We start from the raw sequence: 70294 nt of genomic DNA on the forward strand, positions 1-70294 counted from the left end.
AGTGTGTCAACGTTCTTGCCTAGCCCTCGCCCCCAAGCACAAGCGTATATGCCTCTGGTCAAAGGCTTTCGCCACAAGCTGAACACGTTTGGTCTCATCTAGCCTCTGAAGCCCGAGTTTACCCAGCTACGAATCAAACTTCAGGAAAGGTGCTCAGGGTGATGCGGACTGCCAAGTGTTTCCCCAGGCAGCCCAGCTCGAGTACAAACACTTGTGTTTTAAACGGGCAGAGGAAATGGTGTCAAGAGCGCGCCTCCATCTCCCGGGCGACGTACACATTTTCTCCATGAGATGCAAGCCCTTCCTCCAGTGTGGAAGGCCTCTACACTCTACACCTCTTGCGCTCGCAGCACGCAGGTGCCACCCGCTCTGAACATCTTCCCAAGGCACAGGGTCACGCGACGTGTGAACCACCGAGCGCGGGTGCAGCACACACCTAGGTCTTCGCTGTCGGCCTGAGAACACCCACGGCACCGGGCTTCTTTGGTGCACACACGTGGTAGCGGTCGGTGATGCACTCTGCTCCGTGAAACCTTCTCGGGGACCCAGAGCGTGAGCGCACGTAGATTAGCCCTACACCTCATCCCTCTTTCTTGAGTGACTTGTACTGCTATAAGGCAAAACTCCCTGCTGGAATCTCGGTGTGGCTTAAGTGTCCTCCGGGAAGCGATCGCTGCTAGAGACACTGTGCTGCTTGCTCTCTAGGATAATGGTCTGTGCCTCCACTGCGCTGCTGTTGTCTCCAAGTCGCTTGCGAAGGCCTTTTCGGAAGAGGTTGCGCACAGTGTCGTTTCTTTAGAGTAACCCACAGGCATACGAGGATGCCGGTTCTGTGAAGGAAAATGCTCCCTGCCTCAGCCACCTGGGCGCAGTTTTGTGCAGGAAAGGACACTCCGCCTTGAAGGTTCTTCCTTCCGGATTGCCACTCGCACTGGCGATGTCTGCTGAATCTCGCGGGGTTACAGTGCCGTCACAGGGTCCGTATCTCAGGCCTAGAACGGCAGAGCGTCCGGCAGCTTTGAAAGAGACCTTCGGCATTCTGGCCTTGGGGGACGCTCCATGAGGAACAAGCTCCTCGGCAGCGTGCGTCTTTAGATCTTTCATGGCAGAACCTCTGTGGGCGACCTCATTCCTCCCCCCACGTGAGAGACACACACAACCTGCCATTAGGGGGTGGAAGGCTTTAGAGTCCAGAAGCGAGGCTGGCGCTCCCACTCAGCATTCCTACGCGGAACTGAGCCCGGGTGCGTGAGACCGTGAGAGGGGGCAAAGACAGGCGTGCCAGCGAGCTGTTCACAGTGCACTCTGACGCATCACCCTTCAAGCTCACGTTCATTTCATGGAGAGAACACGAGGCCTTGATGCGCTTTCCTGTGGCACGTAAACTTTGGTCGCGTCCCCTGGTGGGCACATCGGCTCAGGACTGCCCTGTCCCAAAGGCTCAAGGTGTGGAGCCCGACTGTCGGAGATCAGCCTCACGTGGATCTTTCACGGACGAGGCCGGCTCGCAAGGGGACCGTTCACGAGCTGGGGACCGTGGTGGCTGTTAGGAGTCGGCACACCAAGAGCACTCCGAGGGAGAGGAGCTGCTGACGTTTGCCAGCACAGTCTCCAATTCCGAACTGCAACCATTCCCTGTAAGAGGCTCCCGAGAGCTTCGACGCAGTTTCTCAGTTAGCTATAAATGGAGGCCAGTCACTTGGCAGACTCCCCCAACGCCCGGCCTCCCAGGCTGCGATGCAGACACGCCGACTGCTTCAGCCAACAGGGACAGCTTGGAGTAAAAGTGAGAATCCTACGTGTCAAAGTACTTGCGTGACGCTGGCCAGAAGCACGAACATTTAGGGCAGGGCATCAAGGCACTTCGCCGCACGCGGAGCAAGTTTGTTCTCATCTCGCCTCTGAATGCCGAGTTTAACCAGCTAGGAAGCAAACTTCGGGAAAGGTACTCAGGGTGCCGCCGATTCAAAATTCTTTCACCAGACAGCCCAAATCGCGTACGCCTCTTTGTATTTTCCATGGGCAGGACAAAATGGTGTCCACCTGCACGCCTCCAGCTGGGGGTGGGTTGGGGTGGGGTGGGGTGGGGTGGGGTGGGGTGGGGTGGGGGTGGGGCGACGTACACTTTCTCCATGGGAAACAAGCCCGCGCCTTCAGTGTGAAAGGCCTCTACGCCTCTCTGCTTTCGCAGCCCAGGCGTAGCCTCAGCTCTGAAAAGCTTCCAGAGCAGGAAGGTGAGAAAACCTTTGAACCACCCAGCAGGTGCAGCACAGAACAAGGACTTCTCTCTTGGCCTGAGAACACCCACTGCCCAGCGCTCCTTTGTGTACACACGTGGTGGAGGAAGGGTGCTGGATTCGGCTCCGTGAGAACTTCTCCGGGCCACGTAGTGTGAACGCAAGTAGATGAGCCCTACATCTCATGCCAGTCTCCTGTGCGAGTTGGACAAGGCAAACTCCCTGCTTGAATCCCTGGGTGGGTTAAGTACCCTCCGGGGAAGGATCGTTGCTTGGGACCCCGGGGCTGGTATCGGGGTGACTGTTCTGTGCATCCACTTCGCAGCTGTTCTGTTCTCTCTCCGCGGGTTCTGAAGGCTCTTCTGAAGAGTTTCCTGAGGGTGCCGGAAACAGGGAAGTAGCCGTCAGGCCCACGAGGATACCAACCCTCTCAAGCGAAAGGCTACCAGCCTCAGACGCTTGGGCTCGCTTTCGTACATGAAACCGCACTGTGCTTTGAAGGTTCCTGGCACCCAGCTTGCGAGTCGAACTACCACCGTGTCTTAGGGTTCCCAGGGTTTCCATGCCGTCACAATGTGCAGTTGTTAGGCCTAAGACGGCAGGGTGTCCGGGAGCTCTAAAGGAGACCTTAAGAAAGCAGGCCTTTTGGCTCCTTCCCCCGAGAGACCAGCTCCCCCGGATCCTCCGTCATCAGTTAAGTTGATTTCAGAGTACCTGTGCGCACCCTCATTGTTCCTCGACGTAAGAGACGAACAGAATGGCCATAAAGGGAGGAAGCCTTCTGAGTCCAGCACAGAGGCAGTGTCTCTCACTCAGCATTCCCACAACAGCTGAGAGCACCAGGGTATGGGACCGAGAGAGGGAGGAGGAGAGCCGTAACCCCGAGCCTTTCCACAAGGTACTGTAGGCATCACCCTTCAAGCCCATGTAAATCTCACAGAGAACACACCGGGCCTCGGTGTGCCTTCCTGTGGGTAAGGAAAATTTGCTTTCCATTCCTTGGGTGGCACACTGGCTGGCTCAGGACTGCCCTACCCCAGAGGCTCAGGGTGCGCAGCCCGATTTGTCGAGATCAGCCCCCTCGGCGCTTCCACGGATGAAGCCAACTCGGGAAAGAGCCGTTCAAAAGCCGGGGACCGTGGTGGCTTTCACTAGTCTTCACAGCTGGAAGCACCCTGAAGGAGAGGAGCTGCTGAAGTCCGCTAGCAAAGTCTTCTAATCCGAAGAGGAGCCTTTCATTTCAAGTGGCTTCCGAAGGCCTTGATGCATTCTCGCGGTTATCTAGAGTGGAGGCCCGTCGCCTGGCAGACTCCCCCATCGGCCTGCTTCCCTGGCTGGGATTCGGACACACCGCCTGCTGCAGCCAAAAGGGACAGCTTAGGGTAAAGATAAAAACCCAGTGTGTCAACGTTCTTGCCTAGCCCTCGCCCCCAAGCACAAGCGTATATGCCTCTGGTCAAAGGCTTTCGCCACAAGCTGAACACGTTTGGTCTCATCTAGCCTCTGAAGCCCGAGTTTACCCAGCTACGAATCAAACTTCAGGAAAGGTGCTCAGGGTGATGCGGACTGCCAAGTGTTTCCCCAGGCAGCCCAGCTCGAGTACAAACACTTGTGTTTTAAACGGGCAGAGGAAATGGTGTCAAGAGCGCGCCTCCATCTCCCGGGCGACGTACACATTTTCTCCATGAGATGCAAGCCCTTCCTCCAGTGTGGAAGGCCTCTACACTCTACACCTCTTGCGCTCGCAGCACGCAGGTGCCACCCGCTCTGAACATCTTCCCAAGGCACAGGGTCACGCGACGTGTGAACCACCGAGCGCGGGTGCAGCACACACCTAGGTCTTCGCTGTCGGCCTGAGAACACCCACGGCACCGGGCTTCTTTGGTGCACACACGTGGTAGCGGTCGGTGATGCACTCTGCTCCGTGAAACCTTCTCGGGGACCCAGAGCGTGAGCGCACGTAGATTAGCCCTACACCTCATCCCTCTTTCTTGAGTGACTTGTACTGCTATAAGGCAAAACTCCCTGCTGGAATCTCGGTGTGGCTTAAGTGTCCTCCGGGAAGCGATCGCTGCTAGAGACACTGTGCTGCTTGCTCTCTAGGATAATGGTCTGTGCCTCCACTGCGCTGCTGTTGTCTCCAAGTCGCTTGCGAAGGCCTTTTCGGAAGAGGTTGCGCACAGTGTCGTTTCTTTAGAGTAACCCACAGGCATACGAGGATGCCGGTTCTGTGAAGGAAAATGCTCCCTGCCTCAGCCACCTGGGCGCAGTTTTGTGCAGGAAAGGACACTCCGCCTTGAAGGTTCTTCCTTCCGGATTGCCACTCGCACTGGCGATGTCTGCTGAATCTCGCGGGGTTACAGTGCCGTCACAGGGTCCGTATCTCAGGCCTAGAACGGCAGAGCGTCCGGCAGCTTTGAAAGAGACCTTCGGCATTCTGGCCTTGGGGGACGCTCCATGAGGAACAAGCTCCTCGGCCGCGTGCGTCTTTAGATCTTTCATGGCAGAACCTCTGTGGGCGACCTCATTCCTCCCCCCACGTGAGAGACACACACAACCTGCCATTAGGGGGTGGAAGGCTTTAGAGTCCAGAAGCGAGGCTGGCGCTCCCACTCAGCATTCCTACGCGGAACTGAGCCCGGGTGCGTGAGACCGTGAGAGGGGGCAAAGACAGGCGTGCCAGCGAGCTGTTCACAGTGCACTCTGACGCATCACCCTTCAAGCTCACGTTCATTTCATGGAGAGAACACGAGGCCTTGATGCGCTTTCCTGTGGCACGTAAACTTTGGTCGCGTCCCCTGGTGGGCACATCGGCTCAGGACTGCCCTGTCCCAAAGGCTCAAGGTGTGGAGCCCGACTGTCGGAGATCAGCCTCACGTGGATCTTTCACGGACGAGGCCGGCTCGCAAGGGGACCGTTCACGAGCTGGGGACCGTGGTGGCTGTTAGGAGTCGGCACACCAAGAGCACTCCGAGGGAGAGGAGCTGCTGACGTTTGCCAGCACAGTCTCCAATTCCGAACTGCAACCATTCCCTGTAAGAGGCTCCCGAGAGCTTCGACGCAGTTTCTCAGTTAGCTATAAATGGAGGCCAGTCACTTGGCAGACTCCCCCAACGCCCGGCCTCCCAGGCTGCGATGCAGACACGCCGACTGCTTCAGCCAACAGGGACAGCTTGGAGTAAAAGTGAGAATCCTACGTGTCAAAGTACTTGCGTGACGCTGGCCAGAAGCACGAACATTTAGGGCAGGGCATCAAGGCACTTCGCCGCACGCGGAGCAAGTTTGTTCTCATCTCGCCTCTGAATGCCGAGTTTAACCAGCTAGGAAGCAAACTTCGGGAAAGGTACTCAGGATGCCGCCGATTCAAAATTCTTTCACCAGACAGCCCAAATCGCGTACGCCTCTTTGTATTTTCCATGGGCAGGACAAAATGGTGTCCACCTGCACGCCTCCAGCTGGGGGTGGGTTGGGGTGGGGTGGGGTGGGGTGGGGTGGGGTGGGGGTGGGGCGACGTACACTTTCTCCATGGGAAACAAGCCCGCGCCTTCAGTGTGAAAGGCCTCTACGCCTCTCTGCTTTCGCAGCCCAGGCGTAGCCTCAGCTCTGAAAAGCTTCCAGAGCAGGAAGGTGAGAAAACCTTTGAACCACCCAGCAGGTGCAGCACAGAACAAGGACTTCTCTCTTGGCCTGAGAACACCCACTGCCCAGCGCTCCTTTGTGTACACACGTGGTGGAGGAAGGGTGCTGGATTCGGCTCCGTGAGAACTTCTCCGGGCCACGTAGTGTGAACGCAAGTAGATGAGCCCTACATCTCATGCCAGTCTCCTGTGCGAGTTGGACAAGGCAAACTCCCTGCTTGAATCCCTGGGTGGGTTAAGTACCCTCCGGGGAAGGATCGTTGCTTGGGACCCCGGGGCTGGTATCGGGGTGACTGTTCTGTGCATCCACTTCGCAGCTGTTCTGTTCTCTCTCCGCGGGTTCTGAAGGCTCTTCTGAAGAGTTTCCTGAGGGTGCCGGAAACAGGGAAGTAGCCGTCAGGCCCACGATGATACCAACCCTCTCAAGCGAAAGGCTACCAGCCTCAGACGCTTGGGCTCGCTTTCGTACATGAAACCGCACTGTGCTTTGAAGGTTCCTGGCACCCAGCTTGCGAGTCGAACTACCACCGTGTCTTAGGGTTCCCAGGGTTTCCATGCCGTCACAATGTGCAGTTGTTAGGCCTAAGACGGCAGGGTGTCCGGGAGCTCTAAAGGAGACCTTAAGAAGGCAGGCCTTTTGGCTCCTTCCCCCGAGAGACCAGCTCCCCCGGATCCTCCGTCATCAGTTAAGTTGATTTCAGAGTACCTGTGCGCACCCTCATTGCTCCTCGACGTAAGAGACGAACAGAATGGCCATAAAGGGAGGAAGCCTTCTGAGTCCAGCACAGAGGCAGTGTCTCTCACTCAGCATTCCCACAACAGCTGAGAGCACCAGGGTATGGGACCGAGAGAGGGAGGAGGAGAGCCGTAACCCCGAGCCTTTCCACAAGGTACTGTAGGCATCACCCTTCAAGCCCATGTAAATCTCACAGAGAACACACCGGGCCTCGGTGTGCCTTCCTGTGGGTAAGGAAAATTTGCTTTCCATTCCTTGGGTGGCACACTGGCTGGCTCAGGACTGCCCTACCCCAGAGGCTCAGGGTGCGCAGCCCGATTTGTCGAGATCAGCCCCCTCGGCGCTTCCACGGATGAAGCCAACTCGGGAAAGAGCCGTTCAAAAGCCGGGGACCGTGGTGGCTTTCACTAGTCTTCACAGCTGGAAGCACCCTGAAGGAGAGGAGCTGCTGAAGTCCGCTAGCAAAGTCTTCTAATCCGAAGAGGAGCCTTTCATTTCAAGTGGCTTCCGAAGGCCTTGATGCATTCTCGCGGTTATCTAGAGTGGAGGCCCGTCGCCTGGCAGACTCCCCCATCGGCCTGCTTCCCTGGCTGGGATTCGGACACACCGCCTGCTGCAGCCAAAAGGGACAGCTTAGGGTAAAGATAAAAACCCAGTGTGTCAACGTTCTTGCCTAGCCCTCGCCCCCAAGCACAAGCGTATATGCCTCTGGTCAAAGGCTTTCGCCACAAGCTGAACACGTTTGGTCTCATCTAGCCTCTGAAGCCCGAGTTTACCCAGCTACGAATCAAACTTCAGGAAAGGTGCTCAGGGTGATGCGGACTGCCAAGTGTTTCCCCAGGCAGCCCAGCTCGAGTACAAACACTTGTGTTTTAAACGGGCAGAGGAAATGGTGTCAAGAGCGCGCCTCCATCTCCCGGGCGACGTACACATTTTCTCCATGAGATGCAAGCCCTTCCTCCAGTGTGGAAGGCCTCTACACTCTACACCTCTTGCGCTCGCAGCACGCAGGTGCCACCCGCTCTGAACATCTTCCCAAGGCACAGGGTCACGCAACGTGTGAACCACCGAGCGCGGGTGCAGCACACACCTAGGTCTTCGCTGTCGGCCTGAGAACACCCACGGCACCGGGCTTCTTTGGTGCACACACGTGGTAGCGGTCGGTGATGCACTCTGCTCCGTGAAACCTTCTCGGGGACACAGAGCGTGAGCGCACGTAGATTAGCCCTACACCTCATCCCTCTTTCTTGAGTGACTTGTACTGCTATAAGGCAAAACTCCCTGCTGGAATCTCGGTGTGGCTTAAGTGTCCTCCGGGAAGCGATCGCTGCTAGAGACACTGTGCTACTTGCTCTCTAGGATAATGGTCTGTGCCTCCACTGCGCTGCTGTTGTCTCCAAGTCGCTTGCGAAGGCCTTTTCGGAAGAGGTTGCGCACAGTGTCGTTTCTTTAGAGTAACCCACAGGCATACGAGGATGCCGGTTCTGTGAAGGAAAATGCTCCCTGCCTCAGCCACCTGGGCGCAGTTTTGTGCAGGAAAGGACACTCCGCCTTGAAGGTTCTTCCTTCCGGATTGCCACTCGCACTGGCGATGTCTGCTGAATCTCGCGGGGTTACAGTGCCGTCACAGGGTCCGTATCTCAGGCCTAGAACGGCAGAGCGTCCGGCAGCTTTGAAAGAGACCTTCGGCATTCTGGGCTTGGGGGACGCTCCATGAGGAACAAGCTCCTCGGCCGCGTGCGTCTTTAGATCTTTCATGGCAGAACCTCTGTGGGCGACCTCATTCCTCCCCCCACGTGAGAGACACACACAACCTGCCATTAGGGGGTGGAAGGCTTTAGAGTCCAGAAGCGAGGCTGGCGCTCCCACTCAGCATTCCTACGCGGAACTGAGCCCGGGTGCGTGAGACTGTGAGAGGGGGCAAAGACAGGCGTGCCAGCGAGCTGTTCACAGTGCACTCTGACGCATCACCCTTCAAGCTCACGTTCATTTCATGGAGAGAACACGAGGCCTTGATGCGCTTTCCTGTGGCACGTAAACTTTGGTCGCGTCCCCTGGTGGGCACATCGGCTCAGGACTGCCCTGTCCCAAAGGCTCAAGGTGTGGAGCCCGACTGTCGGAGATCAGCCTCACGTGGATCTTTCACGGACGAGGCCGGCTCGCAAGGGGACCGTTCACGAGCTGGGGACCGTGGTGGCTGTTAGGAGTCGGCACACCAAGAGCACTCCGAGGGAGAGGAGCTGCTGACGTTTGCCAGCACAGTCTCCAATTCCGAACTGCAACCATTCCCTGTAAGAGGCTCCCGAGAGCTTCGACGCAGTTTCTCAGTTAGCTATAAATGGAGGCCAGTCACTTGGCAGACTCCCCCAACGCCCGGCCTCCCAGGCTGCGATGCAGACACGCCGACTGCTTCAGCCAACAGGGACAGCTTGGAGTAAAAGTGAGAATCCTACGTGTCAAAGTACTTGCGTGACGCTGGCCAGAAGCACGAACATTTAGGGCAGGGCATCAAGGCACTTCGCCGCACGCGGAGCAAGTTTGTTCTCATCTCGCCTCTGAATGCCGAGTTTAACCAGCTAGGAAGCAAACTTCGGGAAAGGTACTCAGGGTGCCGCCGATTCAAAATTCTTTCACCAGACAGCCCAAATCGTGTACGCCTCTTTGTATTTTCCATGGGCAGGACAAAATGGTGTCCACCTGCACGCCTCCAGCTGGGGGTGGGTTGGGGTGGGGTGGGGTGGGGTGGGGTGGGGTGGGGTGGGGGTGGGGCGACGTACACTTTCTCCATGGGAAACAAGCCCGCGCCTTCAGTGTGAAAGGCCTCTATGCCTCTCTGCTTTCGCAGCCCAGGCGTAGCCTCAGCTCTGAAAAGCTTCCAGAGCAGGAAGGTGAGAAAACCTTTGAACCACCCAGCAGGTGCAGCACAGAACAAGGACTTCTCTCTTGGCCTGAGAACACCCACTGCCGAGCGCTCCTTTGTGTACACACGTGGTGGAGGAAGGGTGCTGGATTCGGCTCCGTGAGAACTTCTCCGGGCCACGTAGTGTGAACGCAAGTAGATGAGCCCTACATCTCATGCCAGTCTCCTGTGCGAGTTGGACAAGGCAAACTCCCTGCTTGAATCCCTGGGTGGGTTAAGTACCCTCCGGGGAAGGATCGTTGCTTGGGACCCCGGGGCTGGTATCGGGGTGACTGTTCTGTGCATCCACTTCGCAGCTGTTCTGTTCTCTCTCCGCGGGTTCTGAAGGCTCTTCTGAAGAGTTTCCTGAGGGTGCCGGAAACAGGGAAGTAGCCGTCAGGCCCACGAGGATACCAACCCTCTCAAGCGAAAGGCTACCAGCCTCAGACGCTTGGGCTCGCTTTCGTACATGAAACCGCACTGTGCTTTGAAGGTTCCTGGCACCCAGCTTGCGAGTTGAACTACCACCGTGTCTTAGGGTTCCCAGGGTTTCCATGCCGTCACAATGTGCAGTTGTTAGGCCTAAGACGGCAGGGTGTCCGGGAGCTCTAAAGGAGACCTTAAGAAGGCAGGCCTTTTGGCTCCTTCCCCCGAGAGACCAGCTCCCCCGGATCCTCCGTCATCAGTTAAGTTGATTTCAGAGTACCTGTGTGCACCCTCATTGCTCCTCGACATAAGAGACGAACAGAATGGCCATAAAGGGAGGAAGCCTTCTGAGTCCAGCACAGAGGCAGTGTCTCTCACTCAGCATTCCCACAACAGCTGAGAGCACCAGGGTATGGGACCGAGAGAGGGAGGAGGGGAGCCGTAACCCCGAGCCTTTCCACAAGGTACTGTAGGCATCACCCTTCAAGCCCATGTAAATCTCACAGAGAACACACCGGGCCTCGGTGTGCCTTCCTGTGGGTAAGGAAAATTTGCTTTCCATTCCTTGGGTGGCACACTGGCTGGCTCAGGACTGCCCTACCCCAGAGGCTCAGGGTGCGCAGCCCGATTTGTCGAGATCAGCCCCCTCGGCGCTTCCACGGATGAAGCCAACTCGGGAAAGAGCCGTTCAAAAGCCGGGGACCGTGGTGGCTTTCACTAGTCTTCACAGCTGGAAGCACCCTGAAGGAGAGGAGCTGCTGAAGTCCGCTAGCAAAGTCTTCTAATCCGAAGAGGAGCCTTTCATTTCAAGTGGCTTCCGAAGGCCTTGATGCATTCTCGCGGTTATCTAGAGTGGAGGCCCGTCGCCTGGCAGACTCCCCCATCGGCCTGCTTCCCTGGCTGGGATTCGGACACACCGCCTGCTGCAGCCAAAAGGGACAGCTTAGGGTAAAGATAAAAACCCAGTGTGTCAACGTTCTTGCCTAGCCCTCGCCCCCAAGCACAAGCGTATATGCCTCTGGTCAAAGGCTTTCGCCACAAGCTGAACACGTTTGGTCTCATCTAGCCTCTGAAGCCCGAGTTTACCCAGCTACGAATCAAACTTCAGGAAAGGTGCTCAGGGTGATGCGGACTGCCAAGTGTTTCCCCAGGCAGCCCAGCTCGAGTACAAACACTTGTGTTTTAAACGGGCAGAGGAAATGGTGTCAAGAGCGCGCCTCCATCTCCCGGGCGACGTACACATTTTCTCCATGAGATGCAAGCCCTTCCTCCAGTGTGGAAGGCCTCTACACTCTACACCTCTTGCGCTCGCAGCACGCAGGTGCCACCCGCTCTGAACATCTTCCCAAGGCACAGGGTCACGCGACGTGTGAACCACCGAGCGCGGGTGCAGCACACACCTAGGTCTTCGCTGTCGGCCTGAGAACACCCACGGCACCGGGCTTCTTTGGTGCACACACGTGGTAGCGGTCGGTGATGCACTCTGCTCCGTGAAACCTTCTCGGGGACCCAGAGCGTGAGCGCACGTAGATTAGCCCTACACCTCATCCCTCTTTCTTGAGTGACTTGTACTGCTATAAGGCAAAACTCCCTGCTGGAATCTCGGTGTGGCTTAAGTGTCCTCCGGGAAGCGATCGCTGCTAGAGACACTGTGCTGCTTGCTCTCTAGGATAATGGTCTGTGCCTCCACTGCGCTGCTGTTGTCTCCAAGTCGCTTGCGAAGGCCTTTTCGGAAGAGGTTGCGCACAGTGTCGTTTCTTTAGAGTAACCCACAGGCATACGAGGATGCCGGTTCTGTGAAGGAAAATGCTCCCTGCCTCAGCCACCTGGGCGCAGTTTTGTGCAGGAAAGGACACTCCGCCTTGAAGGTTCTTCCTTCCGGATTGCCACTCGCACTGGCGATGTCTGCTGAATCTCGCGGGGTTACAGTGCCGTCACAGGGTCCGTATCTCAGGCCTAGAACGGCAGAGCGTCCGGCAGCTTTGAAAGAGACCTTCGGCATTCTGGCCTTGGGGGACGCTCCATGAGGAACAAGCTCCTCGGCAGCGTGCGTCTTTAGATCTTTCATGGCAGAACCTCTGTGGGCGACCTCATTCCTCCCCCCACGTGAGAGACACACACAACCTGCCATTAGGGGGTGGAAGGCTTTAGAGTCCAGAAGCGAGGCTGGCGCTCCCACTCAGCATTCCTACGCGGAACTGAGCCCGGGTGCGTGAGACCGTGAGAGGGGGCAAAGACAGGCGTGCCAGCGAGCTGTTCACAGTGCACTCTGACGCATCACCCTTCAAGCTCACGTTCATTTCATGGAGAGAACACGAGGCCTTGATGCGCTTTCCTGTGGCACGTAAACTTTGGTCGCGTCCCCTGGTGGGCACATCGGCTCAGGACTGCCCTGTCCCAAAGGCTCAAGGTGTGGAGCCCGACTGTCGGAGATCAGCCTCACGTGGATCTTTCACGGACGAGGCCGGCTCGCAAGGGGACCGTTCACGAGCTGGGGACCGTGGTGGCTGTTAGGAGTCGGCACACCAAGAGCACTCCGAGGGAGAGGAGCTGCTGACGTTTGCCAGCACAGTCTCCAATTCCGAACTGCAACCATTCCCTGTAAGAGGCTCCCGAGAGCTTCGACGCAGTTTCTCAGTTAGCTATAAATGGAGGCCAGTCACTTGGCAGACTCCCCCAACGCCCGGCCTCCCAGGCTGCGATGCAGACACGCCGACTGCTTCAGCCAACAGGGACAGCTTGGAGTAAAAGTGAGAATCCTACGTGTCAAAGTACTTGCGTGATGCAGGCCAGAAGCACGAACATTTAGGGCAGGGCATCAAGGCACTTCGCCGCACGCGGAGCAAGTTTGTTCTCATCTCGCCTCTGAATGCCGAGTTTAACCAGCTAGGAAGCAAACTTCGGGAAAGGTACTCAGGATGCCGCCGATTCAAAATTCTTTCACCAGACAGCCCAAATCGCGTACGCCTCTTTGTATTTTCCATGGGCAGGACAAAATGGTGTCCACCTGCACGCCTCCAGCTGGGGGTGGGTTGGGGTGGGGTGGGGTGGGGTGGGGTGGGGTGGGGTGGGGGTGGGGCGACGTACACTTTCTCCATGGGAAACAAGCCCGCGCCTTCAGTGTGAAAGGCCTCTACGCCTCTCTGCTTTCGCAGCCCAGGCGTAGCCTCAGCTCTGAAAAGCTTCCAGAGCAGGAAGGTGAGAAAACCTTTGAACCACCCAGCAGGTGCAGCACAGAACAAGGACTTCTCTCTTGGCCTGAGAACACCCACTGCCCAGCGCTCCTTTGTGTACACACGTGGTGGAGGAAGGGTGCTGGATTCGGCTCCGTGAGAACTTCTCCGGGCCACGTAGTGTGAACGCAAGTAGATGAGCCCTACATCTCATGCCAGTCTCCTGTGCGAGTTGGACAAGGCAAACTCCCTGCTTGAATCCCTGGGTGGGTTAAGTACCCTCCGGGGAAGGATCGTTGCTTGGGACCCCGGGGCTGGTATCGGGGTGACTGTTCTGTGCATCCACTTCGCAGCTGTTCTGTTCTCTCTCCGCGGGTTCTGAAGGCTCTTCTGAAGAGTTTCCTGAGGGTGCCGGAAACAGGGAAGTAGCCGTCAGGCCCACGAGGATACCAACCCTCTCAAGCGAAAGGCTACCAGCCTCAGACGCTTGGGCTCGCTTTCGTACATGAAACCGCACTGTGCTTTGAAGGTTCCTGGCACCCAGCTTGCGAGTCGAACTACCACCGTGTCTTAGGGTTCCCAGGGTTTCCATGCCGTCACAATGTGCAGTTGTTAGGCCTAAGACGGCAGGGTGTCCGGGAGCTCTAAAGGAGACCTTAAGAAGGCAGGCCTTTTGGCTCCTTCCCCCGAGAGACCAGCTCCCCCGGATCCTCCGTCATCAGTTAAGTTGATTTCAGAGTACCTGTGCGCACCCTCATTGCTCCTCGACGTAAGAGACGAACAGAATGGCCATAAAGGGAGGAAGCCTTCTGAGTCCAGCACAGAGGCAGTGTCTCTCACTCAGCATTCCCACAACAGCTGAGAGCACCAGGGTATGGGACCGAGAGAGGGAGGAGGAGAGCCGTAACCCCGAGCCTTTCCACAAGGTACTGTAGGCATCACCCTTCAAGCCCATGTAAATCTCACAGAGAACACACCGGGCCTCGGTGTGCCTTCCTGTGGGTAAGGAAAATTTGCTTTCCATTCCTTGGGTGGCACACTGGCTGGCTCAGGACTGCCCTACCCCAGAGGCTCAGGGTGCGCAGCCCGATTTGTCGAGATCAGCCCCCTCGGCGCTTCCACGGATGAAGCCAACTCGGGAAAGAGCCGTTCAAAAGCCGGGGACCGTGGTGGCTTTCACTAGTCTTCACAGCTGGAAGCACCCTGAAGGAGAGGAGCTGCTGAAGTCCGCTAGCAAAGTCTTCTAATCCGAAGAGGAGCCTTTCATTTCAAGTGGCTTCCGAAGGCCTTGATGCATTCTCGCGGTTATCTAGAGTGGAGGCCCGTCGCCTGGCAGACTCCCCCATCGGCCTGCTTCCCTGGCTGGGATTCGGACACACCGCCTGCTGCAGCCAAAAGGGACAGCTTAGGGTAAAGATAAAAACCCAGTGTGTCAACGTTCTTGCCTAGCCCTCGCCCCCAAGCACAAGCGTATATGCCTCTGGTCAAAGGCTTTCGCCACAAGCTGAACACGTTTGGTCTCATCTAGCCTCTGAAGCCCGAGTTTACCCAGCTACGAATCAAACTTCAGGAAAGGTGCTCAGGGTGATGCGGACTGCCAAGTGTTTCCCCAGGCAGCCCAGCTCGAGTACAAACACTTGTGTTTTAAACGGGCAGAGGAAATGGTGTCAAGAGCGCGCCTCCATCTCCCGGGCGACGTACACATTTTCTCCATGAGATGCAAGCCCTTCCTCCAGTGTGGAAGGCCTCTACACTCTACACCTCTTGCGCTCGCAGCACGCAGGTGCCACCCGCTCTGAACATCTTCCCAAGGCACAGGGTCACGCGACGTGTGAACCACCGAGCGCGGGTGCAGCACACACCTAGGTCTTCGCTGTCGGCCTGAGAACACCCACGGCACCGGGCTTCTTTGGTGCACACACGTGGTAGCGGTCGGTGATGCACTCTGCTCCGTGAAACCTTCTCGGGGACACAGAGCGTGAGCGCACGTAGATTAGCCCTACACCTCATCCCTCTTTCTTGAGTGACTTGTACTGCTATAAGGCAAAACTCCCTGCTGGAATCTCGGTGTGGCTTAAGTGTCCTCCGGGAAGCGATCGCTGCTAGAGACACTGTGCTACTTGCTCTCTAGGATAATGGTCTGTGCCTCCACTGCGCTGCTGTTGTCTCCAAGTCGCTTGCGAAGGCCTTTTCGGAAGAGGTTGCGCACAGTGTCGTTTCTTTAGAGTAACCCACAGGCATACGAGGATGCCGGTTCTGTGAAGGAAAATGCTCCCTGCCTCAGCCACCTGGGCGCAGTTTTGTGCAGGAAAGGACACTCCGCCTTGAAGGTTCTTCCTTCCGGATTGCCACTCGCACTGGCGATGTCTGCTGAATCTCGCGGGGTTACAGTGCCGTCACAGGGTCCGTATCTCAGGCCTAGAACGGCAGAGCGTCCGGCAGCTTTGAAAGAGACCTTCGGCATTCTGGGCTTGGGGGACGCTCCATGAGGAACAAGCTCCTCGGCCGCGTGCGTCTTTAGATCTTTCATGGCAGAACCTCTGTGGGCGACCTCATTCCTCCCCCCACGTGAGAGACACACACAACCTGCCATTAGGGGGTGGAAGGCTTTAGAGTCCAGAAGCGAGGCTGGCGCTCCCACTCAGCATTCCTACGCGGAACTGAGCCCGGGTGCGTGAGACCGTGAGAGGGGGCAAAGACAGGCGTGCCAGCGAGCTGTTCACAGTGCACTCTGACGCATCACCCTTCAAGCTCACGTTCATTTCATGGAGAGAACACGAGGCCTTGATGCGCTTTCCTGTGGCACGTAAACTTTGGTCGCGTCCCCTGGTGGGCACATCGGCTCAGGACTGCCCTGTCCCAAAGGCTCAAGGTGTGGAGCCCGACTGTCGGAGATCAGCCTCACGTGGATCTTTCACGGACGAGGCCGGCTCGCAAGGGGACCGTTCACGAGCTGGGGACCGTGGTGGCTGTTAGGAGTCGGCACACCAAGAGCACTCCGAGGGAGAGGAGCTGCTGACGTTTGCCAGCACAGTCTCCAATTCCGAACTGCAACCATTCCCTGTAAGAGGCTCCCGAGAGCTTCGACGCAGTTTCTCAGTTAGCTATAAATGGAGGCCAGTCACTTGGCAGACTCCCCCAACGCCCGGCCTCCCAGGCTGCGATGCAGACACGCCGACTGCTTCAGCCAACAGGGACAGCTTGGAGTAAAAGTGAGAATCCTACGTGTCAAAGTACTTGCGTGACGCTGGCCAGAAGCACGAACATTTAGGGCAGGGCATCAAGGCACTTCGCCGCACGCGGAGCAAGTTTGTTCTCATCTCGCCTCTGAATGCCGAGTTTAACCAGCTAGGAAGCAAACTTCGGGAAAGGTACTCAGGGTGCCGCCGATTCAAAATTCTTTCACCAGACAGCCCAAATCGTGTACGCCTCTTTGTATTTTCCATGGGCAGGACAAAATGGTGTCCACCTGCACGCCTCCAGCTGGGGGTGGGTTGGGGTGGGGTGGGGTGGGGTGGGGTGGGGTGGGGTGGGGGTGGGGCGACGTACACTTTCTCCATGGGAAACAAGCCCGCGCCTTCAGTGTGAAAGGCCTCTACGCCTCTCTGCTTTCGCAGCCCAGGCGTAGCCTCAGCTCTGAAAAGCTTCCAGAGCAGGAAGGTGAGAAAACCTTTGAACCACCCAGCAGGTGCAGCACAGAACAAGGACTTCTCTCTTGGCCTGAGAACACCCACTGCCCAGCGCTCCTTTGTGTACACACGTGGTGGAGGAAGGGTGCTGGATTCGGCTCCGTGAGAACTTCTCCGGGCCACGTAGTGTGAACGCAAGTAGATGAGCCCTACATCTCATGCCAGTCTCCTGTGCGAGTTGGACAAGGCAAACTCCCTGCTTGAATCCCTGGGTGGGTTAAGTACCCTCCGGGGAAGGATCGTTGCTTGGGACCCCGGGGCTGGTATCGGGGTGACTGTTCTGTGCATCCACTTCGCAGCTGTTCTGTTCTCTCTCCGCGGGTTCTGAAGGCTCTTCTGAAGAGTTTCCTGAGGGTGCCGGAAACAGGGAAGTAGCCGTCAGGCCCACGAGGATACCAACCCTCTCAAGCGAAAGGCTACCAGCCTCAGACGCTTGGGCTCGCTTTCGTACATGAAACCGCACTGTGCTTTGAAGGTTCCTGGCACCCAGCTTGCGAGTCGAACTACCACCGTGTCTTAGGGTTCCCAGGGTTTCCATGCCGTCACAATGTGCAGTTGTTAGGCCTAAGACGGCAGGGTGTCCGGGAGCTCTAAAGGAGACCTTAAGAAGGCAGGCCTTTTGGCTCCTTCCCCCGAGAGACCAGCTCCCCCGGATCCTCCGTCATCAGTTAAGTTGATTTCAGAGTACCTGTGCGCACCCTCATTGCTCCTCGACGTAAGAGACGAACAGAATGGCCATAAAGGGAGGAAGCCTTCTGAGTCCAGCACAGAGGCAGTGTCTCTCACTCAGCATTCCCACAACAGCTGAGAGCACCAGGGTATGGGACCGAGAGAGGGAGGAGGAGAGCCGTAACCCCGAGCCTTTCCACAAGGTACTGTAGGCATCACCCTTCAAGCCCATGTAAATCTCACAGAGAACACACCGGGCCTCGGTGTGCCTTCCTGTGGGTAAGGAAAATTTGCTTTCCATTCCTTGGGTGGCACACTGGCTGGCTCAGGACTGCCCTACCCCAGAGGCTCAGGGTGCGCAGCCCGATTTGTCGAGATCAGCCCCCTCGGCGCTTCCACGGATGAAGCCAACTCGGGAAAGAGCCGTTCAAAAGCCGGGGACCGTGGTGGCTTTCACTAGTCTTCACAGCTGGAAGCACCCTGAAGGAGAGGAGCTGCTGAAGTCCGCTAGCAAAGTCTTCTAATCCGAAGAGGAGCCTTTCATTTCAAGTGGCTTCCGAAGGCCTTGATGCATTCTCGCGGTTATCTAGAGTGGAGGCCCGTCGCCTGGCAGACTCCCCCATCGGCCTGCTTCCCTGGCTGGGATTCGGACACACCGCCTGCTGCAGCCAAAAGGGACAGCTTAGGGTAAAGATAAAAACCCAGTGTGTCAACGTTCTTGCCTAGCCCTCGCCCCCAAGCACAAGCGTATATGCCTCTGGTCAAAGGCTTTCGCCACAAGCTGAACACGTTTGGTCTCATCTAGCCTCTGAAGCCCGAGTTTACCCAGCTACGAATCAAACTTCAGGAAAGGTGCTCAGGGTGATGCGGACTGCCAAGTGTTTCCCCAGGCAGCCCAGCTCGAGTACAAACACTTGTGTTTTAAACGGGCAGAGGAAATGGTGTCAAGAGCGCGCCTCCATCTCCCGGGCGACGTACACATTTTCTCCATGAGATGCAAGCCCTTCCTCCAGTGTGGAAGGCCTCTACACTCTACACCTCTTGCGCTCGCAGCACGCAGGTGCCACCCGCTCTGAACATCTTCCCAAGGCACAGGGTCACGCGACGTGTGAACCACCGAGCGCGGGTGCAGCACACACCTAGGTCTTCGCTGTCGGCCTGAGAACACCCACGGCACCGGGCTTCTTTGGTGCACACACGTGGTAGCGGTCGGTGATGCACTCTGCTCCGTGAAACCTTCTCGGGGACACAGAGCGTGAGCGCACGTAGATTAGCCCTACACCTCATCCCTCTTTCTTGAGTGACTTGTACTGCTATAAGGCAAAACTCCCTGCTGGAATCTCGGTGTGGCTTAAGTGTCCTCCGGGAAGCGATCGCTGCTAGAGACACTGTGCTACTTGCTCTCTAGGATAATGGTCTGTGCCTCCACTGCGCTGCTGTTGTCTCCAAGTCGCTTGCGAAGGCCTTTTCGGAAGAGGTTGCGCACAGTGTCGTTTCTTTAGAGTAACCCACAGGCATACGAGGATGCCGGTTCTGTGAAGGAAAATGCTCCCTGCCTCAGCCACCTGGGCGCAGTTTTGTGCAGGAAAGGACACTCCGCCTTGAAGGTTCTTCCTTCCGGATTGCCACTCGCACTGGCGATGTCTGCTGAATCTCGCGGGGTTACAGTGCCGTCACAGGGTCCGTATCTCAGGCCTAGAACGGCAGAGCGTCCGGCAGCTTTGAAAGAGACCTTCGGCATTCTGGGCTTGGGGGACGCTCCATGAGGAACAAGCTCCTCGGCCGCGTGCGTCTTTAGATCTTTCATGGCAGAACCTCTGTGGGCGACCTCATTCCTCCCCCCACGTGAGAGACACACACAACCTGCCATTAGGGGGTGGAAGGCTTTAGAGTCCAGAAGCGAGGCTGGCGCTCCCACTCAGCATTCCTACGCGGAACTGAGCCCGGGTGCGTGAGACCGTGAGAGGGGGCAAAGACAGGCGTGCCAGCGAGCTGTTCACAGTGCACTCTGACGCATCACCCTTCAAGCTCACGTTCATTTCATGGAGAGAACACGAGGCCTTGATGCGCTTTCCTGTGGCACGTAAACTTTGGTCGCGTCCCCTGGTGGGCACATCGGCTCAGGACTGCCCTGTCCCAAAGGCTCAAGGTGTGGAGCCCGACTGTCGGAGATCAGCCTCACGTGGATCTTTCACGGACGAGGCCGGCTCGCAAGGGGACCGTTCACGAGCTGGGGACCGTGGTGGCTGTTAGGAGTCGGCACACCAAGAGCACTCCGAGGGAGAGGAGCTGCTGACGTTTGCCAGCACAGTCTCCAATTCCGAACTGCAACCATTCCCTGTAAGAGGCTCCCGAGAGCTTCGACGCAGTTTCTCAGTTAGCTATAAATGGAGGCCAGTCACTTGGCAGACTCCCCCAACGCCCGGCCTCCCAGGCTGCGATGCAGACACGCCGACTGCTTCAGCCAACAGGGACAGCTTGGAGTAAAAGTGAGAATCCTACGTGTCAAAGTACTTGCGTGACGCTGGCCAGAAGCACGAACATTTAGGGCAGGGCATCAAGGCACTTCGCCGCACGCGGAGCAAGTTTGTTCTCATCTCGCCTCTGAATGCCGAGTTTAACCAGCTAGGAAGCAAACTTCGGGAAAGGTACTCAGGGTGCCGCCGATTCAAAATTCTTTCACCAGACAGCCCAAATCGTGTACGCCTCTTTGTATTTTCCATGGGCAGGACAAAATGGTGTCCACCTGCACGCCTCCAGCTGGGGGTGGGTTGGGGTGGGGTGGGGTGGGGTGGGGTGGGGTGGGGTGGGGGTGGGGCGACGTACACTTTCTCCATGGGAAACAAGCCCGCGCCTTCAGTGTGAAAGGCCTCTACGCCTCTCTGCTTTCGCAGCCCAGGCGTAGCCTCAGCTCTGAAAAGCTTCCAGAGCAGGAAGGTGAGAAAACCTTTGAACCACCCAGCAGGTGCAGCACAGAACAAGGACTTCTCTCTTGGCCTGAGAACACCCACTGCCCAGCGCTCCTTTGTGTACACACGTGGTGGAGGAAGGGTGCTGGATTCGGCTCCGTGAGAACTTCTCCGGGCCACGTAGTGTGAACGCAAGTAGATGAGCCCTACATCTCATGCCAGTCTCCTGTGCGAGTTGGACAAGGCAAACTCCCTGCTTGAATCCCTGGGTGGGTTAAGTACCCTCCGGGGAAGGATCGTTGCTTGGGACCCCGGGGCTGGTATCGGGGTGACTGTTCTGTGCATCCACTTCGCAGCTGTTCTGTTCTCTCTCCGCGGGTTCTGAAGGCTCTTCTGAAGAGTTTCCTGAGGGTGCCGGAAACAGGGAAGTAGCCGTCAGGCCCACGAGGATACCAACCCTCTCAAGCGAAAGGCTACCAGCCTCAGACGCTTGGGCTCGCTTTCGTACATGAAACCGCACTGTGCTTTGAAGGTTCCTGGCACCCAGCTTGCGAGTCGAACTACCACCGTGTCTTAGGGTTCCCAGGGTTTCCATGCCGTCACAATGTGCAGTTGTTAGGCCTAAGACGGCAGGGTGTCCGGGAGCTCTAAAGGAGACCTTAAGAAGGCAGGCCTTTTGGCTCCTTCCCCCGAGAGACCAGCTCCCCCGGATCCTCCGTCATCAGTTAAGTTGATTTCAGAGTACCTGTGCGCACCCTCATTGCTCCTCGACGTAAGAGACGAACAGAATGGCCATAAAGGGAGGAAGCCTTCTGAGTCCAGCACAGAGGCAGTGTCTCTCACTCAGCATTCCCACAACAGCTGAGAGCACCAGGGTATGGGACCGAGAGAGGGAGGAGGGGAGCCGTAACCCCGAGCCTTTCCACAAGGTACTGTAGGCATCACCCTTCAAGCCCATGTAAATCTCACAGAGAACACACCGGGCCTCGGTGTGCCTTCCTGTGGGTAAGGAAAATTTGCTTTCCATTCCTTGGGTGGCACACTGGCTGGCTCAGGACTGCCCTACCCCAGAGGCTCAGGGTGCGCAGCCCGATTTGTCGAGATCAGCCCCCTCGGCGCTTCCACGGATGAAGCCAACTCGGGAAAGAGCCGTTCAAAAGCCAGGGACCGTGGTGGCTTTCACTAGTCTTCACAGCTGGAAGCACCCTGAAGGAGAGGAGCTGCTGAAGTCCGCTAGCAAAGTCTTCTAATCCGAAGAGGAGCCTTTCATTTCAAGTGGCTTCCGAAGGCCTTGATGCATTCTCGCGGTTATCTAGAGTGGAGGCCCGTCGCCTGGCAGACTCCCCCATCGGCCTGCTTCCCTGGCTGGGATTCGGACACACCGCCTGCTGCAGCCAAAAGGGACAGCTTAGGGTAAAGATAAAAACCCAGTGTGTCAACGTTCTTGCCTAGCCCTCGCCCCCAAGCACAAGCGTATATGCCTCTGGTCAAAGGCTTTCGCCACAAGCTGAACACGTTTGGTCTCATCTAGCCTCTGAAGCCCGAGTTTACCCAGCTACGAATCAAACTTCAGGAAAGGTGCTCAGGGTGATGCGGACTGCCAAGTGTTTCCCCAGGCAGCCCAGCTCGAGTACAAACACTTGTGTTTTAAACGGGCAGAGGAAATGGTGTCAAGAGCGCGCCTCCATCTCCCGGGCGACGTACACATTTTCTCCATGAGATGCAAGCCCTTCCTCCAGTGTGGAAGGCCTCTACACTCTACACCTCTTGCGCTCGCAGCACGCAGGTGCCACCCGCTCTGAACATCTTCCCAAGGCACAGGGTCACGCGACGTGTGAACCACCGAGCGCGGGTGCAGCACACACCTAGGTCTTCGCTGTCGGCCTGAGAACACCCACGGCACCGGGCTTCTTTGGTGCACACACGTGGTAGCGGTCGGTGATGCACTCTGCTCCGTGAAACCTTCTCGGGGACCCAGAGCGTGAGCGCACGTAGATTAGCCCTACACCTCATCCCTCTTTCTTGAGTGACTTGTACTGCTATAAGGCAAAACTCCCTGCTGGAATCTCGGTGTGGCTTAAGTGTCCTCCGGGAAGCAATCGCTGCTAGAGACACTGTGCTGCTTGCTCTCTAGGATAATGGTCTGTGCCTCCACTGCGCTGCTGTTGTCTCCAAGTCGCTTGCGAAGGCCTTTTCGGAAGAGGTTGCGCACAGTGTCGTTTCTTTAGAGTAACCCACAGGCATACGAGGATGCCGGTTCTGTGAAGGAAAATGCTCCCTGCCTCAGCCACCTGGGCGCAGTTTTGTGCAGGAAAGGACACTCCGCCTTGAAGGTTCTTCCTTCCGGATTGCCACTCGCACTGGCGATGTCTGCTGAATCTCGCGGGGTTACAGTGCCGTCACAGGGTCCGTATCTCAGGCCTAGAACGGCAGAGCGTCCGGCAGCTTTGAAAGAGACCTTCGGCATTCTGGCCTTGGGGGACGCTCCATGAGGAACAAGCTCCTCGGCAGCGTGCGTCTTTAGATCTTTCATGGCAGAACCTCTGTGGGCGACCTCATTCCTCCCCCCACGTGAGAGACACACACAACCTGCCATTAGGGGGTGGAAGGCTTTAGAGTCCAGAAGCGAGGCTGGCGCTCCCACTCAGCATTCCTACGCGGAACTGAGCCCGGGTGCGTGAGACCGTGAGAGGGGGCAAAGACAGGCGTGCCAGCGAGCTGTTCACAGTGCACTCTGACGCATCACCCTTCAAGCTCACGTTCATTTCATGGAGAGAACACGAGGCCTTGATGCGCTTTCCTGTGGCACGTAAACTTTGGTCGCGTCCCCTGGTGGGCACATCGGCTCAGGACTGCCCTGTCCCAAAGGCTCAAGGTGTGGAGCCCGACTGTCGGAGATCAGCCTCACGTGGATCTTTCACGGACGAGGCCGGCTCGCAAGGGGACCGTTCACGAGCTGGGGACCGTGGTGGCTGTTAGGAGTCGGCACACCAAGAGCACTCCGAGGGAGAGGAGCTGCTGACGTTTGCCAGCACAGTCTCCAATTCCGAACTGCAACCATTCCCTGTAAGAGGCTCCCGAGAGCTTCGACGCAGTTTCTCAGTTAGCTATAAATGGAGGCCAGTCACTTGGCAGACTCCCCCAACGCCCGGCCTCCCAGGCTGCGATGCAGACACGCCGACTGCTTCAGCCAACAGGGACAGCTTGGAGTAAAAGTGAGAATCCTACGTGTCAAAGTACTTGCGTGACGCTGGCCAGAAGCACGAACATTTAGGGCAGGGCATCAAGGCACTTCGCCGCACGCGGAGCAAGTTTGTTCTCATCTCGCCTCTGAATGCCGAGTTTAACCAGCTAGGAAGCAAACTTCGGGAAAGGTACTCAGGGTGCCGCCGATTCAAAATTCTTTCACCAGACAGCCCAAATCGCGTACGCCTCTTTGTATTTTCCATGGGCAGGACAAAATGGTGTCCACCTGCACGCCTCCAGCTGGGGGTGGGTTGGGGTGGGGTGGGGTGGGGTGGGGTGGGGTGGGGTGGGGGTGGGGCGACGTACACTTTCTCCATGGGAAACAAGCCCGCGCCTTCAGTGTGAAAGGCCTCTACGCCTCTCTGCTTTCGCAGCCCAGGCGTAGCCTCAGCTCTGAAAAGCTTCCAGAGCAGGAAGGTGAGAAAACCTTTGAACCACCCAGCAGGTGCAGCACAGAACAAGGACTTCTCTCTTGGCCTGAGAACACCCACTGCCCAGCGCTCCTTTGTGTACACACGTGGTGGAGGAAGGGTGCTGGATTCGGCTCCGTGAGAACTTCTCCGGGCCACGTAGTGTGAACGCAAGTAGATGAGCCCTACATCTCATGCCAGTCTCCTGTGCGAGTTGGACAAGGCAAACTCCCTGCTTGAATCCCTGGGTGGGTTAAGTACCCTCCGGGGAAGGATCGTTGCTTGGGACCCCGGGGCTGGTATCGGGGTGACTGTTCTGTGCATCCACTTCGCAGCTGTTCTGTTCTCTCTCCGCGGGTTCTGAAGGCTCTTCTGAAGAGTTTCCTGAGGGTGCCGGAAACAGGGAAGTAGCCGTCAGGCCCACGAGGATACCAACCCTCTCAAGCGAAAGGCTACCAGCCTCAGACGCTTGGGCTCGCTTTCGTACATGAAACCGCACTGTGCTTTGAAGGTTCCTGGCACCCAGCTTGCGAGTCGAACTACCACCGTGTCTTAGGGTTCCCAGGGTTTCCATGCCGTCACAATGTGCAGTTGTTAGGCCTAAGACGGCAGGGTGTCCGGGAGCTCTAAAGGAGACCTTAAGAAGGCAGGCCTTTTGGCTCCTTCCCCCGAGAGACCAGCTCCCCCGGATCCTCCGTCATCAGTTAAGTTGATTTCAGAGTACCTGTGCGCACCCTCATTGCTCCTCGACGTAAGAGACGAACAGAATGGCCATAAAGGGAGGAAGCCTTCTGAGTCCAGCACAGAGGCAGTGTCTCTCACTCAGCATTCCCACAACAGCTGAGAGCACCAGGGTATGGGACCGAGAGAGGGAGGAGGAGAGCCGTAACCCCGAGCCTTTCCACAAGGTACTGTAGGCATCACCCTTCAAGCCCATGTAAATCTCACAGAGAACACACCGGGCCTCGGTGTGCCTTCCTGTGGGTAAGGAAAATTTGCTTTCCATTCCTTGGGTGGCACACTGGCTGGCTCAGGACTGCCCTACCCCAGAGGCTCAGGGTGCGCAGCCCGATTTGTCGAGATCAGCCCCCTCGGCGCTTCCACGGATGAAGCCAACTCGGGAAAGAGCCGTTCAAAAGCCGGGGACCGTGGTGGCTTTCACTAGTCTTCACAGCTGGAAGCACCCTGAAGGAGAGGAGCTGCTGAAGTCCGCTAGCAAAGTCTTCTAATCCGAAGAGGAGCCTTTCATTTCAAGTGGCTTCCGAAGGCCTTGATGCATTCTCGCGGTTATCTAGAGTGGAGGCCCGTCGCCTGGCAGACTCCCCCATCGGCCTGCTTCCCTGGCTGGGATTCGGACACACCGCCTGCTGCAGCCAAAAGGGACAGCTTAGGGTAAAGATAAAAACCCAGTGTGTCAACGTTCTTGCCTAGCCCTCGCCCCCAAGCACAAGCGTATATGCCTCTGGTCAAAGGCTTTCGCCACAAGCTGAACACGTTTGGTCTCATCTAGCCTCTGAAGCCCGAGTTTACCCAGCTACGAATCAAACTTCAGGAAAGGTGCTCAGGGTGATGCGGACTGCCAAGTGTTTCCCCAGGCAGCCCAGCTCGAGTACAAACACTTGTGTTTTAAACGGGCAGAGGAAATGGTGTCAAGAGCGCGCCTCCATCTCCCGGGCGACGTACACATTTTCTCCATGAGATGCAAGCCCTTCCTCCAGTGTGGAAGGCCTCTACACTCTACACCTCTTGCGCTCGCAGCACGCAGGTGCCACCCGCTCTGAACATCTTCCCAAGGCACAGGGTCACGCGACGTGTGAACCACCGAGCGCGGGTGCAGCACACACCTAGGTCTTCGCTGTCGGCCTGAGAACACCCACGGCACCGGGCTTCTTTGGTGCACACACGTGGTAGCGGTCGGTGATGCACTCTGCTCCGTGAAACCTTCTCGGGGACACAGAGCGTGAGCGCACGTAGATTAGCCCTACACCTCATCCCTCTTTCTTGAGTGACTTGTACTGCTATAAGGCAAAACTCCCTGCTGGAATCTCGGTGTGGCTTAAGTGTCCTCCGGGAAGCAATCGCTGCTAGAGACACTGTGCTGCTTGCTCTCTAGGATAATGGTCTGTGCCTCCACTGCGCTGCTGTTGTCTCCAAGTCGCTTGCGAAGGCCTTTTCGGAAGAGGTTGCGCACAGTGTCGTTTCTTTAGAGTAACCCACAGGCATACGAGGATGCCGGTTCTGTGAAGGAAAATGCTCCCTGCCTCAGCCACCTGGGCGCAGTTTTGTGCAGGAAAGGACACTCCGCCTTGAAGGTTCTTCCTTCCGGATTGCCACTCGCACTGGCGATGTCTGCTGAATCTCGCGGGGTTACAGTGCCGTCACAGGGTCCGTATCTCAGGCCTAGAACGGCAGAGCGTCCGGCAGCTTTGAAAGAGACCTTCGGCATTCTGGCCTTGGGGGACGCTCCATGAGGAACAAGCTCCTCGGCAGCGTGCGTCTTTAGATCTTTCATGGCAGAACCTCTGTGGGCGACCTCATTCCTCCCCCCACGTGAGAGACACACACAACCTGCCATTAGGGGGTGGAAGGCTTTAGAGTCCAGAAGCGAGGCTGGCGCTCCCACTCAGCATTCCTACGCGGAACTGAGCCCGGGTGCGTGAGACCGTGAGAGGGGGCAAAGACAGGCGTGCCAGCGAGCTGTTCACAGTGCACTCTGACGCATCACCCTTCAAGCTCACGTTCATTTCATGGAGAGAACACGAGGCCTTGATGCGCTTTCCTGTGGCACGTAAACTTTGGTCGCGTCCCCTGGTGGGCACATCGGCTCAGGACTGCCCTGTCCCAAAGGCTCAAGGTGTGGAGCCCGACTGTCGGAGATCAGCCTCACGTGGATCTTTCACGGACGAGGCCGGCTCGCAAGGGGACCGTTCACGAGCTGGGGACCGTGGTGGCTGTTAGGAGTCGGCACACCAAGAGCACTCCGAGGGAGAGGAGCTGCTGACGTTTGCCAGCACAGTCTCCAATTCCGAACTGCAACCATTCCCTGTAAGAGGCTCCCGAGAGCTTCGACGCAGTTTCTCAGTTAGCTATAAATGGAGGCCAGTCACTTGGCAGACTCCCCCAACGCCCGGCCTCCCAGGCTGCGATGCAGACACGCCGACTGCTTCAGCCAACAGGGACAGCTTGGAGTAAAAGTGAGAATCCTACGTGTCAAAGTACTTGCGTGACGCTGGCCAGAAGCACGAACATTTAGGGCAGGGCATCAAGGCACTTCGCCGCACGCGGAGCAAGTTTGTTCTCATCTCGCCTCTGAATGCCGAGTTTAACCAGCTAGGAAGCAAACTTCGGGAAAGGTACTCAGGGTGCCGCCGATTCAAAATTCTTTCACCAGACAGCCCAAATCGCGTACGCCTCTTTGTATTTTCCATGGGCAGGACAAAATGGTGTCCACCTGCACGCCTCCAGCTGGGGGTGGGTTGGGGTGGGGTGGGGTGGGGTGGGGGTGGGGGTGGGGGTGGGGCGACGTACACTTTCTCCATGGGAAACAAGCCCGCGCCTTCAGTGTGAAAGGCCTCTACGCCTCTCTGCTTTCGCAGCCCAGGCGTAGCCTCAGCTCTGAAAAGCTTCCAGAGCAGGAAGGTGAGAAAACCTTTGAACCACCCAGCAGGTGCAGCACAGAACAAGGACTTCTCTCTTGGCCTGAGAACACCCACTGCCCAGCGCTCCTTTGTGTACACACGTGGTGGAGGAAGGGTGCTGGATTCGGCTCCGTGAGAACTTCTCCGGGCCACGTAGTGTGAACGCAAGTAGATGAGCCCTACATCTCATGCCAGTCTCCTGTGCGAGTTGGACAAGGCAAACTCCCTGCTTGAATCCCTGGGTGGGTTAAGTACCCTCCGGGGAAGGATCGTTGCTTGGGACCCCGGGGCTGGTATCGGGGTGACTGTTCTGTGCATCCACTTCGCAGCTGTTCTGTTCTCTCTCCGCGGGTTCTGAAGGCTCTTCTGAAGAGTTTCCTGAGGGTGCCGGAAACAGGGAAGTAGCCGTCAGGCCCACGAGGATACCAACCCTCTCAAGCGAAAGGCTACCAGCCTCAGACGCTTGGGCTCGCTTTCGTACATGAAACCGCACTGTGCTTTGAAGGTTCCTGGCACCCAGCTTGCGAGTCGAACTACCACCGTGTCTTAGGGTTCCCAGGGTTTCCATGCCGTCACAATGTGCAGTTGTTAGGCCTAAGACGGCAGGGTGTCCGGGAGCTCTAAAGGAGACCTTAAGAAGGCAGGCCTTTTGGCTCCTTCCCCCGAGAGACCAGCTCCCCCGGATCCTCCGTCATCAGTTAAGTTGATTTCAGAGTACCTGTGCGCACCCTCATTGCTCCTCGACGTAAGAGACGAACAGAATGGCCATAAAGGGAGGAAGCCTTCTGAGTCCAGCACAGAGGCAGTGTCTCTCACTCAGCATTCCCACAACAGCTGAGAGCACCAGGGTATGGGACCGAGAGAGGGAGGAGGAGAGCCGTAACCCCGAGCCTTTCCACAAGGTACTGTAGGCATCACCCTTCAAGCCCATGTAAATCTCACAGAGAACACACCGGGCCTCGGTGTGCCTTCCTGTGGGTAAGGAAAATTTGCTTTCCATTCCTTGGGTGGCACACTGGCTGGCTCAGGACTGCCCTACCCCAGAGGCTCAGGGTGCGCAGCCCGATTTGTCGAGATCAGCCCCCTCGGCGCTTCCACGGATGAAGCCAACTCGGGAAAGAGCCGTTCAAAAGCCGGGGACCGTGGTGGCTTTCACTAGTCTTCACAGCTGGAAGCACCCTGAAGGAGAGGAGCTGCTGAAGTCCGCTAGCAAAGTCTTCTAATCTGAAGAGGAGCCTTTCATTTCAAGTGGCTTCCGAAGGCCTTGATGCATTCTCGCGGTTATCTAGAGTGGAGGCCCGTCGCCTGGCAGACTCCCCCATCGGCCTGCTTCCCTGGCTGGGATTCGGACACACCGCCTGCTGCAGCCAAAAGGGACAGCTTAGGGTAAAGATAAAAACCCAGTGTGTCAACGTTCTTGCCTAGCCCTCGCCCCCAAGCACAAGCGTATATGCCTCTGGTCAAAGGCTTTCGCCACAAGCTGAACACGTTTGGTCTCATCTAGCCTCTGAAGCCCGAGTTTACCCAGCTACGAATCAAACTTCAGGAAAGGTGCTCAGGGTGATGCGGACTGCCAAGTGTTTCCCCAGGCAGCCCAGCTCGAGTACAAACACTTGTGTTTTAAACGGGCAGAGGAAATGGTGTCAAGAGCGCGCCTCCATCTCCCGGGCGACGTACACATTTTCTCCATGAGATGCAAGCCCTTCCTCCAGTGTGGAAGGCCTCTACACTCTACACCTCTTGCGCTCGCAGCACGCAGGTGCCACCCGCTCTGAACATCTTCCCAAGGCACAGGGTCACGCGACGTGTGAACCACCGAGCGCGGGTGCAGCACACACCTAGGTCTTCGCTGTCGGCCTGAGAACACCCACGGCACCGGGCTTCTTTGGTGCACACACGTGGTAGCGGTCGGTGATGCACTCTGCTCCGTGAAACCTTCTCGGGGACCCAGAGCGTGAGCGCACGTAGATTAGCCCTACACCTCATCCCTCTTTCTTGAGTGACTTGTACTGCTATAAGGCAAAACTCCCTGCTGGAATCTCGGTGTGGCTTAAGTGTCCTCCGGGAAGCGATCGCTGCTAGAGACACTGTGCTGCTTGCTCTCTAGGATAATGGTCTGTGCCTCCACTGCGCTGCTGTTGTCTCCAAGTCGCTTGCGAAGGCCTTTTCGGAAGAGGTTGCGCACAGTGTCGTTTCTTTAGAGTAACCCACAGGCATACGAGGATGCCGGTTCTGTGAAGGAAAATGCTCCCTGCCTCAGCCACCTGGGCGCAGTTTTGTGCAGGAAAGGACACTCCGCCTTGAAGGTTCTTCCTTCCGGATTGCCACTCGCACTGGCGATGTCTGCTGAATCTCGCGGGGTTACAGTGCCGTCACAGGGTCCGTATCTCAGGCCTAGAACGGCAGAGCGTCCGGCAGCTTTGAAAGAGACCTTCGGCATTCTGGCCTTGGGGGACGCTCCATGAGGAACAAGCTCCTCGGCAGCGTGCGTCTTTAGATCTTTCATGGCAGAACCTCTGTGGGCGACCTCATTCCTCCCCCCACGTGAGAGACACACACAACCTGCCATTAGGGGGTGGAAGGCTTTAGAGTCCAGAAGCGAGGCTGGCGCTCCCACTCAGCATTCCTACGCGGAACTGAGCCCGGGTGCGTGAGACCGTGAGAGGGGGCAAAGACAGGCGTGCCAGCGAGCTGTTCACAGTGCACTCTGACGCATCACCCTTCAAGCTCACGTTCATTTCATGGAGAGAACACGAGGCCTTGATGCGCTTTCCTGTGGCACGTAAACTTTGGTCGCGTCCCCTGGTGGGCACATCGGCTCAGGACTGCCCTGTCCCAAAGGCTCAAGGTGTGGAGCCCGACTGTCGGAGATCAGCCTCACGTGGATCTTTCACGGACGAGGCCGGCTCGCAAGGGGACCGTTCACGAGCTGGGGACCGTGGTGGCTGTTAGGAGTCGGCACACCAAGAGCACTCCGAGGGAGAGGAGCTGCTGACGTTTGCCAGCACAGTCTCCAATTCCGAACTGCAACCATTCCCTGTAAGAGGCTCCCGAGAGCTTCGACGCAGTTTCTCAGTTAGCTATAAATGGAGGCCAGTCACTTGGCAGACTCCCCCAACGCCCGGCCTCCCAGGCTGCGATGCAGACACGCCGACTGCTTCAGCCAACAGGGACAGCTTGGAGTAAAAGTGAGAATCCTACGTGTCAAAGTACTTGCGTGACGCTGGCCAGAAGCACGAACATTTAGGGCAGGGCATCAAGGCACTTCGCCGCACGCGGAGCAAGTTTGTTCTCATCTCGCCTCTGAATGCCGAGTTTAACCAGCTAGGAAGCAAACTTCGGGAAAGGTACTCAGGGTGCCGCCGATTCAAAATTCTTTCACCAGACAGCCCAAATCGCGTACGCCTCTTTGTATTTTCCATGGGCAGGACAAAATGGTGTCCACCTGCACGCCTCCAGCTGGGGGTGGGTTGGGGTGGGGTGGGGTGGGGTGGGGTGGGGTGGGGTGGGGGTGGGGCAACGTACACTTTCTCCATGGGAAACAAGCCCACGCCTTCAGTGTGAAAGGCCTCTACGCCTCTCTGCTTTCGCAGCCCAGGCGTAGCCTCAGCTCTGAAAAGCTTCCAGAGCAGGAAGGTGAGAAAACCTTTGAACCACCCAGCAGGTGCAGCACAGAACAAGGACTTCTCTCTTGGCCTGAGAACACCCACTGCCCAGCGCTCCTTTGTGTACACACGTGGTGGAGGAAGGGTGCTGGATTCGGCTCCGTGAGAACTTCTCCGGGCCACGTAGTGTGAACGCAAGTAGATGAGCCCTACATCTCATGCCAGTCTCCTGTGCGAGTTGGACAAGGCAAACTCCCTGCTTGAATCCCTGGGTGGGTTAAGTACCCTCCGGGGAAGGATCGTTGCTTGGGACCCCGGGGCTGGTATCGGGGTGACTGTTCTGTGCATCCACTTCGCAGCTGTTCTGTTCTCTCTCCGCGGGTTCTGAAGGCTCTTCTGAAGAGTTTCCTGAGGGTGCCGGAAACAGGGAAGTAGCCGTCAGGCCCACGAGGATACCAACCCTCTCAAGCGAAAGGCTACCAGCCTCAGACGCTTGGGCTCGCTTTCGTACATGAAACCGCACTGTGCTTTGAAGGTTCCTGGCACCCAGCTTGCGAGTCGAACTACCACCGTGTCTTAGGGTTCCCAGGGTTTCCATGCCGTCACAATGTGCAGTTGTTAGGCCTAAGACGGCAGGGTGTCCGGGAGCTCTAAAGGAGACCTTAAGAAGGCAGGCCTTTTGGCTCCTTCCCCCGAGAGACCAGCTCCCCCGGATCCTCCCTGGACCTCGGTGTGCCTTCCTGTGGGTAAGGAAAATTTGCTTTCCATTCCTTGGGTGGCACACTGGCTGGCTCAGGACTGCCCTACCCCAGAGGCTCAGGGTGCGCAGCCCGATTTGTCGAGATCAGCCCCCTCGGCGCTTCCACGGATGAAGCCAACTCGGGAAAGAGCCGTTCAAAAGCCGGGGACCGTGGTGGCTTTCACTAGTCTTCACAGCTGGAAGCACCCTGAAGGAGAGGAGCTGCTGAAGTCCGCTAGCAAAGTCTTCTAATCCGAAGAGGAGCCTTTCATTTCAAGTGGCTTCCGAAGGCCTTGATGCATTCTCGCGGTTATCTAGAGTGGAGGCCCGTCGCCTGGCAGACTCCCCCATCGGCCTGCTTCCCTGGCTGGGATTCGGACACACCGCCTGCTGCAGCCAAAAGGGACAGCTTAGGGTAAAGATAAAAACCCAGTGTGTCAACGTTCTTGCCTAGCCCTCGCCCCCAAGCACAAGCGTATATGCCTCTGGTCAAAGGCTTTCGCCACAAGCTGAACACGTTTGGTCTCATCTAGCCTCTGAAGCCCGAGTTTACCCAGCTACGAATCAAACTTCAGGAAAGGTGCTCAGGGTGATGCGGACTGCCAAGTGTTTCCCCAGGCAGCCCAGCTCGAGTACAAACACTTGTGTTTTAAACGGGCAGAGGAAATGGTGTCAAGAGTGCGCCTCCATCTCCCGGGCGACGTACACATTTTCTCCATGAGATGCAAGCCCTTCCTCCAGTGTGGAAGGCCTCTACACTCTACACCTCTTGCGCTCGCAGCACGCAGGTGCCACCCGCTCTGAACATCTTCCCAAGGCACAGGGTCACGCAACGTGTGAACCACCGAGCGCGGGTGCAGCACACACCTAGGTCTTCGCTGTCGGCCTGAGAACACCCACGGCACCGGGCTTCTTTGGTGCACACACGTGGTAGCGGTCGGTGATGCACTCTGCTCCGTGAAACCTTCTCGGGGACCCAGAGCGTGAGCGCATGTAGATTAGCCCTACACCTCATCCCTCTTTCTTGAGTGACTTGTACTGCTATAAGGCAAAACTCCCTGCTGGAATCTCGGTGTGGCTTAAGTGTCCTCCGGGAAGCGATCGCTGCTAGAGACACTGTGCTGCTTGCTCTCTAGGATAATGGTCTGTGCCTCCACTGCGCTGCTGTTGTCTCCAAGTCGCTTGCGAAGGCCTTTTCGGAAGAGGTTGCGCACAGTGTCGTTTCTTTAGAGTAACCCACAGGCATACGAGGATGCCGGTTCTGTGAAGGAAAATGCTCCCTGCCTCAGCCACCTGGGCGCAGTTTTGTGCAGGAAAGGACACTCCGCCTTGAAGGTTCTTCCTTCCGGATTGCCACTCGCACTGGCGATGTCTGCTGAATCTCGCGGGGTTACAGTGCCGTCACAGGGTCCGTATCTCAGGCCTAGAACGGCAGAGCGTCCGGCAGCTTTGAAAGAGACCTTCGGCATTCTGGCCTTGGGGGACGCTCCATGAGGAACAAGCTCCTCGGCAGCGTGCGTCTTTAGATTTTTCATGGCAGAACCTCTGTGGGCGACCTCATTCCTCCCCCCACGTGAGAGACACACACAACCTGCCATTAGGGGGTGGAAGGCTTTAGAGTCCAGAAGCGAGGCTGGCGCTCCCACTCAGCATTCCTATGCGGAACTGAGCCCGGGTGCGTGAGACCGTGAGAGGGTCAAAGACAGGCGTGCCAGCGAGCTGTTCACAGTGCACTCTGACGCATCACCCTTCAAGCTCACGTTCATTTCATGGAGAGAACACGAGGCCTTGATGCGCTTTCCTGTGGCACGTAAACTTTGGTCGCGTCCCCTGGTGGGCACATCGGCTCAGGACTGCCCTGTCCCAAAGGCTCAAGGTGTGGAGCCCGACTGTCAGAGATCAGCCTCACGTGGATCTTTCACGGACGAGGCCGGCTCGCAAGGGGACCGTTCACGAGCTGGGGACCGTGGTGGCTGTTAGGAGTCGGCACACCAAGAGCACTCCGAGGGAGAGGAGCTGCTGACGTTTGCCAGCACAGTCTCCAATTCCGAACTGCAACCATTCCCTGTAAGAGGCTCCCGAGAGCTTCGACGCAGTTTCTCAGTTAGCTATAAATGGAGGCCAGTCACTTGGCAGACTCCCCCAACGCCCGGCCTCCCAGGCTGCGATGCAGACACGCCGACTGCTTCAGCCAACAGGGACAGCTTGGAGTAAAAGTGAGAATCCTACGTGTCAAAGTACTTGCGTGACGCTGGCCAGAAGCACGAACATTTAGGGCAGGGCATCAAGGCACTTCGCCGCACGCGGAGCAAGTTTGTTCTCATCTCGCCTCTGAATGCCGAGTTTAACCAGCTAGGAAGCAAACTTCGGGAAAGGTACTCAGGGTGCCGCCGATTCAAAATTCTTTCACCAGACAGCCCAAATCGCGTACGCCTCTTTGTATTTTCCATGGGCAGGACAAAATGGTGTCCACCTGCACGCCTCCAGCTGGGGGTGGGTTGGGGTGGGGTGGGGTGGGGTGGGGTGGGGTGGGGTGGGGGTGGGGCGACGTACACTTTCTCCATGGGAAACAAGCCCGCGCCTTCAGTGTGAAAGGCCTCTACGCCTCTCTGCTTTCGCAGCCCAGGCGTAGCCTCAGCTCTGAAAAGCTTCCAGAGCAGGAAGGTGAGAAAACCTTTGAACCACCCAGCAGGTGCAGCACAGAACAAGGACTTCTCTCTTGGCCTGAGAACACCCACTGCCCAGCGCTCCTTTGTGTACACACGTGGTGGAGGAAGGGTGCTGGATTCGGCTCCGTGAGAACTTCTCCGGGCCACGTAGTGTGAACGCAAGTAGATGAGCCCTACATCTCATGCCAGTCTCCTGTGCGAGTTGGACAAGGCAAACTCCCTGCTTGAATCCCTGGGTGGGTTAAGTACCCTCCGGGGAAGGATCGTTGCTTGGGACCCCGGGGCTGGTATCGGGGTGACTGTTCTGTGCATCCACTTCGCAGCTGTTCTGTTCTCTCTCCACGGGTTCTGAAGGTTCTTCTGAAGAGTTTCCTGAGGGTGCCGGAAACAGGGAAGTAGCCGTCAGGCCCACGAGGATACCAACCCTCTCAAGCGAAAGGCTACCAGCCTCAGACGCTTGGGCTCGCTTTCGTACATGAAACCGCACTGTGCTTTGAAGGTTCCTGGCACCCAGCTTGCGAGTCGAACTACCACCGTGTCTTAGGGTTCCCAGGGTTTCCATGCCGTCACAATGTGCAGTTGTTAGGCCTAAGACGGCAGGGTGTCCGGGAGCTCTAAAGGAGACCTTAAGAAGGCAGGCCTTTTGGCTCCTTCCCCCGAGAGACCAGCTCCCCCGGATCCTCCGTCATCAGTTAAGTTGATTTCAGAGTACCTGTGCGCACCCTCATTGCTCCTCGACGTAAGAGACGAACAGAATGGCCATAAAGGGAGGAAGCCTTCTGAGTCCAGCACAGAGGCAGTGTCTCTCACTCAGCATTCCCACAACAGCTGAGAGCACCAGGGTATGGGACCGAGAGAGGGAGGAGGAGAGCCGTAACCCCGAGCCTTTCCACAAGGTACTGTAGGCATCACCCTTCAAGCCCATGTAAATCTCACAGAGAACACACCGGGCCTCGGTGTGCCTTCCTGTGGGTAAGGAAAATTTGCTTTCCATTCCTTGGGTGGCACACTGGCTGGCTCAGGACTGCCCTACCCCAGAGGCTCAGGGTGCGCAGCCCGATTTGTCGAGATCAGCCCCCTCGGCGCTTCCACGGATGAAGCCAACTCGGGAAAGAGCCGTTCAAAAGCCGGGGACCGTGGTGGCTTTCACTAGTCTTCACAGCTGGAAGCACCCTGAAGGAGAGGAGCTGCTGAAGTCCGCTAGCAAAGTCTTCTAATCCGAAGAGGAGCCTTTCATTTCAAGTGGCTTCCGAAGGCCTTGATGCATTCTCGCGGTTATCTAGAGTGGAGGCCCGTCGCCTGGCAGACTCCCCCATCGGCCTGCTTCCCTGGCTGGGATTCGGACACACCGCCTGCTGCAGCCAAAAGGGACAGCTTAGGGTAAAGATAAAAACCCAGTGTGTCAACGTTCTTGCCTAGCCCTCGCCCCCAAGCACAAGCGTATATGCCTCTGGTCAAAGGCTTTCGCCACAAGCTGAACACGTTTGGTCTCATCTAGCCTCTGAAGCCCGAGTTTACCCAGCTACGAATCAAACTTCAGGAAAGGTGCTCAGGGTGATGCGGACTGCCAAGTGTTTCCCCAGGCAGCCCAGCTCGAGTACAAACACTTGTGTTTTAAACGGGCAGAGGAAATGGTGTCAAGAGCGCGCCTCCATCTCCCGGGCGACGTACACATTTTCTCCATGAGATGCAAGCCCTTCCTCCAGTGTGGAAGGCCTCTACACTCTACACCTCTTGCGCTCGCAGCACGCAGGTGCCACCCGCTCTGAACATCTTCCCAAGGCACAGGGTCACGCAACGTGTGAACCACCGAGCGCGGGTGCAGCACACACCTAGGTCTTCGCTGTCGGCCTGAGAACACCCACGGCACCGGGCTTCTTTGGTGCACACACGTGGTAGCGGTCGGTGATGCACTCTGCTCCGTGAAACCTTCTCGGGGACCCAGAGCGTGAGCGCACGTAGATTAGCCCTACACCTCATCCCTCTTTCTTGAGTGACTTGTACTGCTATAAGGCAAAACTCCCTGCTGGAATCTCGGTGTGGCTTAAGTGTCCTCCGGGAAGCGATCGCTGCTAGAGACACTGTGCTGCTTGCTCTCTAGGATAATGGTCTGTGCCTCCACTGCGCTGCTGTTGTCTCCAAGTCGCTTGCGAAGGCCTTTTCGGAAGAGGTTGCGCACAGTGTCGTTTCTTTAGAGTAACCCACAGGCATACGAGGATGCCGGTTCTGTGAAGGAAAATGCTCCCTGCCTCAGCCACCTGGGCGCAGTTTTGTGCAGGAAAGGACACTCCGCCTTGAAGGTTCTTCCTTCCGGATTGCCACTCGCACTGGCGATGTCTGCTGAATCTCGCGGGGTTACAGTGCCGTCACAGGGTCCGTATCTCAGGCCTAGAACGGCAGAGCGTCCGGCAGCTTTGAAAGAGACCTTCGGCATTCTGGCCTTGGGGGACGCTCCATGAGGAACAAGCTCCTCGGCAGCGTGCGTCTTTAGATCTTTCATGGCAGAACCTCTGTGGGCGACCTCATTCCTCCCCCCACGTGAGAGACACACACAACCTGCCATTAGGGGGTGGAAGGCTTTAGAGTCCAGAAGCGAGGCTGGCGCTCCCACTCAGCATTCCTATGCGGAACTGAGCCCGGGTGCGTGAGACCGTGAGAGGGGGCAAAGACAGGCGTGCCAGCGAGCTGTTCACAGTGCACTCTGACGCATCACCCTTCAAGCTCACGTTCATTTCATGGAGAGAACACGAGGCCTTGATGCGCTTTCCTGTGGCACGTAAACTTTGGTCGCGTCCCCTGGTGGGCACATCGGCTCAGGACTGCCCTGTCCCAAAGGCTCAAGGTGTGGAGCCCGACTGTCGGAGATCAGCCTCACGTGGATCTTTCACGGACGAGGCCGGCTCGCAAGGGGACCGTTCACGAGCTGGGGACCGTGGTGGCTGTTAGGAGTCGGCACACCAAGAGCACTCCGAGGGAGAGGAGCTGCTGACGTTTGCCAGCACAGTCTCCAATTCCGAACTGCAACCATTCCCTGTAAGAGGCTCCCGAGAGCTTCGACGCAGTTTCTCAGTTAGCTATAAATGGAGGCCAGTCACTTGGCAGACTCCCCCAACGCCCGGCCTCCCAGGCTGCGATGCAGACACGCCGACTGCTTCAGCCAACAGGGACAGCTTGGAGTAAAAGTGAGAATCCTACGTGTCAAAGTACTTGCGTGATGCAGGCCAGAAGCACGAACATTTAGGGCAGGGCATCAAGGCACTTCGCCACACGCGGAGCAAGTTTGTTCTCATCTCGCCTCTGAATGCCGAGTTTAACCAGCTAGGAAGCAAACTTCGGGAAAGGTACTCAGGGTGCCGCCGATTCAAAATTCTTTCACCAGACAGCCCAAATCGCGTACGCCTCTTTGTATTTTCCATGGGCAGGACAAAATGGTGTCCACCTGCACGCCTCCAGCTGGGGGTGGGTTGGGGTGGGGTGGGGTGGGGTGGGGGTGGGGGTGGGGGTGGGGCGACGTACACTTTCTCCATGGGAAACAAGCCCGCGCCTTCAGTGTGAAAGGCCTCTACGCCTCTCTGCTTTCGCAGCCCAGGCGTAGCCTCAGCTCTGAAAAGCTTCCAGAGCAGGAAGGTGAGAAAACCTTTGAACCACCCAGCAGGTGCAGCACAGAACAAGGACTTCTCTCTTGGCCTGAGAACACCCACTGCCCAGCGCTCCTTTGTGTACACACGTGGTGGAGGAAGGGTGCTGGATTCGGCTCCGTGAGAACTTCTCCGGGCCACGTAGTGTGAACGCAAGTAGATGAGCCCTACATCTCATGCCAGTCTCCTGTGCGAGTTGGACAAGGCAAACTCCCTGCTTGAATCCCTGGGTGGGTTAAGTACCCTCCGGGGAAGGATCGTTGCTTGGGACCCCGGGGCTGGTATCGGGGTGACTGTTCTGTGCATCCACTTCGCAGCTGTTCTGTTCTCTCTCCACGGGTTCTGAAGGCTCTTCTGAAGAGTTTCCTGAGGGTGCCGGAAACAGGGAAGTAGCCGTCAGGCCCACGAGGATACCAACCCTCTCAAGCGAAAGGCTACCAGCCTCAGACGCTTGGGCTCGCTTTCGTACATGAAACCGCACTGTGCTTTGAAGGTTCCTGGCACCCAGCTTGCGAGTCGAACTACCACTGTGTCTTAGGGTTCCCAGGGTTTCCATGCCGTCACAATGTGCAGTTGTTAGGCCTAAGACGGCAGGGTGTCCGGGAGCTCTAAAGGAGACCTTAAGAAGGCAGGCCTTTTGGCTCCTTCCCCCGAGAGACCAGCTCCCCCGGATCCTCCGTCATCAGTTAAGTTGATTTCAGAGTACCTGTGCGCACCCTCATTGCTCCTCGACGTAAGAGACGAACAGAATGGCCATAAAGGGAGGAAGCCTTCTGAGTCCAGCACAGAGGCAGTGTCTCTCACTCAGCATTCCCACAACAGCTGAGAGCACCAGGGTATGGGACCGAGAGAGGGAGGAGGAGAGCCGTAACCCCGAGCCTTTCCACAAGGTACTGTAGGCATCACCCTTCAAGCCCATGTAAATCTCACAGAGAACACACCGGGCCTCGGTGTGCCTTCCTGTGGGTAAGGAAAATTTGCTTTCCATTCCTTGGGTGGCACACTGGCTGGCTCAGGACTGCCCTACCCCAGAGGCTCAGGGTGCGCAGCCCGATTTGTCGAGATCAGCCCCCTCGGCGCTTCCACGGATGAAGCCAACTCGGGAAAGAGCCGTTCAAAAGCCGGGGACCGTGGTGGCTTTCACTAGTCTTCACAGCTGGAAGCACCCTGAAGGAGAGGAGCTGCTGAAGTCCGCTAGCAAAGTCTTCTAATCCGAAGAGGAGCCTTTCATTTCAAGTGGCTTCCGAAGGCCTTGATGCATTCTCGCGGTTATCTAGAGTGGAGGCCCGTCGCCTGGCAGACTCCCCCATCGGCCTGCTTCCCTGGCTGGGATTCGGACACACCGCCTGCTGCAGCCAAAAGGGACAGCTTAGGGTAAAGATAAAAACCCAGTGTGTCAACGTTCTTGCCTAGCCCTCGCCCCCAAGCACAAGCGTATATGCCTCTGGTCAAAGGCTTTCGCCACAAGCTGAACACGTTTGGTCTCATCTAGCCTCTGAAGCCCGAGTTTACCCAGCTACGAATCAAACTTCAGGAAAGGTGCTCAGGGTGATGCGGACTGCCAAGTGTTTCCCCAGGCAGCCCAGCTCGAGTACAAACACTTGTGTTTTAAACGGGCAGAGGAAATGGTGTCAAGAGCGCGCCTCCATCTCCCGGGCGACGTACACATTTTCTCCATGAGATGCAAGCCCTTCCTCCAGTGTGGAAGGCCTCTACACTCTACACCTCTTGCGCTCGCAGCACGCAGGTGCCACCCGCTCTGAACATCTTCCCAAGGCACAGGGTCACGCAACGTGTGAACCACCGAGCGCGGGTGCAGCACACACCTAGGTCTTCGCTGTCGGCCTGAGAACACCCACGGCACCGGGCTTCTTTGGTGCACACACGTGGTAGCGGTCGGTGATGCACTCTGCTCCGTGAAACCTTCTCGGGGACCCAGAGCGTGAGCGCACGTAGATTAGCCCTACACCTCATCCCTCTTTCTTGAGTGACTTGTACTGCTATAAGGCAAAACTCCCTGCTGGAATCTCGGTGTGGCTTAAGTGTCCTCCGGGAAGCGATCGCTGCTAGAGACACTGTGCTGCTTGCTCTCTAGGATAATGGTCTGTGCCTCCACTGCGCTGCTGTTGTCTCCAAGTCGCTTGCGAAGGCCTTTTCGGAAGAGGTTGCGCACAGTGTCGTTTCTTTAGAGTAACCCACAGGCATACGAGGATGCCGGTTCTGTGAAGGAAAATGCTCCCTGCCTCAGCCACCTGGGCGCAGTTTTGTGCAGGAAAGGACACTCCGCCTTGAAGGTTCTTCCTTCCGGATTGCCACTCGCACTGGCGATGTCTGCTGAATCTCGCGGGGTTACAGTGCCGTCACAGGGTCCGTATCTCAGGCCTAGAACGGCAGAGCGTCCGGCAGCTTTGAAAGAGACCTTCGGCATTCTGGCCTTGGGGGACGCTCCATGAGGAACAAGCTCCTCGGCAGCGTGCGTCTTTAGATCTTTCATGGCAGAACCTCTGTGGGCGACCTCATTCCTCCCCCCACGTGAGAGACACACACAACCTGCCATTAGGGGGTGGAAGGCTTTAGAGTCCAGAAGCGAGGCTGGCGCTCCCACTCAGCATTCCTACGCGGAACTGAGCCCGGGTGCGTGAGACCGTGAGAGGGGGCAAAGACAGGCGTGCCAGCGAGCTGTTCACAGTGCACTCTGACGCATCACCCTTCAAGCTCACGTTCATTTCATGGAGAGAACACGAGGCCTTGATGCGCTTTCCTGTGGCACGTAAACTTTGGTCGCGTCCCCTGGTGGGCACATCGGCTCAGGACTGCCCTGTCCCAAAGGCTCAAGGTGTGGAGCCCGACTGTCGGAGATCAGCCTCACGTGGATCTTTCACGGACGAGGCCGGCTCGCAAGGGGACCGTTCACGAGCTGGGGACCGTGGTGGCTGTTAGGAGTCGGCACACCAAGAGCACTCCGAGGGAGAGGAGCTGCTGACGTTTGCCAGCACAGTCTCCAATTCCGAACTGCAACCATTCCCTGTAAGAGGCTCCCGAGAGCTTCGACGCAGTTTCTCAGTTAGCTATAAATGGAGGCCAGTCACTTGGCAGACTCCCCCAACGCCCGGCCTCCCAGGCTGCGATGCAGACACGCCGACTGCTTCAGCCAACAGGGACAGCTTGGAGTAAAAGTGAGAATCCTACGTGTCAAAGTACTTGCGTGATGCAGGCCAGAAGCACGAACATTTAGGGCAGGGCATCAAGGCACTTCGCCACACGCGGAGCAAGTTTGTTCTCATCTCGCCTCTGAATGCCGAGTTTAACCAGCTAGGAAGCAAACTTCGGGAAAGGTACTCAGGGTGCCGCCGATTCAAAATTCTTTCACCAGACAGCCCAAATCGCGTACGCCTCTTTGTATTTTCCATGGGCAGGACAAAATGGTGTCCACCTGCACGCCTCCAGCTGGGGGTGGGTTGGGGTGGGGTGGGGTGGGGTGGGGGTGGGGGTGGGGGTGGGGCGACGTACACTTTCTCCATGGGAAACAAGCCCGCGCCTTCAGTGTGAAAGGCCTCTACGCCTCTCTGCTTTCGCAGCCCAGGCGTAGCCTCAGCTCTGAAAAGCTTCCAGAGCAGGAAGGTGAGAAAACCTTTGAACCACCCAGCAGGTGCAGCACAGAACAAGGACTTCTCTCTTGGCCTGAGAACACCCACTGCCCAGCGCTCCTTTGTGTACACACGTGGTGGAGGAAGGGTGCTGGATTCGGCTCCGTGAGAACTTCTCCGGGCCACGTAGTGTGAACGCAAGTAGATGAGCCCTACATCTCATGCCAGTCTCCTGTGCGAGTTGGACAAGGCAAACTCCCTGCTTGAATCCCTGGGTGGGTTAAGTACCCTCCGGGGAAGGATCGTTGCTTGGGACCCCGGGGCTGGTATCGGGGTGACTGTTCTGTGCATCCACTTCGCAGCTGTTCTGTTCTCTCTCCGCGGGTTCTGAAGGCTCTTCTGAAGAGTTTCCTGAGGGTGCCGGAAACAGGGAAGTAGCCGTCAGGCCCACGAGGATACCAACCCTCTCAAGCGAAAGGCTACCAGCCTCAGACGCTTGGGCTCGCTTTCGTACATGAAACCGCACTGTGCTTTGAAGGTTCCTGGCACCCAGCTTGCGAGTCGAACTACCACCGTGTCTTAGGGTTCCCAGGGTTTCCATGCCGTCACAATGTGCAGTTGTTAGGCCTAAGACGGCAGGGTGTCCGGGAGCTCTAAAGGAGACCTTAAGAAGGCAGGCCTTTTGGCTCCTTCCCCCGAGAGACCAGCTCCCCCGGATCCTCCGTCATCAGTTAAGTTGATTTCAGAGTACCTGTGCGCACCCTCATTGCTCCTCGACGTAAGAGACGAACAGAATGGCCATAAAGGGAGGAAGCCTTCTGAGTCCAGCACAGAGGCAGTGTCTCTCACTCAGCATTCCCACAACAGCTGAGAGCACCAGGGTATGGGACCGAGAGAGGGAGGAGGAGAGCCGTAACCCCGAGCCTTTCCACAAGGTACTGTAGGCATCACCCTTCAAGCCCATGTAAATCTCACAGAGAACACACCGGGCCTCGGTGTGCCTTCCTGTGGGTAAGGAAAATTTGCTTTCCATTCCTTGGGTGGCACACTGGCTGGCTCAGGACTGCCCTACCCCAGAGGCTCAGGGTGCGCAGCCCGATTTGTCGAGATCAGCCCCCTCGGCGCTTCCACGGATGAAGCCAACTCGGGAAAGAGCCGTTCAAAAGCCGGGGACCGTGGTGGCTTTCACTAGTCTTCACAGCTGGAAGCACCCTGAAGGAGAGGAGCTGCTGAAGTCCGCTAGCAAAGTCTTCTAATCCGAAGAGGAGCCTTTCATTTCAAGTGGCTTCCGAAGGCCTTGATGCATTCTCGCGGTTATCTAGAGTGGAGGCCCGTCGCCTGGCAGACTCCCCCATCGGCCTGCTTCCCTGGCTGGGATTCGGACACACCGCCTGCTGCAGCCAAAAGGGACAGCTTAGGGTAAAGATAAAAACCCAGTGTGTCAACGTTCTTGCCTAGCCCTCGCCCCCAAGCACAAGCGTATATGCCTCTGGTCAAAGGCTTTCGCCACAAGCTGAACACGTTTGGTCTCATCTAGCCTCTGAAGCCCGAGTTTACCCAGCTACGAATCAAACTTCAGGAAAGGTGCTCAGGGTGATGCGGACTGCCAAGTGTTTCCCCAGGCAGCCCAGCTCGAGTACAAACACTTGTGTTTTAAACGGGCAGAGGAAATGGTGTCAAGAGCGCGCCTCCATCTCCCGGGCGACGTACACATTTTCTCCATGAGATGCAAGCCCTTCCTCCAGTGTGGAAGGCCTCTACACTCTACACCTCTTGCGCTCGCAGCACGCAGGTGCCACCCGCTCTGAACATCTTCCCAAGGCACAGGGTCACGCAACGTGTGAACCACCGAGCGCGGGTGCAGCACACACCTAGGTCTTCGCTGTCGGCCTGAGAACACCCACGGCACCGGGCTTCTTTGGTGCACACACGTGGTAGCGGTCGGTGATGCACTCTGCTCCGTGAAACCTTCTCGGGGACCCAGAGCGTGAGCGCACGTAGATTAGCCCTACACCTCATCCCTCTTTCTTGAGTGACTTGTACTGCTATAAGGCAAAACTCCCTGCTGGAATCTCGGTGTGGCTTAAGTGTCCTCCGGGAAGCGATCGCTGCTAGAGACACTGTGCTGCTTGCTCTCTAGGATAATGGTCTGTGCCTCCACTGCGCTGCTGTTGTCTCCAAGTCGCTTGCGAAGGCCTTTTCGGAAGAGGTTGCGCACAGTGTCGTTTCTTTAGAGTAACCCACAGGCATACGAGGATGCCGGTTCTGTGAAGGAAAATGCTCCCTGCCTCAGCCACCTGGGCGCAGTTTTGTGCAGGAAAGGACACTCCGCCTTGAAGGTTCTTCCTTCCGGATTGCCACTCGCACTGGCGATGTCTGCTGAATCTCGCAGGGTTACAGTGCCGTCACAGGGTCCGTATCTCAGGCCTAGAACGGCAGAGCGTCCGGCAGCTTTGAAAGAGACCTTCGGCATTCTGGCCTTGGGGGACGCTCCATGAGGAACAAGCTCCTCGGCAGCGTGCGTCTTTAGATCTTTCATGGCAGAACCTCTGTGGGCGACCTCATTCCTCCCCCCACGTGAGAGACACACACAACCTGCCATTAGGGGGTGGAAGGCTTTAGAGTCCAGAAGCGAGGCTGGCGCTCCCACTCAGCATTCCTATGCGGAACTGAGCCCGGGTGCGTGAGACCGTGAGAGGGGGCAAAGACAGGCGTGCCAGCGAGCTGTTCACAGTGCACTCTGACGCATCACCCTTCAAGCTCACGTTCATTTCATGGAGAGAACACGAGGCCTTGATGCGCTTTCCTGTGGCACGTAAACTTTGGTCGCGTCCCCTGGTGGGCACATCGGCTCAGGACTGCCCTGTCCCAAAGGCTCAAGGTGTGGAGCCCGACTGTCGGAGATCAGCCTCACGTGGATCTTTCACGGACGAGGCCGGCTCGCAAGGGGACCGTTCACGAGCTGGGGACCGTGGTGGCTGTTAGGAGTCGGCACACCAAGAGCACTCCGAGGGAGAGGAGCTGCTGACGTTTGCCAGCACAGTCTCCAATTCCGAACTGCAACCATTCCCTGTAAGAGGCTCCCGAGAGCTTCGACGCAGTTTCTCAGTTAGCTATAAATGGAGGCCAGTCACTTGGCAGACTCCCCCAACGCCCGGCCTCCCAGGCTGCGATGCAGACACGCCGACTGCTTCAGCCAACAGGGACAGCTTGGAGTAAAAGTGAGAATCCTACGTGTCAAAGTACTTGCGTGATGCAGGCCAGAAGCACGAACATTTAGGGCAGGGCATCAAGGCACTTCGCCACACGCGGAGCAAGTTTGTTCTCATCTCGCCTCTGAATGCCGAGTTTAACCAGCTAGGAAGCAAACTTCGGGAAAGGTACTCAGGGTGCCGCCGATTCAAAATTCTTTCACCAGACAGCCCAAATCGCGTACGCCTCTTTGTATTTTCCATGGGCAGGACAAAATGGTGTCCACCTGCACGCCTCCAGCTGGGGGTGGGTTGGGGTGGGGTGGGGTGGGGTGGGGGTGGGGGTGGGGGTGGGGCGACGTACACTTTCTCCATGGGAAACAAGCCCGCGCCTTCAGTGTGAAAGGCCTCTACGCCTCTCTGCTTTCGCAGCCCAGGCGTAGCCTCAGCTCTGAAAAGCTTCCAGAGCAGGAAGGTGAGAAAACCTTTGAACCACCCAGCAGGTGCAGCACAGAACAAGGACTTCTCTCTTGGCCTGAGAACACCCACTGCCCAGCGCTCCTTTGTGTACACACGTGGTGGAGGAAGGGTGCTGGATTCGGCTCCGTGAGAACTTCTCCGGGCCACGTAGTGTGAACGCAAGTAGATGAGCCCTACATCTCATGCCAGTCTCCTGTGCGAGTTGGACAAGGCAAACTCCCTGCTTGAATCCCTGGGTGGGTTAAGTACCCTCCGGGGAAGGATCGTTGCTTGGGACCCCGGGGCTGGTATCGGGGTGACTGTTCTGTGCATCCACTTCGCAGCTGTTCTGTTCTCTCTCCGCGGGTTCTGAAGGCTCTTCTGAAGAGTTTCCTGAGGGTGCCGGAAACAGGGAAGTAGCCGTCAGGCCCACGAGGATACCAACCCTCTCAAGCGAAAGGCTACCAGCCTCAGACGCTTGGGCTCGCTTTCGTACATGAAACCGCACTGTGCTTTGAAGGTTCCTGGCACCCAGCTTGCGAGTCGAACTACCACTGTGTCTTAGGGTTCCCAGGGTTTCCATGCCGTCACAATGTGCAGTTGTTAGGCCTAAGACGGCAGGGTGTCCGGGAGCTCTAAAGGAGACCTTAAGAAGGCAGGCCTTTTGGCTCCTTCCCCCGAGAGACCAGCTCCCCCGGATCCTCCGTCATCAGTTAAGTTGATTTCAGAGTACCTGTGCGCACCCTCATTGCTCCTCGACGTAAGAGACGAACAGAATGGCCATAAAGGGAGGAAGCCTTCTGAGTCCAGCACAGAGGCAGTGTCTCTCACTCAGCATTCCCACAACAGCTGAGAGCACCAGGGTATGGGACCGAGAGAGGGAGGAGGAGAGCCGTAACCCCGAGCCTTTCCACAAGGTACTGTAGGCATCACCCTTCAAGCCCATGTAAATCTCACAGAGAACACACCGGGCCTCGGTGTGCCTTCCTGTGGGTAAGGAAAATTTGCTTTCCATTCCTTGGGTGGCACACTGGCTGGCTCAGGACTGCCCTACCCCAGAGGCTCAGGGTGCGCAGCCCGATTTGTTGAGATCAGCCCCCTCGGCGCTTCCACGGATGAAGCCAACTCGGGAAAGAGCCGTTCAAAAGCCGGGGACCGTGGTGGCTTTCACTAGTCTTCACAGCTGGAAGCACCCTGAAGGAGAGGAGCTGCTGAAGTCCGCTAGCAAAGTCTTCTAATCCGAAGAGGAGCCTTTCATTTCAAGTGGCTTCCGAAGGCCTTGATGCATTCTCGCGGTTATCTAGAGTGGAGGCCCGTCGCCTGGCAGACTCCCCCATCGGCCTGCTTCCCTGGCTGGGATTCGGACACACCGCCTGCTGCAGCCAAAAGGGACAGCTTAGGGTAAAGATAAAAACCCAGTGTGTCAACGTTCTTGCCTAGCCCTCGCCCCCAAGCACAAGCGTATATGCCTCTGGTCAAAGGCTTTCGCCACAAGCTGAACACGTTTGGTCTCATCTAGCCTCTGAAGCCCGAGTTTACCCAGCTACGAATCAAACTTCAGGAAAGGTGCTCAGGGTGATGCGGACTGCCAAGTGTTTCCCCAGGCAGCCCAGCTCGAGTACAAACACTTGTGTTTTAAACGGGCAGAGGAAATGGTGTCAAGAGCGCGCCTCCATCTCCCGGGCGACGTACACATTTTCTCCATGAGATGCAAGCCCTTCCTCCAGTGTGGAAGGCCTCTACACTCTACACCTCTTGCGCTCGCAGCACGCAGGTGCCACCCGCTCTGAACATCTTCCCAAGGCACAGGGTCACGCAACGTGTGAACCACCGAGCGCGGGTGCAGCACACACCTAGGTCTTCGCTGTCGGCCTGAGAACACCCACGGCACCGGGCTTCTTTGGTGCACACACGTGGTAGCGGTCGGTGATGCACTCTGCTCCGTGAAACCTTCTCGGGGACCCAGAGCGTGAGCGCACGTAGATTAGCCCTACACCTCATCCCTCTTTCTTGAGTGACTTGTACTGCTATAAGGCAAAACTCCCTGCTGGAATCTCGGTGTGGCTTAAGTGTCCTCCGGGAAGCGATCGCTGCTAGAGACACTGTGCTGCTTGCTCTCTAGGATAATGGTCTGTGCCTCCACTGCGCTGCTGTTGTCTCCAAGTCGCTTGCGAAGGCCTTTTCGGAAGAGGTTGCGCACAGTGTCGTTTCTTTAGAGTAACCCACAGGCATACGAGGATGCCGGTTCTGTGAAGGAAAATGCTCCCTGCCTCAGCCACCTGGGCGCAGTTTTGTGCAGGAAAGGACACTCCGCCTTGAAGGTTCTTCCTTCCGGATTGCCACTCACACTGGCGATGTCTGCTGAATCTCGCAGGGTTACAGTGCCGTCACAGGGTCCGTATCTCAGGCCTAGAACGGCAGAGCGTCCGGCAGCTTTGAAAGAGACCTTCGGCATTCTGGCCTTGGGGGACGCTCCATGAGGAACAAGCTCCTCGGCAGCGTGCGTCTTTAGATCTTTCATGGCAGAACCTCTGTGGGCGACCTCATTCCTCCCCCCACGTGAGAGACACACACAACCTGCCATTAGGGGGTGGAAGGCTTTAGAGTCCAGAAGCGAGGCTGGCGCTCCCACTCAGCATTCCTATGCGGAACTGAGCCCGGGTGCGTGAGACCGTGAGAGGGGGCAAAGACAGGCGTGCCAGCGAGCTGTTCACAGTGCACTCTGACGCATCACCCTTCAAGCTCACGTTCATTTCATGGAGAGAACACGAGGCCTTGATGCGCTTTCCTGTGGCACGTAAACTTTGGTCGCGTCCCCTGGTGGGCACATCGGCTCAGGACTGCCCTGTCCCAAAGGCTCAAGGTGTGGAGCCCGACTGTCGGAGATCAGCCTCACGTGGATCTTTCACGGACGAGGCCGGCTCGCAAGGGGACCGTTCACGAGCTGGGGACCGTGGTGGCTGTTAGGAGTCGGCACACCAAGAGCACTCCGAGGGAGAGGAGCTGCTGACGTTTGCCAGCACAGTCTCCAATTCCGAACTGCAACCATTCCCTGTAAGAGGCTCCCGAGAGCTTCGACGCAGTTTCTCAGTTAGCTATAAATGGAGGCCAGTCACTTGGCAGACTCCCCCAACGCCCGGCCTCCCAGGCTGCGATGCAGACACGCCGACTGCTTCAGCCAACAGGGACAGCTTGGAGTAAAAGTGAGAATCCTACGTGTCAAAGTACTTGCGTGATGCAGGCCAGAAGCACGAACATTTAGGGCAGGGCATCAAGGCACTTCGCCACACGCGGAGCAAGTTTGTTCTCATCTCGCCTCTGAATGCCGAGTTTAACCAGCTAGGAAGCAAACTTCGGGAAAGGTACTCAGGGTGCCGCCGATTCAAAATTCTTTCACCAGACAGCCCAAATCACGTACGCCTCTTTGTATTTTCCATGGGCAGGACAAAATGGTGTCCACCTGCACGCCTCCAGCTGGGGGTGGGTTGGGGTGGGGTGGGGTGGGGTGGGGGTGGGGGTGGGGGTGGGGCGACGTACACTTTCTCCATGGGAAACAAGCCCGCGCCTTCAGTGTGAAAGGCCTCTACGCCTCTCTGCTTTCGCAGCCCAGGCGTAGCCTCAGCTCTGAAAAGCTTCCAGAGCAGGAAGGTGAGAAAACCTTTGAACCACCCAGCAGGTGCAGCACAGAACAAGGACTTCTCTCTTGGCCTGAGAACACCCACTGCCCAGCGCTCCTTTGTGTACACACGTGGTGGAGGAAGGGTGCTGGATTCGGCTCCGTGAGAACTTCTCCGGGCCACGTAGTGTGAACGCAAGTAGATGAGCCCTACATCTCATGCCAGTCTCCTGTGCGAGTTGGACAAGGCAAACTCCCTGCTTGAATCCCTGGGTGGGTTAAGTACCCTCCGGGGAAGGATCGTTGCTTGGGACCCCGGGGCTGGTATCGGGGTGACTGTTCTGTGCATCCACTTCGCAGCTGTTCTGTTCTCTCTCCGCGGGTTCTGAAGGCTCTTCTGAAGAGTTTCCTGAGGGTGCCGGAAACAGGGAAGTAGCCGTCAGGCCCACGAGGATACCAACCCTCTCAAGCGAAAGGCTACCAGCCTCAGACGCTTGGGCTCGCTTTCGTACATGAAACCGCACTGTGCTTTGAAGGTTCCTGGCACCCAGCTTGCGAGTCGAACTACCACTGTGTCTTAGGGTTCCCAGGGTTTCCATGCCGTCACAATGTGCAGTTGTTAGGCCTAAGACGGCAGGGTGTCCGGGAGCTCTAAAGGAGACCTTAAGAAGGCAGGCCTTTTGGCTCCTTCCCCCGAGAGACCAGCTCCCCCGGATCCTCCGTCATCAGTTAAGTTGATTTCAGAGTACCTGTGCGCACCCTCATTGCTCCTCGACGTAAGAGACGAACAGAATGGCCATAAAGGGAGGAAGCCTTCTGAATCCAGCACAGAGGCAGTGTCTCTCACTCAGCATTCCCACAACAGCTGAGAGCACCAGGGTATGGGACCGAGAGAGGGAGGAGGAGAGCCGTAACCCCGAGCCTTTCCACAAGGTACTGTAGGCATCACCCTTCAAGCCCATGTAAATCTCACAGAGAACACACCGGGCCTCGGTGTGCCTTCCTGTGGGTAAGGAAAATTTGCTTTCCATTCCTTGGGTGGCACACTGGCTGGCTCAGGACTGCCCTACCCCAGAGGCTCAGGGTGCGCAGCCCGATTTGTCGAGATCAGCCCCCTCGGCGCTTCCACGGATGAAGCCAACTCGGGAAAGAGCCGTTCAAAAGCCGGGGACCGTGGTGGCTTTCACTAGTCTTCACAGCTGGAAGCACCCTGAAGGAGAGGAGCTGCTGAAGTCCGCTAGCAAAGTCTTCTAATCCGAAGAGGAGCCTTTCATTTCAAGTGGCTTCCGAAGGCCTTGATGCATTCTCGCGGTTATCTAGAGTGGAGGCCCGTCGCCTGGCAGACTCCCCCATCGGCCTGCTTCCCTGGCTGGGATTCGGACACACCGCCTGCTGCAGCCAAAAGGGACAGCTTAGGGTAAAGATAAAAACCCAGTGTGTCAACGTTCTTGCCTAGCCCTCGCCCCCAAGCACAAGCGTATATGCCTCTGGTCAAAGGCTTTCGCCACAAGCTGAACACGTTTGGTCTCATCTAGCCTCTGAAGCCCGAGTTTACCCAGCTACGAATCAAACTTCAGGAAAGGTGCTCAGGGTGATGCGGACTGCCAAGTGTTTCCCCAGGCAGCCCAGCTCGAGTACAAACACTTGTGTTTTAAACGGGCAGAGGAAATGGTGTCAAGAGCGCGCCTCCATCTCCCGGGCGACGTACACATTTTCTCCATGAGATGCAAGCCCTTCCTCCAGTGTGGAAGGCCTCTACACTCTACACCTCTTGCGCTCGCAGCACGCAGGTGCCACCCGCTCTGAACATCTTCCCAAGGCACAGGGTCACGCGACGTGTGAACCACCGAGCGCGGGTGCAGCACACACCTAGGTCTTCGCTGTCGGCCTGAGAACACCCACGGCACCGGGCTTCTTTGGTGCACACACGTGGTAGCGGTCGGTGATGCACTCTGCTCCGTGAAACCTTCTCGGGGACCCAGAGCGTGAGCGCACGTAGATTAGCCCTACACCTCATCCCTCTTTCTTGAGTGACTTGTACTGCTATAAGGCAAAACTCCCTGCTGGAATCTCGGTGTGGCTTAAGTGTCCTCCGGGAAGCGATCGCTGCTAGAGACACTGTGCTGCTTGCTCTCTAGGATAATGGTCTGTGCCTCCACTGCGCTGCTGTTGTCTCCAAGTCGCTTGCGAAGGCCTTTTCGGAAGAGGTTGCGCACAGTGTCGTTTCTTTAGAGTAACCCACAGGCATACGAGGATGCCGGTTCTGTGAAGGAAAATGCTCCCTGCCTCAGCCACCTGGGCGCAGTTTTGTGCAGGAAAGGACACTCCGCCTTGAAGGTTCTTCCTTCCGGATTGCCACTCGCACTGGCGATGTCTGCTGAATCTCGCGGGGTTACAGTGCCGTCACAGGGTCCGTATCTCAGGCCTAGAACGGCAGAGCGTCCGGCAGCTTTGAAAGAGACCTTCGGCATTCTGGCCTTGGGGGACGCTCCATGAGGAACAAGCTCCTCGGCAGCGTGCGTCTTTAGATCTTTCATGGCAGAACCTCTGTGGGTGACCTCATTCCTCCCCCCACGTGAGAGACACACACAACCTGCCATTAGGGGGTGGAAGGCTTTAGAGTCCAGAAGCGAGGCTGGCGCTCCCACTCAGCATTCCTATGCGGAACTGAGCCCGGGTGCGTGAGACCGTGAGAGGGGGCAAAGACAGGCGTGCCAGCGAGCTGTTCACAGTGCACTCTGACGCATCACCCTTCAAGCTCACGTTCATTTCATGGAGAGAACACGAGGCCTTGATGCGCTTTCCTGTGGCACGTAAACTTTGGTCGCGTCCCCTGGTGGGCACATCGGCTCAGGACTGCCCTGTCCCAAAGGCTCAAGGTGTGGAGCCCGACTGTCGGAGATCAGCCTCACGTGGATCTTTCACGGACGAGGCCGGCTCGCAAGGGGACCGTTCACGAGCTGGGGACTGTGGTGGCTGTTAGGAGTCGGCACACCAAGAGCACTCCGAGGGAGAGGAGCTGCTGACGTTTGCCAGCACAGTCTCCAATTCCGAACTGCAACCATTCCCTGTAAGAGGCTCCCGAGAGCTTCGACGCAGTTTCTCAGTTAGCTATAAATGGAGGCCAGTCACTTGGCAGACTCCCCCAACGCCCGGCCTCCCAGGCTGCGATGCAGACACGCCGACTGCTTCAGCCAACAGGGACAGCTTGGAGTAAAAGTGAGAATCCTACGTGTCAAAGTACTTGCGTGACGCTGGCCAGAAGCACGAACATTTAGGGCAGGGCATCAAGGCACTTCGCCGCACGCGGAGCAAGTTTGTTCTCATCTCGCCTCTGAATGCCGAGTTTAACCAGCTAGGAAGCAAACTTCGGGAAAGGTACTCAGGGTGCCGCCGATTCAAAATTCTTTCACCAGACAGCCCAAATCGCGTACGCCTCTTTGTATTTTCCATGGGCAGGACAAAATGGTGTCCACCTGCACGCCTCCAGCTGGGGGTGGGTTGGGGTGGGGTGGGGTGGGGTGGGGTGGGGTGGGGTGGGGGTGGGGCGACGTACACTTTCTCCATGGGAAACAAGCCCGCGCCTTCAGTGTGAAAGGCCTCTACGCCTCTCTGCTTTCGCAGCCCAGGCGTAGCCTCAGCTCTGAAAAGCTTCCAGAGCAGGAAGGTGAGAAAACCTTTGAACCACCCAGCAGGTGCAGCACAGAACAAGGACTTCTCTCTTGGCCTGAGAACACCCACTGCCCAGCGCTCCTTTGTGTACACACGTGGTGGAGGAAGGGTGCTGGATTCGGCTCCGTGAGAACTTCTCCGGGCCACGTAGTGTGAACGCAAGTAGATGAGCCCTACATCTCATGCCAGTCTCCTGTGCGAGTTGGACAAGGCAAACTCCCTGCTTGAATCCCTGGGTGGGTTAAGTACCCTCCGGGGAAGGATCGTTGCTTGGGACCCCGGGGCTGGTATCGGGGTGACTGTTCTGTGCATCCACTTCGCAGCTGTTCTGTTCTCTCTCCGCGGGTTCTGAAGGCTCTTCTGAAGAGTTTCCTGAGGGTGCCGGAAACAGGGAAGTAGCCGTCAGGCCCACGAGGATACCAACCCTCTCAAGCGAAAGGCTACCAGCCTCAGACGCTTGGGCTCGCTTTCGTACATGAAACCGCACTGTGCTTTGAAGGTTCCTGGCACCCAGCTTGCGAGTCGAACTACCACCGTGTCTTAGGGTTCCCAGGGTTTCCATGCCGTCACAATGTGCAGTTGTTAGGCCTAAGACGGCAGGGTGTCCGGGAGCTCTAAAGGAGACCTTAAGAAGGCAGGCCTTTTGGCTCCTTCCCCCGAGAGACCAGCTCCCCCGGATCCTCCCTGGACCTCGGTGTGCCTTCCTGTGGGTAAGGAAAATTTGCTTTCCATTCCTTGGGTGGCACACTGGCTGGCTCAGGACTGCCCTACCCCAGAGGCTCAGGGTGCGCAGCCCGATTTGTCGAGATCAGCCCCCTCGGCGCTTCCACGGATGAAGCCAACTCGGGAAAGAGCCGTTCAAAAGCCGGGGACCGTGGTGGCTTTCACTAGTCTTCACAGCTGGAAGCACCCTGAAGGAGAGGAGCTGCTGAAGTCCGCTAGCAAAGTCTTCTAATCCGAAGAGGAGCCTTTCATTTCAAGTGGCTTCCGAAGGCCTTGATGCATTCTCGCGGTTATCTAGAGTGGAGGCCCGTCGCCTGGCAGACTCCCCCATCGGCCTGCTTCCCTGGCTGGGATTCGGACACACCGCCTGCTGCAGCCAAAAGGGACAGCTTAGGGTAAAGATAAAAACCCAGTGTGTCAACGTTCTTGCCTAGCCCTCGCCCCCAAGCACAAGCGTATATGCCTCTGGTCAAAGGCTTTCGCCACAAGCTGAACACGTTTGGTCTCATCTAGCCTCTGAAGCCCGAGTTTACCCAGCTACGAATCAAACTTCAGGAAAGGTGCTCAGGGTGATGCGGACTGCCAAGTGTTTCCCCAGGCAGCCCAGCTCGAGTACAAACACTTGTGTTTTAAACGGGCAGAGGAAATGGTGTCAAGAGCGCGCCTCCATCTCCCGGGCGACGTACACATTTTCTCCATGAGATGCAAGCCCTTCCTCCAGTGTGGAAGGCCTCTACACTCTACACCTCTTGCGCTCGCAGCACGCAGGTGCCACCCGCTCTGAACATCTTCCCAAGGCACAGGGTCACGCGACGTGTGAACCACCGAGCGCGGGTGCAGCACACACCTAGGTCTTCGCTGTCGGCCTGAGAACACCCACGGCACCGGGCTTCTTTGGTGCACACACGTGGTAGCGGTCGGTGATGCACTCTGCTCCGTGAAACCTTCTCGGGGACCCAGAGCGTGAGCGCACGTAGATTAGCCCTACACCTCATCCCTCTTTCTTGAGTGACTTGTACTGCTATAAGGCAAAACTCCCTGCTGGAATCTCGGTGTGGCTTAAGTGTCCTCCGGGAAGCGATCGCTGCTAGAGACACTGTGCTGCTTGCTCTCTAGGATAATGGTCTGTGCCTCCACTGCGCTGCTGTTGTCTCCAAGTCGCTTGCGAAGGCCTTTTCGGAAGAGGTTGCGCACAGTGTCGTTTCTTTAGAGTAACCCACAGGCATACGAGGATGCCGGTTCTGTGAAGGAAAATGCTCCCTGCCTCAGCCACCTGGGCGCAGTTTTGTGCAGGAAAGGACACTCCGCCTTGAAGGTTCTTCCTTCCGGATTGCCACTCGCACTGGCGATGTCTGCTGAATCTCGCGGGGTTACAGTGCCGTCACAGGGTCCGTATCTCAGGCCTAGAACGGCAGAGCGTCCGGCAGCTTTGAAAGAGACCTTCGGCATTCTGGCCTTGGGGGATGCTCCATGAGGAACAAGCTCCTCGGCAGCGTGCGTCTTTAGATCTTTCATGGCAGAACCTCTGTGGGCGACCTCATTCCTCCCCCCACGTGAGAGACACACACAACCTGCCATTATGGGGTGGAAGGCTTTAGAGTCCAGAAGCGAGGCTGGCGCTCCCACTCAGCATTCCTACGTGGAACTGAGCCCGGGTGCGTGAGACCGTGAGAGGGGGCAAAGACAGGCGTGCCAGCGAGCTGTTCACAGTGCACTCTGACGCATCACCCTTCAAGCTCACGTTCATTTCATGGAGAGAACACGAGGCCTTGATGCGCTTTCCTGTGGCACGTAAACTTTGGTCGCGTCCCCTGGTGGGCACATCGGCTCAGGACTGCCCTGTCCCAAAGGCTCAAGGTGTGGAGCCCGACTGTCGGAGATCAGCCTCACGTGGATCTTTCACGGACGAGGCCGGCTCGCAAGGGGACCGTTCACGAGCTGGGGACCGTGGTGGCTGTTAGGAGTCGGCACACCAAGAGCACTCCGAGGGAGAGGAGCTGCTGACGTTTGCCAGCACAGTCTCCAATTCCGAACTGCAACCATTCCCTGTAAGAGGCTCCCGAGAGCTTCGACGCAGTTTCTCAGTTAGCTATAAATGGAGGCCAGTCACTTGGCAGACTCCCCCAACGCCCGGCCTCCCAGGCTGCGATGCAGACACGCCGACTGCTTCAGCCAACAGGGACAGCTTGGAGTAAAAGTGAGAATCCTACGTGTCAAAGTACTTGCGTGACGCTGGCCAGAAGCACGAACATTTAGGGCAGGGCATCAAGGCACTTCGCCGCACGCGGAGCAAGTTTGTTCTCATCTCGCCTCTGAATGCCGAGTTTAACCAGCTAGGAAGCAAACTTCGGGAAAGGTACTCAGGGTGCCGCCGATTCAAAATTCTTTCACCAGACAGCCCAAATCGCGTACGCCTCTTTGTATTTTCCATGGGCAGGACAAAATGGTGTCCACCTGCACGCCTCCAGCTGGGGGTGGGTTGGGGTGGGGTGGGGTGGGGTGGGGGTGGGGGTGGGGGTGGGGCGACGTACACTTTCTCCATGGGAAACAAGCCCGCGCCTTCAGTGTGAAAGGCCTCTACGCCTCTCTGCTTTCGCAGCCCAGGCGTAGCCTCAGCTCTGAAAAGCTTCCAGAGCAGGAAGGTGAGAAAACCTTTGAACCACCCAGCAGGTGCAGCACAGAACAAGGACTTCTCTCTTGGCCTGAGAACACCCACTGCCCAGCGCTCCTTTGTGTACACACGTGGTGGAGGAAGGGTGCTGGATTCGGCTCCGTGAGAACTTCTCCGGGCCACGTAGTGTGAACGCAAGTAGATGAGCCCTACATCTCATGCCAGTCTCCTGTGCGAGTTGGACAAGGCAAACTCCCTGCTTGAATCCCTGGGTGGGTTAAGTACCCTCCGGGGAAGGATCGTTGCTTGGGACCCCGGGGCTGGTATCGGGGTGACTGTTCTGTGCATCCACTTCGCAGCTGTTCTGTTCTCTCTCCGCGGGTTCTGAAGGCTCTTCTGAAGAGTTTCCTGAGGGTGCCGGAAACAGGGAAGTAGCCGTCAGGCCCACGAGGATACCAACCCTCTCAAGCGAAAGGCTACCAGCCTCAGACGCTTGGGCTCGCTTTCGTACATGAAACCGCACTGTGCTTTGAAGGTTCCTGGCACCCAGCTTGCGAGTCGAACTACCACCGTGTCTTAGGGTTCCCAGGGTTTCCATGCCGTCACAATGTGCAGTTGTTAGGCCTAAGACGGCAGGGTGTCCGGGAGCTCTAAAGGAGACCTTAAGAAGGCAGGCCTTTTGGCTCCTTCCCCCGAGAGACCAGCTCCCCCGGATCCTCCCTGGACCTCGGTGTGCCTTCCTGTGGGTAAGGAAAATTTGCTTTCCATTCCTTGGGTGGCACACTGGCTGGCTCAGGACTGCCCTACCCCAGAGGCTCAGGGTGCGCAGCCCGATTTGTCGAGATCAGCCCCCTCGGCGCTTCCACGGATGAAGCCAACTCGGGAAAGAGCCGTTCAAAAGCCGGGGACCATGGTGGCTTTCACTAGTCTTCACAGCTGGAAGCACCCTGAAGGAGAGGAGCTGCTGAAGTCCGCTAGCAAAGTCTTCTAATCCGAAGAGGAGCCTTTCATTTCAAGTGGCTTCCGAAGGCCTTGATGCATTCTCGCGGTTATCTAGAGTGGAGGCCCGTCGCCTGGCAGACTCCCCCATCGGCCTGCTTCCCTGGCTGGGATTCAGACACACCGCCTGCTGCAGCCAAAAGGGACAGCTTAGGGTAAAGATAAAAACCCAGTGTGTCAACGTTCTTGCCTAGCCCTCGCCCCCAAGCACAAGCGTATATGCCTCTGGTCAAAGGCTTTCGCCACAAGCTGAACACGTTTGGTCTCATCTAGCCTCTGAAGCCCGAGTTTACCCAGCTACGAATCAAACTTCAGGAAAGGTGCTCAGGGTGATGCGGACTGCCAAGTGTTTCCCCAGGCAGCCCAGCTCGAGTACAAACACTTGTGTTTTAAACGGGCAGAGGAAATGGTGTCAAGAGCGCGCCTCCATCTCCCGGGCGACGTACACATTTTCTCCATGAGATGCAAGCCCTTCCTCCAGTGTGGAAGGCCTCTACACTCTACACCTCTTGCGCTCGCAGCACGCAGGTGCCACCCGCTCTGAACATCTTCCCAAGGCACAGGGTCACGCGACGTGTGAACCACCGAGCGCGGGTGCAGCACACACCTAGGTCTTCGCTGTCGGCCTGAGAACACCCACGGCACCGGGCTTCTTTGGTGCACACACGTGGTAGCGGTCGGTGATGCACTCTGCTCCGTGAAACCTTCTCGGGGACCCAGAGCGTGAGCGCACGTAGATTAGCCCTACACCTCATCCCTCTTTCTTGAGTGACTTGTACTGCTATAAGGCAAAACTCCCTGCTGGAATCTCGGTGTGGCTTAAGTGTCCTCCGGGAAGCGATCGCTGCTAGAGACACTGTGCTGCTTGCTCTCTAGGATAATGGTCTGTGCCTCCACTGCGCTGCTGTTGTCTCCAAGTCGCTTGCGAAGGCCTTTTCGGAAGAGGTTGCGCACAGTGTCGTTTCTTTAGAGTAACCCACAGGCATACGAGGATGCCGGTTCTGTGAAGGAAAATGCTCCCTGCCTCAGCCACCTGGGCGCAGTTTTGTGCAGGAAAGGACACTCCGCCTTGAAGGTTCTTCCTTCCGGATTGCCACTCGCACTGGCGATGTCTGCTGAATCTCGCGGGGTTACAGTGCCGTCACAGGGTCCGTATCTCAGGCCTAGAACGGCAGAGCGTCCAGCAGCTTTGAAAGAGACCTTCGGCATTCTGGCCTTGGGGGACGCTCCATGAGGAACAAGCTCCTCGGCAGCGTGCGTCTTTAGATCTTTCATGGCAGAACCTCTGTGGGCGACCTCATTCCTCCCCCCACGTGAGAGACACACACAACCTGCCATTAGGGGGTGGAAGGCTTTAGAGTCCAGAAGCGAGGCTGGCGCTCCCACTCAGCATTCCTATGCGGAACTGAGCCCGGGTGCGTGAGACCGTGAGAGGGGGCAAAGACAGGCGTGCCAGCGAGCTGTTCACAGTGCACTCTGACGCATCACCCTTCAAGCTCACGTTCATTTCATGGAGAGAACACGAGGCCTTGATGCGCTTTCCTGTGGCACGTAAACTTTGGTCGCGTCCCCTGGTGGGCACATCGGCTCAGGACTGCCCTGTCCCAAAGGCTCAAGGTGTGGAGCCCGACTGTCGGAGATCAGCCTCACGTGGATCTTTCACGGACGAGGCCGGCTCGCAAGGGGACCGTTCACGAGCTGGGGACCGTGGTGGCTGTTAGGAGTCGGCACACCAAGAGCACTCCGAGGGAGAGGAGCTGCTGACGTTTGCCAGCACAGTCTCCAATTCCGAACTGCAACCATTCCCTGTAAGAGGCTCCCGAGAGCTTCGACGCAGTTTCTCAGTTAGCTATAAATGGAGGCCAGTCACTTGGCAGACTCCCCCAACGCCCGGCCTCCCAGGCTGCGATGCAGACACGCCGACTGCTTCAGCCAACAGGGACAGCTTGGAGTAAAAGTGAGAATCCTACGTGTCAAAGTACTTGCGTGACGCTGGCCAGAAGCACGAACATTTAGGGCAGGGCATCAAGGCACTTCGCCGCACGCGGAGCAAGTTTGTTCTCATCTCGCCTCTGAATGCCGAGTTTAACCAGCTAGGAAGCAAACTTCGGGAAAGGTACTCAGGGTGCCGCCGATTCAAAATTCTTTCACCAGACAGCCCAAATCGCGTACGCCTCTTTGTATTTTCCATGGGCAGGACAAAATGGTGTCCACCTGCACGCCTCCAGCTGGGGGTGGGTTGGGGTGGGGTGGGGTGGGGTGGGGTGGGGTGGGGTGGGGGTGGGGCGACGTACACTTTCTCCATGGGAAACAAGCCCGCGCCTTCAGTGTGAAAGGCCTCTACGCCTCTCTGCTTTCGCAGCCCAGGCGTAGCCTCAGCTCTGAAAAGCTTCCAGAGCAGGAAGGTGAGAAAACCTTTGAACCACCCAGCAGGTGCAGCACAGAACAAGGACTTCTCTCTTGGCCTGAGAACACCCACTGCCCAGCGCTCCTTTGTGTACACACGTGGTGGAGGAAGGGTGCTGGATTCGGCTCCGTGAGAACTTCTCCGGGCCACGTAGTGTGAACGCAAGTAGATGAGCCCTACATCTCATGCCAGTCTCCTGTGCGAGTTGGACAAGGCAAACTCCCTGCTTGAATCCCTGGGTGGGTTAAGTACCCTCCGGGGAAGGATCGTTGCTTGGGACCCCGGGGCTGGTATCGGGGTGACTGTTCTGTGCATCCACTTCGCAGCTGTTCTGTTCTCTCTCCGCGGGTTCTGAAGGCTCTTCTGAAGAGTTTCCTGAGGGTGCCGGAAACAGGGAAGTAGCCGTCAGGCCCACGAGGATACCAACCCTCTCAAGCGAAAGGCTACCAGCCTCAGACGCTTGGGCTCGCTTTCGTACATGAAACCGCACTGTGCTTTGAAGGTTCCTGGCACCCAGCTTGCGAGTCGAACTACCACCGTGTCTTAGGGTTCCCAGGGTTTCCATGCCGTCACAATGTGCAGTTGTTAGGCCTAAGACGGCAGGGTGTCCGGGAGCTCTAAAGGAGACCTTAAGAAGGCAGGCCTTTTGGCTCCTTCCCCCGAGAGACCAGCTCCCCCGGATCCTCCGTCATCAGTTAAGTTGATTTCAGAGTACCTGTGCGCACCCTCATTGCTCCTCGACGTAAGAGACGAACAGAATGGCCATAAAGGGAGGAAGCCTTCTGAGTCCAGCACAGAGGCAGTGTCTCTCACTCAGCATTCCCACAACAGCTGAGAGCACCAGGGTATGGGACCGAGAGAGGGAGGAGGAGAGCCGTAACCCCGAGCCTTTCCACAAGGTACTGTAGGCATCACCCTTCAAGCCCATGTAAATCTCACAGAGAACACACCGGGCCTCGGTGTGCCTTCCTGTGGGTAAGGAAAATTTGCTTTCCATTCCTTGGGTGGCACACTGGCTGGCTCAGGACTGCCCTACCCCAGAGGCTCAGGGTGCGCAGCCCGATTTGTCGAGATCAGCCCCCTCGGCGCTTCCACGGATGAAGCCAACTCGGGAAAGAGCCGTTCAAAAGCCGGGGACCGTGGTGGCTTTCACTAGTCTTCACAGCTGGAAGCACCCTGAAGGAGAGGAGCTGCTGAAGTCCGCTAGCAAAGTCTTCTAATCCGAAGAGGAGCCTTTCATTTCAAGTGGCTTCCGAAGGCCTTGATGCATTCTCGCGGTTATCTAGAGTGGAGGCCCGTCGCCTGGCAGACTCCCCCATCGGCCTGCTTCCCTGGCTGGGATTCGGACACACCGCCTGCTGCAGCCAAAAGGGACAGCTTAGGGTAAAGATAAAAACCCAGTGTGTCAACGTTCTTGCCTAGCCCTCGCCCCCAAGCACAAGCGTATATGCCTCTGGTCAAAGGCTTTCGCCACAAGCTGAACACGTTTGGTCTCATCTAGCCTCTGAAGCCCGAGTTTACCCAGCTACGAATCAAACTTCAGGAAAGGTGCTCAGGGTGATGCGGACTGCCAAGTGTTTCCCCAGGCAGCCCAGCTCGAGTACAAACACTTGTGTTTTAAACGGGCAGAGGAAATGGTGTCAAGAGCGCGCCTCCATCTCCCGGGCGACGTACACATTTTCTCCATGAGATGCAAGCCCTTCCTCCAGTGTGGAAGGCCTCTACACTCTACACCTCTTGCGCTCGCAGCACGCAGGTGCCACCCGCTCTGAACATCTTCCCAAGGCACAGGGTCACGCAACGTGTGAACCACCGAGCGCGGGTGCAGCACACACCTAGGTCTTCGCTGTCGGCCTGAGAACACCCACGGCACCGGGCTTCTTTGGTGCACACACGTGGTAGCGGTCGGTGATGCACTCTGCTCCGTGAAACCTTCTCGGGGACACAGAGCGTGAGCGCACGTAGATTAGCCCTACACCTCATCCCTCTTTCTTGAGTGACTTGTACTGCTATAAGGCAAAACTCCCTGCTGGAATCTCGGTGTGGCTTAAGTGTCCTCCGGGAAGCGATCGCTGCTAGAGACACTGTGCTGCTTGCTCTCTAGGATAATGGTCTGTGCCTCCACTGCGCTGCTGTTGTCTCCAAGTCGCTTGCGAAGGCCTTTTCGGAAGAGGTTGCGCACAGTGTCGTTTCTTTAGAGTAACCCACAGGCATACGAGGATGCCGGTTCTGTGAAGGAAAATGCTCCCTGCCTCAGCCACCTGGGCGCAGTTTTGTGCAGGAAAGGACACTCCGCCTTGAAGGTTCTTCCTTCCGGATTGCCACTCGCACTGGCGATGTCTGCTGAATCTCGCGGGGTTACAGTGCCGTCACAGGGTCCGTATCTCAGGCCTAGAACGGCAGAGCGTCCGGCAGCTTTGAAAGAGACCTTCGGCATTCTGGCCTTGGGGGACGCTCCATGAGGAACAAGCTCCTCGGCAGCGTGCGTCTTTAGATCTTTCATGGCAGAACCTCTGTGGGCGACCTCATTCCTCCCCCCACGTGAGAGACACACACAACCTGCCATTAGGGGGTGGAAGGCTTTAGAGTCCAGAAGCGAGGCTGGCGCTCCCACTCAGCATTCCTACGCGGAACTGAGCCCGGGTGCGTGAGACCGTGAGAGGGGGCAAAGACAGGCGTGCCAGCGAGCTGTTCACAGTGCACTCTGACGCATCACCCTTCAAGCTCACGTTCATTTCATGGAGAGAACACGAGGCCTTGATGCGCTTTCCTGTGGCACGTAAACTTTGGTCGCGTCCCCTGGTGGGCACATCGGCTCAGGACTGCCCTGTCCCAAAGGCTCAAGGTGTGGAGCCCGACTGTCGGAGATCAGCCTCACGTGGATCTTTCACGGACGAGGCCGGCTCGCAAGGGGACCGTTCACGAGCTGGGGACCGTGGTGGCTGTTAGGAGTCGGCACACCAAGAGCACTCCGAGGGAGAGGAGCTGCTGACGTTTGCCAGCACAGTCTCCAATTCCGAACTGCAACCATTCCCTGTAAGAGGCTCCCGAGAGCTTCGACGCAGTTTCTCAGTTAGCTATAAATGGAGGCCAGTCACTTGGCAGACTCCCCCAACGCCCGGCCTCCCAGGCTGCGATGCAGACACGCCGACTGCTTCAGCCAACAGGGACAGCTTGGAGTAAAAGTGAGAATCCTACGTGTCAAAGTACTTGCGTGACGCTGGCCAGAAGCACGAACATTTAGGGCAGGGCATCAAGGCACTTCGCCGCACGCGGAGCAAGTTTGTTCTCATCTCGCCTCTGAATGCCGAGTTTAACCAGCTAGGAAGCAAACTTCGGGAAAGGTACTCAGGGTGCCGCCGATTCAAAATTCTTTCACCAGACAGCCCAAATCGCGTACGCCTCTTTGTATTTTCCATGGGCAGGACAAAATGGTGTCCACCTGCACGCCTCCAGCTGGGGGTGGGTTGGGGTGGGGTGGGGTGGGGTGGGGGTGGGGGTGGGGGTGGGGCGACGTACACTTTCTCCATGGGAAACAAGCCCGCGCCTTCAGTGTGAAAGGCCTCTACGCCTCTCTGCTTTCGCAGCCCAGGCGTAGCCTCAGCTCTGAAAAGCTTCCAGAGCAGGAAGGTGAGAAAACCTTTGAACCACCCAGCAGGTGCAGCACAGAACAAGGACTTCTCTCTTGGCCTGAGAACACCCACTGCCCAGCGCTCCTTTGTGTACACACGTGGTGGAGGAAGGGTGCTGGATTCGGCTCCGTGAGAACTTCTCCGGGCCACGTAGTGTGAACGCAAGTAGATGAGCCCTACATCTCATGCCAGTCTCCTGTGCGAGTTGGACAAGGCAAACTCCCTGCTTGAATCCCTGGGTGGGTTAAGTACCCTCCGGGGAAGGATCGTTGCTTGGGACCCCGGGGCTGGTATCGGGGTGACTGTTCTGTGCATCCACTTCGCAGCTGTTCTGTTCTCTCTCCGCGGGTTCTGAAGGCTCTTCTGAAGAGTTTCCTGAGGGTGCCGGAAACAGGGAAGTAGCCGTCAGGCCCACGAGGATACCAACCCTCTCAAGCGAAAGGCTACCAGCCTCAGACGCTTGGGCTCGCTTTCGTACATGAAACCGCACTGTGCTTTGAAGGTTCCTGGCACCCAGCTTGCGAGTCGAACTACCACCGTGTCTTAGGGTTCCCAGGGTTTCCATGCCGTCACAATGTGCAGTTGTTAGGCCTAAGACGGCAGGGTGTCCGGGAGCTCTAAAGGAGACCTTAAGAAGGCAGGCCTTTTGGCTCCTTCCCCCGAGAGACCAGCTCCCCCGGATCCTCCGTCATCAGTTAAGTTGATTTCAGAGTACCTGTGCGCACCCTCATTGCTCCTCGACGTAAGAGACGAACAGAATGGCCATAAAGGGAGGAAGCCTTCTGAGTCCAGCACAGAGGCAGTGTCTCTCACTCAGCATTCCCACAACAGCTGAGAGCACCAGGGTATGGGACCGAGAGAGGGAGGAGGAGAGCCGTAACCCCGAGCCTTTCCACAAGGTACTGTAGGCATCACCCTTCAAGCCCATGTAAATCTCACAGAGAACACACCGGGCCTCGGTGTGCCTTCCTGTGGGTAAGGAAAATTTGCTTTCCATTCCTTGGGTGGCACACTGGCTGGCTCAGGACTGCCCTACCCCAGAGGCTCAGGGTGCGCAGCCCGATTTGTCGAGATCAGCCCCCTCGGCGCTTCCACGGATGAAGCCAACTCGGGAAAGAGCCGTTCAAAAGCCGGGGACCGTGGTGGCTTTCACTAGTCTTCACAGCTGGAAGCACCCTGAAGGAGAGGAGCTGCTGAAGTCCGCTAGCAAAGTCTTCTAATCCGAAGAGGAGCCTTTCATTTCAAGTGGCTTCCGAAGGCCTTGATGCATTCTCGCGGTTATCTAGAGTGGAGGCCCGTCGCCTGGCAGACTCCCCCATCGGCCTGCTTCCCTGGCTGGGATTCGGACACACCGCCTGCTGCAGCCAAAAGGGACAGCTTAGGGTAAAGATAAAAACCCAGTGTGTCAACGTTCTTGCCTAGCCCTCGCCCCCAAGCACAAGCGTATATGCCTCTGGTCAAAGGCTTTCGCCACAAGCTGAACACGTTTGGTCTCATCTAGCCTCTGAAGCCCGAGTTTACCCAGCTACGAATCAAACTTCAGGAAAGGTGCTCAGGGTGATGCGGACTGCCAAGTGTTTCCCCAGGCAGCCCAGCTCGAGTACAAACACTTGTGTTTTAAACGGGCAGAGGAAATGGTGTCAAGAGCGCGCCTCCATCTCCCGGGCGACGTACACATTTTCTCCATGAGATGCAAGCCCTTCCTCCAGTGTGGAAGGCCTCTACACTCTACACCTCTTGCGCTCGCAGCACGCAGGTGCCACCCGCTCTGAACATCTTCCCAAGGCACAGGGTCACGCGACGTGTGAACCACCGAGCGCGGGTGCAGCACACACCTAGGTCTTCGCTGTCGGCCTGAGAACACCCACGGCACCGGGCTTCTTTGGTGCACACACGTGGTAGCGGTCGGTGATGCACTCTGCTCCGTGAAACCTTCTCGGGGACCCAGAGCGTGAGCGCACGTAGATTAGCCCTACACCTCATCCCTCTTTCTTGAGTGACTTGTACTGCTATAAGGCAAAACTCCCTGCTGGAATCTCGGTGTGGCTTAAGTGTCCTCCGGGAAGCGATCGCTGCTAGAGACACTGTGCTGCTTGCTCTCTAGGATAATGGTCTGTGCCTCCACTGCGCTGCTGTTGTCTCCAAGTCGCTTGCGAAGGCCTTTTCGGAAGAGGTTGCGCACAGTGTCGTTTCTTTAGAGTAACCCACAGGCATACGAGGATGCCGGTTCTGTGAAGGAAAATGCTCCCTGCCTCAGCCACCTGGGCGCAGTTTTGTGCAGGAAAGGACACTCCGCCTTGAAGGTTCTTCCTTCCGGATTGCCACTCGCACTGGCGATGTCTGCTGAATCTCGCGGGGTTACAGTGCCGTCACAGGGTCCGTATCTCAGGCCTAGAACGGCAGAGCGTCCGGCAGCTTTGAAAGAGACCTTCGGCATTCTGGCCTTGGGGGACGCTCCATGAGGAACAAGCTCCTCGGCAGCGTGCGTCTTTAGATCTTTCATGGCAGAACCTCTGTGGGCGACCTCATTCCTCCCCCCACGTGAGAGACACACACAACCTGCCATTAGGGGGTGGAAGGCTTTAGAGTCCAGAAGCGAGGCTGGCGCTCCCACTCAGCATTCCTACGCGGAACTGAGCCCGGGTGCGTGAGACCGTGAGAGGGGGCAAAGACAGGCGTGCCAGCGAGCTGTTCACAGTGCACTCTGACGCATCACCCTTCAAGCTCACGTTCATTTCATGGAGAGAACACGAGGCCTTGATGCGCTTTCCTGTGGCACGTAAACTTTGGTCGCGTCCCCTGGTGGGCACATCGGCTCAGGACTGCCCTGTCCCAAAGGCTCAAGGTGTGGAGCCCGACTGTCGGAGATCAGCCTCACGTGGATCTTTCACGGACGAGGCCGGCTCGCAAGGGGACCGTTCACGAGCTGGGGACCGTGGTGGCTGTTAGGAGTCGGCACACCAAGAGCACTCCGAGGGAGAGGAGCTGCTGACGTTTGCCAGCACAGTCTCCAATTCCGAACTGCAACCATTCCCTGTAAGAGGCTCCCGAGAGCTTCGACGCAGTTTCTCAGTTAGCTATAAATGGAGGCCAGTCACTTGGCAGACTCCCCCAACGCCCGGCCTCCCAGGCTGCGATGCAGACACGCCGACTGCTTCAGCCAACAGGGACAGCTTGGAGTAAAAGTGAGAATCCTACGTGTCAAAGTACTTGCGTGACGCTGGCCAGAAGCACGAACATTTAGGGCAGGGCATCAAGGCACTTCGCCGCACGCGGAGCAAGTTTGTTCTCATCTCGCCTCTGAATGCCGAGTTTAACCAGCTAGGAAGCAAACTTCGGGAAAGGTACTCAGGGTGCCGCCGATTCAAAATTCTTTCACCAGACAGCCCAAATCGCGTACGCCTCTTTGTATTTTCCATGGGCAGGACAAAATGGTGTCCACCTGCACGCCTCCAGCTGGGGGTGGGTTGGGGTGGGGTGGGGTGGGGTGGGGGTGGGGGTGGGGGTGGGGCGACGTACACTTTCTCCATGGGAAACAAGCCCGCGCCTTCAGTGTGAAAGGCCTCTACGCCTCTCTGCTTTCGCAGCCCAGGCGTAGCCTCAGCTCTGAAAAGCTTCCAGAGCAGGAAGGTGAGAAAACCTTTGAACCACCCAGCAGGTGCAGCACAGAACAAGGACTTCTCTCTTGGCCTGAGAACACCCACTGCCCAGCGCTCCTTTGTGTACACACGTGGTGGAGGAAGGGTGCTGGATTCGGCTCCGTGAGAACTTCTCCGGGCCACGTAGTGTGAACGCAAGTAGATGAGCCCTACATCTCATGCCAGTCTCCTGTGCGAGTTGGACAAGGCAAACTCCCTGCTTGAATCCCTGGGTGGGTTAAGTACCCTCCGGGGAAGGATCGTTGCTTGGGACCCCGGGGCTGGTATCGGGGTGACTGTTCTGTGCATCCACTTCGCAGCTGTTCTGTTCTCTCTCCGCGGGTTCTGAAGGCTCTTCTGAAGAGTTTCCTGAGGGTGCCGGAAACAGGGAAGTAGCCGTCAGGCCCACGAGGATACCAACCCTCTCAAGCGAAAGGCTACCAGCCTCAGACGCTTGGGCTCGCTTTCGTACATGAAACCGCACTGTGCTTTGAAGGTTCCTGGCACCCAGCTTGCGAGTCGAACTACCACCGTGTCTTAGGGTTCCCAGGGTTTCCATGCCGTCACAATGTGCAGTTGTTAGGCCTAAGACGGCAGGGTGTCCGGGAGCTCTAAAGGAGACCTTAAGAAGGCAGGCCTTTTGGCTCCTTCCCCCGAGAGACCAGCTCCCCCGGATCCTCCGTCATCAGTTAAGTTGATTTCAGAGTACCTGTGCGCACCCTCATTGCTCCTCGACGTAAGAGACGAACAGAATGGCCATAAAGGGAGGAAGCCTTCTGAGTCCAGCACAGAGGCAGTGTCTCTCACTCAGCATTCCCACAACAGCTGAGAGCACCAGGGTATGGGACCGAGAGAGGGAGGAGGAGAGCCGTAACCCCGAGCCTTTTCACAAGGTACTGTAGGCATCACCCTTCAAGCCCATGTAAATCTCACAGAGAACACACCGGGCCTCGGTGTGCCTTCCTGTGGGTAAGGAAAATTTGCTTTCCATTCCTTGGGTGGCACACTGGCTGGCTCAGGACTGCCCTACCCCAGAGGCTCAGGGTGCGCAGCCCGATTTGTCGAGATCAGCCCCCTCGGCGCTTCCACGGATGAAGCCAACTCGGGAAAGAGCCGTTCAAAAGCCGGGGACCGTGGTGGCTTTCACTAGTCTTCACAGCTGGAAGCACCCTGAAGGAGAGGAGCTGCTGAAGTCCGCTAGCAAAGTCTTCTAATCCGAAGAGGAGCCTTTCATTTCAAGTGGCTTCCGAAGGCCTTGATGCATTCTCGCGGTTATCTAGAGTGGAGGCCCGTCGCCTGGCAGACTCCCCCATCGGCCTGCTTCCCTGGCTGGGATTCGGACACACCGCCTGCTGCAGCCAAAAGGGACAGCTTAGGGTAAAGATAAAAACCCAGTGTGTCAACGTTCTTGCCTAGCCCTCGCCCCCAAGCACAAGCGTATATGCCTCTGGTCAAAGGCTTTCGCCACAAGCTGAACACGTTTGGTCTCATCTAGCCTCTGAAGCCCGAGTTTACCCAGCTACGAATCAAACTTCAGGAAAGGTGCTCAGGGTGATGCGGACTGCCAAGTGTTTCCCCAGGCAGCCCAGCTCGAGTACAAACACTTGTGTTTTAAACGGGCAGAGGAAATGGTGTCAAGAGCGCGCCTCCATCTCCCGGGCGACGTACACATTTTCTCCATGAGATGCAAGCCCTTCCTCCAGTGTGGAAGGCCTCTACACTCTACACCTCTTGCGCTCGCAGCACGCAGGTGCCACCCGCTCTGAACATCTTCCCAAGGCACAGGGTCACGCGACGTGTGAACCACCGAGCGCGGGTGCAGCACACACCTAGGTCTTCGCTGTCGGCCTGAGAACACCCACGGCACCGGGCTTCTTTGGTGCACACACGTGGTAGCGGTCGGTGATGCACTCTGCTCCGTGAAACCTTCTCGGGGACCCAGAGCGTGAGCGCACGTAGATTAGCCCTACACCTCATCCCTCTTTCTTGAGTGACTTGTACTGCTATAAGGCAAAACTCCCTGCTGGAATCTCGGTGTGGCTTAAGTGTCCTCCGGGAAGCGATCGCTGCTAGAGACACTGTGCTGCTTGCTCTCTAGGATAATGGTCTGTGCCTCCACTGCGCTGCTGTTGTCTCCAAGTCGCTTGCGAAGGCCTTTTCGGAAGAGGTTGCGCACAGTGTCGTTTCTTTAGAGTAACCCACAGGCATACGAGGATGCCGGTTCTGTGAAGGAAAATGCTCCCTGCCTCAGCCACCTGGGCGCAGTTTTGTGCAGGAAAGGACACTCCGCCTTGAAGGTTCTTCCTTCCGGATTGCCACTCGCACTGGCGATGTCTGCTGAATCTCGCGGGGTTACAGTGCCGTCACAGGGTCCGTATCTCAGGCCTAGAACGGCAGAGCGTCCGGCAGCTTTGAAAGAGACCTTCGGCATTCTGGCCTTGGGGGACGCTCCATGAGGAACAAGCTCCTCGGCAGCGTGCGTCTTTAGATCTTTCATGGCAGAACCTCTGTGGGCGACCTCATTCCTCCCCCCACGTGAGAGACACACACAACCTGCCATTAGGGGGTGGAAGGCTTTAGAGTCCAGAAGCGAGGCTGGCGCTCCCACTCAGCATTCCTACGCGGAACTGAGCCCGGGTGCGTGAGACCGTGAGAGGGGGCAAAGACAGGCGTGCCAGCGAGCTGTTCACAGTGCACTCTGACGCATCACCCTTCAAGCTCACGTTCATTTCATGGAGAGAACACGAGGCCTTGATGCGCTTTCCTGTGGCACGTAAACTTTGGTCGCGTCCCCTGGTGGGCACATCGGCTCAGGACTGCCCTGTCCCAAAGGCTCAAGGTGTGGAGCCCGACTGTCGGAGATCAGCCTCACGTGGATCTTTCACGGACGAGGCCGGCTCGCAAGGGGACCGTTCACGAGCTGGGGACCGTGGTGGCTGTTAGGAGTCGGCACACCAAGAGCACTCCGAGGGAGAGGAGCTGCTGACGTTTGCCAGCACAGTCTCCAATTCCGAACTGCAACCATTCCCTGTAAGAGGCTCCCGAGAGCTTCGACGCAGTTTCTCAGTTAGCTATAAATGGAGGCCAGTCACTTGGCAGACTCCCCCAACGCCCGGCCTCCCAGGCTGCGATGCAGACACGCCGACTGCTTCAGCCAACAGGGACAGCTTGGAGTAAAAGTGAGAATCCTACGTGTCAAAGTACTTGCGTGACGCTGGCCAGAAGCACGAACATTTAGGGCAGGGCATCAAGGCACTTCGCCGCACGCGGAGCAAGTTTGTTCTCATCTCGCCTCTGAATGCCGAGTTTAACCAGCTAGGAAGCAAACTTCGGGAAAGGTACTCAGGGTGCCGCCGATTCAAAATTCTTTCACCAGACAGCCCAAATCGCGTACGCCTCTTTGTATTTTCCATGGGCAGGACAAAATGGTGTCCACCT

Source organism: Leucopleurus acutus (genome assembly GCF_964270905.1).
Source record: "Leucopleurus acutus genome assembly, chromosome: 21".
Classification (NCBI taxonomy): Eukaryota; Metazoa; Chordata; class Mammalia; order Artiodactyla; family Delphinidae; genus Leucopleurus; species Leucopleurus acutus.